This window comes from Miniopterus schreibersii (assembly GCF_964146895.1).
Source record: "Miniopterus schreibersii genome assembly, chromosome: X".
Lineage (NCBI taxonomy): Eukaryota > Metazoa > Chordata > Mammalia > Chiroptera > Miniopteridae > Miniopterus > Miniopterus schreibersii.
In genome coordinates this window covers 25,291,278-25,363,366 of record NC_138104.1, presented here as the reverse complement: position 1 = coordinate 25,363,366, position 72,089 = coordinate 25,291,278, and the positions used below count along the sequence as shown (strand labels likewise).

The 72,089-nt window shown below is 39.7% G+C and overlaps 1 pseudogene across 1 annotated transcript; it reads right to left on the bottom strand.

The window, feature by feature from the left end:
- Nucleotides 1-48,655: 48,655 nt before the first annotated feature.
- On the bottom strand, nt 48,656-50,758 carry LOC308551222 (peroxisomal acyl-coenzyme A oxidase 1 pseudogene; annotated as a pseudogene). Its single transcript has one exon. The product of its transcript is annotated as a peroxisomal acyl-coenzyme A oxidase 1 pseudogene (transcript).
- Between the last annotated feature and the right edge of the window lie 21,331 nt (nt 50,759-72,089).

Below are 72,089 nucleotides of genomic sequence, written 5' to 3'. Positions count from 1 at the left end.
TGTTGAATAAGAGTGGTGAAAGCAGACATCTCTATCTTGTTCCTGTTTTTAAGGGAAATGGTTTTAGTTTTTGACCATTAAGATGTTGCTGTAGGATTGTTATATATGGCCTTTATTACATTGAGGTATGTTTCCTTTTTTTCCCACTTTGCAGAGAGTTTTTATCAAAAATAGGTGCTATATTTTTTGAATGCTTTTTCTGCATCTATTAATATGATCATATGATTTTTCTCCTTCATTTTGTTTATGTGATGTATCACACTTATTGATTTGTGAATATTGCACCAGCCTTGCATCCCTGGATTAAATCCCACTTGGTCGTGGTATATGATCTTTTTAATGTATTGTTGGATCCAACTTGCTAATATTTTATTGAGGAATTTAGCATCTATGTTCATCAGGGATATTGGCCTGTAATTTTCTTTCTTTGTAGTGTCTTTATCTGGTTTTAAGGTTAGGATGGTGCTGGCCTCATAAAAAGAGCTTGGGAGTTTTCCCTCCTCTGGAATTTTCTGGAATAGTTTGAGGATGATAGGAGTTAATTCTTTTTCAAATGTTTGGTAAAACTTGCTGGGAAATCCATCTGGTCCAGGACTTTTGTTTGCTGGGAGTTTTTTATTACTGCTTCAATTTCATTAGTTGTTATCTGCCTATTGTAGTTTTCTGCCTCTTCCTGATTCAGATTTGGAAGATTGTATGCTTCTAGGAATTTGCCCATTTCACTCAGGTTTTCCAGTTTGTTGACATAGAGTTGCTCATAGTATTTTGTTACAATCCCTTGTATTTCTGTTGTGCCAGTTGTTATATTGCCTCTTTCATTTCTGATTTTATTTATTTGGGTCCTCTCTCTTTGTTTCTTGGTAAGCCCAGCTAATGGTTCATTAATCTTATTTATCTTTTCAAAGAACCAGCTCTTGTTTTCATTGATTTTTTGTCTTGTTTTTTGAGTGTCTATGTCATTAATTTCTGCTCTGATCTTTATTATTTCCTTCCTTCTACTTCTTCGGGGCTTTTCTTGCTGTTTTCTTTCTAATTCTTTTAGTTGTTGTGTTAGATGGTTTAGTAAAGCTTTTTCTTGTTTCTCGATGTATGCCTGTAATGCTATGAACTTTCCTCTCAGGACTGTTTTCATTGTATCCCATAGATTTTGGGTTGTTGTCTGTCCATTTTCATTTTTTTCCAGGAAGTGTTTGATTTCTTACTTCATCTTATTGGTAACCCATTCATTGTTTAATAACATGCTATTTAGCCTCCATGTGTTTGAATATTTTTGAGTTTTTTTCATACTGGTTGATTTCTAGTTTCATGCCACTGTGATCTGAGAAGGTGCTTGATATGATTTCATATTCTTGCATTTGTAGAAACTTTCTTTGTGCACTAACATGTGGTCCATTTTTGAGAATGTTCCATGTGCACTTCAGATGAATGTGTATTCTGCTGCTTTGGGATGAAATGTCCTGTAAATGTCAATTAAATCTATTAGATCTAGTGTGTCATTTAAGGTCTCTGTTTCCCTGTTGATTTTTTATCTTGATTATCTGTCCAGTAATGGCAGTGGAGTGTTAAAGTCCCCCACTATGATTGTGTTGCTGTGAATGTCCCCCTTAAAGTCCACCAAGAAAATTTTTATATATTTAGGTGGTCCTATATTGGATGCATATATATTTATAAGGGTTATTTCCTCCTGTTGGATTGATCCCTTGACTATTATGTAGTGACCTTCTTTGTCTCTTCTTATTGTCTTTATTTTGAAGTATATTTTGTAAGAAATAAGTATTGCTACTTCAGCTTTTTTTTATTACCATTTGCATGAAATATTTTTTTTCATCCTTTCACTTTCAGCCTGTGTGAATCTTTTGCTCTTAGGTGGGTCTCTTATAGACAGCATATATATGGGTCCTCTTTTCTTGTCCATTCAGCTACCTATGTCTTTTGAATGGAACATTTATTCCATTTACACTTAAGGTTACTATTGATATATACTTATTTAATGCCATTTTTCCCTTTATGCTTATGTACCTTTCCCTCAATATTTCTTCTTCTTTTTAAAGAAGCCCTTTTAGCATTTCTTGCAGTGCTGGTTTGGTGGTACTTAACTCTTTGAGCTTTCTTTTGTCTGGGAAGCTCTTTATTCCACCTTCAATTTTAAAGATAGCCTTGCTGGATAAAGCTGTCTCGGTTGTGCATTCTGACTTTTCATTATTCTGAGAACTTCATGCCACTCCCTTCTGGCCTGAAGTATTTCAGATGAGAAATCTACTGTCAGCTTTATGGGGTTCCCTTGTAGGCCACTGCTTGTCTCTCTCTTGCAGCCCTTAATATTCTCTCTTTATCTTTGACATTTGCCATTTTATTTATGATGTGTCTTGGAGTGGGTCTCTTTGGGTTCCTCTTGTTTGGAACCCTCTGTGCTTCCTGAACTTGTGTGGCTTTCTCCCTCGCCAGCGTAGGAAAGTTTTCTGTCATTATTTCCTCCACCAGGTTTTCTATCCCTTGCTCACTTCCCTCCCCCTCTGGTACCCCTATGATGCAAATGTTGTTTTGCTTCATGTTGTCCCAAAGTTCCCTTAAACTGTCCTCATGCTTTTTAAGTGTTTTCTCTTTCTGCTGCTTCAATTGAGTGGTTTTTTTCTACCTTATCTTCTAATTCACTTATTCTGTCCTCTGCTTCATCTAATCTGCTTTTAATTTCTTCCAGTGTATTTTTTATATCACTGGAAGAAATAGTATTCTTCATTTCTGCCTGATTCTTATTTATCATATCTATATCTTTTTTCATGCTGATAAAGCTTTCACTAAGTTCCTGGACCTTCCCATTAAGTGTCTTGTGGTTCTCATTAATTTCCTTGAGAATCTTTATAACCATTACTCTGAACTATATTTATGATAACTTGCTTATCTGCATCTCATCAAGGTCTTTTTTCTGGCGATTTTTCCTTTTCTTTAGTTTTGGGATTGTTTCTTTGTCTCCCCATTGTAATGACCCTAAATGTTTGTACCTGTATATTAGATATATTTGTTGTCTTCCAGTCTTGTGGGCTGGGAATTTGTAGTGCATGTCTATTCGGGTCCATAGGTGTGTTTTTCTTATATTTCTGAGCTATATGCTCTAGGTGTGTCCCTTTTGTGGGTTCTTTGGGCTCTCCTGTTGTGATAGGGTCTAGATTGTTGTTGACTCATTCATGGGAGGACCCTCCTCTCAGGTTGGTTAACTGTGAGGCTCAGCCAAAATCACAGCATGTGAGCTATTGTACAGGTGCTGACAGGGCAAAATGAAAAACAAACAAACTGCCAGGAAACAAACAGTAACTTACAAAATATCCTGACAATCACAATAAAAACAACCCAAGAGAAAGTAGAATTGGTAGAGCAAAGCAAGAACACAAACGCTAAAGCAGAAAGAGAGAGAAAGAAAGAGAAGGATATTATTGCTAATAGTAAATAATAATAATAATAAGATAAAAAGTGAAAAATAGAGATGCTACTGGGAGATTAAAAGAGCAGAGAAAAGATTTTGAAAGGAAAGAATAGCAAGCAAAAAAAAAAAAAAAAGAGGGGTACAGAATAGGAATAAGAAAATGGTTGAAAAATAAAAATGAAATAGAGACAAACACAAACAAAGAAAAAGACATGAAGACAGAGAATAAAAAGGGAGGGGAAAAAAAAGAACAAAAAAAGAGAAAGTTATGCCGATGGAAAAAGAAGAGAGAGAGGGTTAAAGCAAGGGCCAGGAAGGAGTCCAATAAGAGATATGGGGGAAACAATAGAGAAAAACAATAAACTTATTGGTTATAATGATAATATTCCAGCAATAAAGCAGAGAATATAGAGAATATCTTGATAAGAGAACAAAAACAAAACAAAACAAAAATAAACAAGCAAAGCAAGACAAAACAAATTTTTTAAAATTAATAAAAAATTAAAAACAATTAAAAACTTACAAAGAAAATATTTTTCTTTTCTTTTTTTTTCTAAAAGAAAAAAAGTCAATCAGGTGAGTTTCATCTGGGCAGCTTATGTTGTCCGAGGCTCACTGTTTTGTGTGGTGATTTCAGGTCTCCTGGGGGGTACTTGCGTGTCAGCCAACGCCAGGAGCTGTCTAGATTTGGCTCAGGAGTCAGGTAGTTGGCTGGTCTGAGGATCTCTGTCAACCACCTCCTCTTGTCGGCTATTTTGCTTCTCCCTTTTGGTTGCCTGGTCTTACTCCAGAGTCTTGTGAACAGTCTTTAGAGTACAGGCCAGCTAGTGTAGCTCGGGATATTGCTCCCCTTATACTTAGAGGTTTTGCTCTCAGGCACTCACTATGGGGAAGTTATTCTCTGCTTCAAAGCCAACCCTTCAGTCTCTACCCTATCCTCCAATTCTGGTTCCCCATACAATGGACTGCTGCAGGTTCAGATTGACTTCAGTATGTTGCCTTTTCTGTATGTGCAGTTTCAGTGGTCTGGGTTCAGGGGGGTTGATTAAAAAAAGATTCCAGTGAGCATGTTGTCTGCCCAGCCCCCAGAAGTGGTTTTAAGCTTTTCCTCCTTTTCCCAAATAGTTCCTGAGAGTCTTATTCTTGTATTATTGTTCTTTGAAGTGTTATCCCTTCCCCCTCAGGATTGTGCCTTGTGGGGCATATCTGGGGCTTCAGTGAGCTGAACCAGCCCCTTTCCTGTTGGGCTTGGTGCTCTTAGCCTGAGGGAGAGGTAGACATGATTTTCCCCTCCTTTCCCAGATCTGGTTGGCTGATCTCACAGGGAGTTCAGTTCAAACTCTCCACAATGCAGGCACAAATCCCAGCTTTCACTGGTCTATCTCCCCTGTGCAAGCCAGGAAGGTGGATGCCCATTCAGCAATCAGTATCTCAAAGATGCACAAAGCAACAAACAGGCAGAGAATCCACCCTGCGAGGTCCCAAGAAGGAGACCCAAGAAAGAGAGGTCACAAAGTCAGCCCCAAGCAGGTCCCCTGCACAGCTGATCTCAGTAAAGTTGGGGCAACTCCTTATGCTCTATCCCAGCTCCCCTCAGAGCAGGTAAAAAATCCTCAATTCACCCCACCAGCAGCTCTGGATGCTGGAGTCCCTATCTGCTCCATCAGGAGCTCTCGTGGCTGGAGACCTGATCCGCCCTGCTGGCAGCTCTGGTCCTCTCTCTGGTTGTGGAAGTGCTCTCTTCCCCTTCCCTGCACCACACAATTGAAATGCTTTCTGTGGTTCTATACAATACCTTACAGGAAAGCAGAGGGTCCCTGTAGGCGGCTGCTGATTGCAGCCCTCTGACCACTTTCTATTCGAAAGCCACACCCTGCAGGACAGCCCTTCCTGTGGTCAGTACCTGGGGTGAAAGTCTCCTGTCCCAGCTACAGCCATTAGGTGCAATGCTTCACTGTGAAGGTGCTGTCCTCTCCTTATAGGCACACTGTTCTCCTGGCTCCCTCTGTCCACCCTGAACTGACTCTCCTTCCCTTTTTTGCTCCAGGTTTGAGATCCAGGCTTTTGGATGCCAGTTCACAATCCCAAGATGAGGGAGCTTTGCAGCCTCTAATCCTCAGGCCTCAAAGCCCTCCACTGGCTTCAGGGTTGACACCCCCTTTCTTTATACCCCCCCCCACACACTCTCTTACTAGACTCTATGATGTTCCTTCAGTGCTCCTTACTTGAAATATGTCCACTCAGGTGTATCTCTCTTGTTTTTCCAAGCTGGTTACACAGTGTTTTAGTGGTAAATTGAGTCTCTGTCTGGGAGCAAGGGCACTTTTCTTTTCAGAATGCTGCCATCTTTCCTCTTCTGGTTGTTGTTTTTAAAAGTCATCAGATTTATAAAAACACAAATGGTTCACCAACAAGAATCCTATATGTGAGAAGAAGTATATGAGACAGAAGAAGATGACCAAGAACCACTGTATGTGATGCTCACAACACACATTAGCAAATTCAGAGTAAGTGAAAATGTATAGGCATTTAAGTGAAGACATTAATGGAGAAAACACTCAGTGCTAAAGTTGTGGCATCTGGCAGAAGAAAATAGATTAAAAGCTTTACTCACATGTGGAGTACTCAAGTCGAGGATCTTTTTTAGTCTTAATATTTTTTTTTTTAGCTTCTCTCTGACTTTTTAAAAAAATTTATCTTTATTGTTCGAAGTATTATAGATATACCCCACTTTTTCCCCCATTGATCTCCTCCACCCCATATTCATGCACCCCCTCTCCCCAGGCCTTCACCACTCTATTGTCTCTGTCCATGGGTTATGCATATATGCATATAAGTTCTTTAATTAATCTCTCCTTACCCACTCCCCCACCCCCACCTTCCTACTGAGGTTCATCAGTCTGTTCCATGCTTCTATATCTCTGGATCTACTTTGTTGCTCAGTCTATTTTGTTTATTATATTCCACATATGAGTGAGATCATATAAAACGAAATCAGGAAGAATCAGAAAACCTGAATATGCTAACAACTGATGAAATCAAAGCAGCAATAAAAAAAACTCCCGGCAAACAAAAGCCCTGATCCAGACCCCTTCACAGGGAAGCTTTCTAATTCTTTAAGTTGTAGGGTTAGTTTACTAAAAATTGTTCTTGCTTTTTAAGGTAGGCCTGTAGTGCTGTGAACTTCCTTCTCAGGACTGCTTTCTCTGTGTCCCATAGATATTGGGTTGTTGTGTGTTCATTTTCATTTGTTTCCAGGAAGTTTTTTTATTTCTTTCTTGATCTTATTGGTAACCCATTCATTGTTTAATAACATGCTATTTAGCCTCCATGTGTTTGAATTTTTTGAGTGTTTTTACTGTAGTTGATTTCTAATTTCATGCCATTATGATCTGAGATGCTTGATCTGATTTCAACCTTCTTGAACTTGTAGAGACTGGTTTAGTGTCCTAACATGTGGTCTATCTTTAAGAATGACCCATGTGCACTTAAGAGGAATGTATATTCTGCAGCTTTGGGGTGAAATGTTCTTTAATATCAATTAAATCCATCTGATCTAGTGTACCATTTAGAGTCACTGTTTCTATGTTGGCTTTTTGTCTGGAAGATCTATCCAGTGAAGTCAGTGGGGTGTTAAAGTCCCCAACTATGACTGTATTGCTGTTGATCTCTCCCTTAAAGTCCTTAAGGTTATTATTGATAGGTCATTACTTAGTGCCATTTTAATTCTTTATGCCTATGTTTCTCTCTGTTTCTTCTGATTATTACAGCAGTCCCTTTACCATTTCCTGCAATGCTGGTTTGGTGATGATAAACCCCTTTAGCCTTTTTTTGTCTGGGAAGCTCTTTATTTCACCATCTATTCTGAATGATAACCTTGCTGGATAGAGTCGTCTTGGTTTCAGATCCTTGTTTCGCATTACCTTGAATACTTCATGCCATTCCCTTCTGGCCTGTAGAGTTTCTGATGAGAAGTCAGCTGACAGCCTTATGGGAGCTCCTTTGTATGTAACAGACTGTTTTCTCTTGCTGCCTTTAAGATTCTCTTTGTTTTGAATTCTTGGCATTTTAATTATGCTGTGTCTGGGCTTGGGCCTCTTTGGATTCTTCTTGCTTGGGACTCTCTGTGCCTCCTGAACTTGTGTGACATTTTCCTTGACCAGGCTAGGGAAGTTTTCTGCCATTTTTTCTTCAAACAGGTTCTCTAACCCTTGCTTACTTTCAACCTCTTCTGGCACTCCTATGATGTGAATATTGTTACTATTCATGTTGTCCCACAGCTCCCTTAGACTGCTTTTTAATTGTCTGGTCTTTTTGGGTCTTTGATTGAGTAATTTTTTTCTACCCTTTCTTCTAATTCACTGATCTGATCCTGTTTCCTCTAATCTGCTGTTTACTTCTTCCAATGTATTCTTTATTTCTGTTGTCATTCTTCATTTCTGACTGGTAATTTTTCATAGTTTCCATATCTTTTTTCATGCTGTTGAGCATCCTTACAAAAGGTATTCTGAACTCTATATCTGATAGATTATTTATCATAATTTCATTTAGCTCTTTTTCTGGAGACTTCTTTTGTTCTTTCATTTGGGGCTTGCTTTTTTGTCTCCCCATTTTGGCTGCCTATTTGGGTTTGTTTCTATGTAATAGGTTGGCCCTCTATGACTCTGTCTTTTTGGAAAGTCTCTGGTGTAGGCCAGTGCCAGATGCTATTTGTTACTAGCCCTGTTTATCCTGATTGGAGCTATCAACAACCCATGGCTTGACGTCCCCACTGTTGTGGCTGGGTGTGGTTGGACAGGACCAAGATGCACACCAAAGTCTGCTTTTCTAAGTCCCTGGTGCAGAAGCAGATCAGGCAAAGACTCAAAGCACTCTGAGGCCTGTCTGTGCCTGCAGGCTGATTTATCTGATTCTCTTAATGAGCCTCAGGCTGTAGAAACTCTGTGGGGTAGGATTAGAGGTTTCTCAGTAGGGTGGGGCAATTGTTTCCCCCCCCCAGGCGAAATCTGCTTGGAAGGTAAAATTCTGCCTGTGAAAGATGTACTCTGCAGTATGGGAGAATGACTCAGGACAGGAATCTAAAGGGGTGCCCTCTGAGCTCTATCTTAAGAGTCCTAGATTATCCTCACAGAGCTCCAGTCCACTTCACCCTCCCTCTGCTGGAGCCCAAGGTGTGTGGCTGCACACTAAATGTTTTGCGTTAGCTCTTTAAGAAGGTGCCTGTATTCCCAGCCATCTCTCCCTGGCAGACAGAAACATGGCTGCCCATTGTTATGTGGGCACCTTTCTCAGTTCTGGTACTCTTGGCTGGGAAGCCCAACCTGGGTTTGAGGCCCCAGAGTTCTCAGTATGAAACCCCCCAGCTGAGATATCCCTCAGAACTTTCAGCTGCTGCCTGGGAGGGCCCAGCTAGCCCTCTCACGCCTCTGCACTTCCTCTCAGTCTCTAGATGGTCTCCCCTTTTACTCCTTGGTTATGAGGGTGCTTTTTAGTTCCTCTTCAGTTGCAGTTGATTATTCAGAATGGTTTTTCTATATTTTAGTTTTAATTACTGTTTGGTCCAGTAGAGTGTATGTGGCTTCCACTTAGTTTGCCACCATCTTAATCCTCTCTCTGACTTCTTTTTAACTGAAATTTTTATTCAGGATTGTAGATTCAATATGCAGCTATAACGCATAATATAGAGAGAGCCATTGTATACTTTTCCCAGTTTCTTCAAATTTGCACTCCAAATATGTAACATCTTGCAAAACTTTGGTATAATATCACAACCAGGATGTTTACATTTATATAACCTGCAGTCTTACTCAGATTTTTCTAATTTTGCTTGTACTCATTGTGTATGTATGTGCATGTGTGTGTAGTTCTATACAATTTCATCACTTGTGTAGTTAATATGTCCACCACCACAGTCCAGATACTGAACAGTTCCAGCATCACAGAAATCCCTCATGTTGTGTTTTATAGCCAAGTTCACCTCCACTTCCCACCATATCCTCATCCCTGACATCTGGCAACCATTAACCACTTCTCCATTCTTATAATTTTGTCATTTCAAGAATATTATATAAATGAAATCATGCAGTGTACAACTGTTTGTTATTGGCTTTTTTTCACTCAGCATAATTTCCCTAGAGTCACTCATGTTACTGCATATATCAATAGTTTGTGTGTGTGTGTGTTTTTTATTGTTGAGTAGTATTCCATGGTACGGGTGTAGCACAGAGCATTTAACCATTCATCTTTTGAAGGACATCTGGGTTTCCAATTTTTGGCCATTTTAGAAAAAAAGGATGATTGACATTTATGCACAGGATTGTGTGTGAACATTAATTTTCATTTATATGGGATAAATTCCCATTAGTGCAATTCCTGAGCAATTTGATAGTGGCATATTTAGTTTTTAAAGAAACTGCCAAAATGTTTTCTAGAGTAGCTGAAAGTGAATGAGTTTCTATACATCCTCACCAACATTTGGTGGTGTCATTACTTTTTTAGTTAGTCATTCTGGTCGGTATGTAGTGATGTCAATCTTTTATTTTTAAGAGACAAACTAGAGAGGAAAAACTGTTTTAAAATTCCTTAGAGATAAGATCTCTTGCTGTTTCAGTTTAAGCTCCTCCTGACTGATTATGCCTAGAAATCACAGGGCTCTGGTCTCCCTCAACCACAGGTATGGCCAGGCTTATTAGAGTCCTCCTAAGGACTTACCTAGTAAAGCTAGAGGGAAAGATATTTTTTCCTGATTGTGTTACTTACCTAGGGCATTGTGAGTCTAGGGCTCAAACCGCATCATCAGAATTTTGCTTATCTTGACTATGTTGTTTTCATATGGTGGATTAGATGGCCTCAGGCAGTCCCAAATATATTTTGTAGACTTATTAGTTAATTGAGCCAATAAAGTACCACCTAATATTTGCATGTGTGTTGTGTAAGTTTAATTAAGCTGTCTGTGTTGAGTTTTCATAATTTGTAATGAAGAGTCTCATCTCCTCTGTGACAACTCCAGCTCATTAGTATTTTTTTTCTTTGATTCTCAGAACACTTAATTATCTATACCAGCTCTATTCAATAGAAAGAAAATGTGAGCCCTATATATATAATTTTTTGTTGTTTAAAAGATACATAATAAGCAAGAAAAAAATGAATCACCTATAATTACAGCAACCACAGATGGTTAGTGTTAAGAAGGGAAAAGAAATAGGAGACATAAATTATAACTATTTTATTTAACCCAATATATTAAAAATATCATTTTAACATATAATCAATATAAACATTCTTAATGAGGTATTTTACATACTTTTATTTGTCCCAAGTTTTTGAAATTTGATGTGCATATTTATAGTACACCTCAATTCTAAATAGTCACATTTCAGTTTCTTGATAGCCACATGTGGCTAGTATTGGACAGTACAGATTTATATTATACATATTGCCACCTAATCATGTATCATGTATTGCTTGAATATTTCATATGTAAATGTTTAATCTTTCCACCTAACATCTAAACTCCTTGAGAACAGAAATCTCACCTTAAAATTCTTCTATGACCCTCAAGTTCTAGCATGGTGTCATTCTAGTAGTAGGTAAGAATATGAATAAGTCATTTCAGTTACATCATTCAATGAGCAGAGGGTTGTAATTCATATTTAATAAAGAAATGTAATTGAGAAACATATTGCAAGTCCACTGGAGATATGTCTGTTATCTGCACATGACTGTAGTAAATGTTTGTCTGACAGCAAACTATCAGGCCCCAGGCAGAAGAGATAAGGACCAAAGCAATAAGAATGTTTTATGATTCTCAAATGAAAAGTGCTAAATACAAAGTGTAAAATGAGTGTCCTTTCCCAGTACCATTCCATCTTACAGATGAGAATACTAAAGTGCAAGATGAGTGATTTCTACACCTGGTAACATGTAATCGGCAAATTATTAGCATCTGAGCACAGAGAGAGGCCATTTATTTTGCCCTCATATAGCCACTTCTCTTTTTTTCAAGGCAGGTGAACAGACAGTGGGTGGTGAAAAGATGAAAAAGAGGTGAAGGAGATATAAAAGTCATCCTACAAACTATTTCCTCAAGTATACATTCCCTATTCCCACCCTAATAGACACACCTCCTTCCCACAGATATATCAGTGTCTCATTGGAGTCCAAAGGGAGTCCAAGAAGTCCAGTGCCACCAAATCTTACTGGACCATCCCCAAAATAAAAACTCAGCTTCAAATAGCCCTGCAGATAAGTTGGTCATTCATTCTTTTCATTCTTTGATTTATTTGGTGAATGTTACATGACAAGCACTATGAGGGCTATGAAGACCAAAGATACAGTCTCTTCTTTGACAGAGAGAACTTTATTGTGAGTGGGTGTCAGGGTGGTTGTGGCTATGATGGCAGAGAGGGTTGTTAACTATAACTCCACATAATAAACTCTGTAGAAGTATGTACAACATGCTATTATGGACTGCCATGCAACAGTTTTAAGAATAAGCGTAATCATGGAAACATCTTTAGACATAGTGTTTAAGGCATTGGTTCTTTTTTTTGTTTGTTTTGTTTTGTTTTGTTTTGTTTTTAAGTTTTATTATTGTTTAAAATATTACAGATGTCCTTTTTTCTCCCCAATGACCCATTCCACCCTGTTCCTTCCCCCTCCCCAGTCCCTCTCCCCACCATTGTCCATGTCCTTGGGTTGTGTATATATGCACATAAATTCTTTGAAGTGTGGTCCCTGGACCGGCAGTTTCAGCTTACCTGAGGACTTTATAGAAATGCAAACTTTTGGTGTTCATCCCAGAAACTCTGGAGGTGGGAACCAGAAATCTATGTTTTAACAAGCCCCCCAGGTGTTTCTGATGCACACTAACATTTCGGAACTACTGGTTTAGAAGGGGGGAAAGTTGCAGAATGAAATGTGCAGTTTGATACTATTTATAATTGTAAAAGCTACATGTTTTCAATGTATGTATATGTATGTGTGTGTGTAGGTATATATATACCTACACACACACACACATACACATATATATTTGCATGTGTATACAAGAAGTCTGAAAGGAGGTACACCAAGGTGATAACAAGTATTACCTCTGGAGAGGGGATTAGGACTGCTGGTCAAGGAGGTGGGTAAAAGTGATCTGGAAACACAAAAGAGAGAACCATTAAATCTTCCCAGAGTAGGTAGCCTTTGAACTAGGCTTCAAGGCTGGCCCAGTCTTTGCTATCCATCCAGCCTCAAGGCTCTCCCATGTTCAGGACATAACTCAAATTTTTATAGTTTTGTCCTTCCTGGTGAAGGAGGCATCCCTGGAGAAGCTACAATCTGGTTTGTGAAATAGTAGGGTGGACCATCCATTATCCCCAGAAACTTCAAGCCTCAGAGAAAGTACTGAGCTAAAATCCTTAGTTAAGATTAAACTGGAAAGAAAATGTGACTGCCCTTCCAATACAATGAAACTGCCCTCCAGCCCATGTTTTAACAGAGATGTTGCTCTGAGCAGCATATTACTGTGGATGAAAAGCATAAAGCAAATATCATTATTGATTCACCTTGGGCCAGGCTAATTCAAATTCAAGATTTAAAAGCCCTGGAGAGCCATCCATGTCCTTGTTTTCCAGTGTCCAATGACAAACATTTTTAGGGGAAAAAATCTTTGCTCTTCAGAAGGCCAAGCCCTGTATCCCATTGACCTACTCTTTCAGTCTGTTTTGGATCTTTTTAGCTGATGAGACTGGTGGGAGGTGACAGAGGAAAAATAACAATGGTAAGATTCACTCAGAGCCCCTAGCATGAACATGGCCTTTTCAAGTTATAAAGATAAATAACTATCTAAGTAGCATTCTGGGGAGTTTGTTTCCAGTAAAGTGAATTTGAGGAGGAAAAAAGTCACATTAACCTTTGACAGCTTTCTAGGCAAAAGCTTTCATAGCTAAGGGTCAATAATATGATGGCAGGAAGAAGCTCTGTAGAATGGGCCAGGTTGCCCTATATAATCCAGAGGGATAAGGAAACCAAGAGGCTGGGAAGGAGTCCCTATAATTAATGATCACTTTCTTACAACCTGGATACTAGAGGGATGAGCTGATGCATCCCAGAGGTAACTGGCTGGACATACTGTGGAGAATGGGCAAGTGCAAAGTTTCTGTTGCTTCTTAAAAGGTCTGAGATGAAGAATCAACACAATGTGCTCAGCAGTTTAATTTTGAAACCAGGATTATTTGGACTAAAAGAGCTTCTGGGACTTTTGATATAGCAGGAAGTACCTCCGGATTAATAAGGAGAAGTAGGACTTGGAGATAGAAAGGTTCTCCTTAAAAGAGAATTTCTTAGATTTGGGTAAAGAATTGTACTCCATTTTAAGTATTATATAGGACCCTTGCCCTCTGTTGAAGCATATCAAGCTTGTAGGTGAGCTCAAAGAACTAGTTCTCACTCAAATGATTTGCCTTGACACAGAGATGCTGAAATAATTCCACCTATTTTTTGAGATAGAAATTTTTATAATGCTATAAATATTTCATTTTTTTTATTAGATAGCTACTATGTGCCTAACACGGTGTTGAGTGTTATAACAAATACAAATAAATACATGTTAGAATACAGTTTCAAGGAGATTATAGTACAATGAAGGAGGTGCAGTAGAGAAGTTAACATGGCATACATGAAAAGTAATTTATGATTTAATGCCAAATAGTGATACAGACAAAAGTCAGTTTAAAGATGAAAAAATATTTGTGAATTGGACAAGTCAGGAAATTTTAGGAGGAAAGGTAGGAAATTAAATGAGGTCTTAATAAGCAAAGGATCTTTTGCTTTTGCTTATTTTGTGCTTTTTGTGTGTCTGAAAGGTTTTCTGTGGGGCTAAATTATAAGTGGTGGCCACTGGATTAATCTAGGATAAATTATAAAGTAAAATATTGCCTTTACTGCCTTGTCATTCTACTCCTATCCCTAGGCAGTGTTCTAATGCTTCTCGAGTTGCCTAGGAGGTAAGGAGTAGCATCCAAGTTGTTGTCCTCTGCTTAATCCAACTTACCTGTCCTATGTCACATTTCTCTCAAGATCCATGTGCTCCTTGGAAACCAATTAAAGCTAACATAGTAATGATCCATAGTGGTTTAGCGTGATAGTCTTTTCAAATAGTATTTTGGAAAAAATATATTTCTAGGTTACTGTACTCATTTGTACTTTAATTTTCATAACCACCTAGTAGAGTAAGTTGTATTCCTCTTATTTATCAGATTAGGAAACTGAGGCCAGAGAGGTGTTTTTCATAAGAAATAAAAGAGCTAGGATTTGAGTCCAGGTTTGTCAAATGATATCATTATTTTGATGACTTATCCAATCCAAAAAACTGCATATACTTCAAGATTCATAATCCTCTTTAAAAGTATAGATCCAGGTAGTCAGTGAAACTGGCAGAATAGGGAACCCCATTAAAATAGTGAATAAATGGGCAAAACTATCAGAATCAACTTTATTGGAGCTCTGAAAATGTATCAAAAGTTATAGCAACCAGGCAAATGCTTAATAAAGAAAAGGGGGGAGTGAATCTTTGTAGGAGAGCTTTGTGACTTTTTTCTCACTAACTGACCACTAAGCTAACTTAACTGAGACTTCAGTGGCCAAATACAACAAAGAAATACAGACTTCACAAAAGTTCATTGAGCAAACAAACAAGTGCAACCACAGTAAGCAGCAACAGAAAACTATGCGGGGGGGGGGGGGAGGGAGACAACATGATTTTCAGAGTTGACACATCATAGTATTCAAAATGTCTAGTTTTCAACAGAAAATTACATGCATGCAAAAATAAAAAACAAGATAGTAGGGCCCATATATAGGGAAAAAGAATTTAATAGAAACTATCCCTGTGGAAGCCTAAACATTGGACTTATGAGATCAATACTTTAAGTCGGCTCTTAAATATGCTCAAAGAGATAAAGGAAACCATGTACAAAGAAATAAAGGAAAAGATGAGAATGATATTTTACCAAATAGACAACATGAATAAAGATATATGAATTATAAAAGAAACAAAATAGAAATTCTCAGGTTAAAAACTACAATAACTGAAATAAAAAATTCACTAGAAGAGCTCAACTGCAGATTTAAACTGGAAAAAAAAGAATAGGTAAAGATAGGAGAATTGAAATTATCCAGTGTGAGGAACATAAAGGAAAAAGAAATGAAGAAAAATGAATAGTGCCTCAGAGACCTGTGGAATACCATCAAGAGTACCATTTTTTTTTTCTTTTTTTAGATTTTAGAGAGAGAGGAAAGGAGAGGGAGAAGGAGAGAGAAATATCAATGTGAGAGGGAAATATCAATCGGCTGCCTCCTGCACCACCCACACTGTGCAGAGATTGATCCTACAACCCAGGCATGTGCCCTGACCAGAAATCTGGCGACCTTTCAATGCACAGTATGATGCCCAACCAACTCAGCCACATTGACCTGAGCTCAAGTGTACTATTATACACTCAATGGTATACACTGAAGGAGATGGGAAATGCAGAAAGAATATTTGAAGAAATGATGTCCAAAAAATTCCAAATACAATGAAATACACGAATCTGCTTGTCTCATAAGCTCAAGAACTCCAAGAAGGATAAATTCAGAGATAGAAACCAAGACATGTTATAATTGAGCTGTAAAAAGACAAACATAATTCAGAAGGAAGCAAAAGAAAAGCAACTCACATACAAGGATCTAGAATATAGAATACAGAGAAGGACTCTTACAACCCAACTACAAAAAGACAAATAATTTAAAGGATCTGAGTATACATTTCTTCCAAGAAAATATACTATTGGCCAATAAGCACTTGACATCATTAGTTATTAGGGAAATGCAAATCAAAATTAAAACCACAATGAGATACCATTTCACACCCATTAGAGTGGCTATAATTTATAAGACAGATAATAACAAGTACTGGTGAAGATGTGGAGAAATTGGAACACTCAAACATTGCTGGTGGGAATGTGAAATGGGGCAGCCATTATGAAAACCACATATCAAAAAGTTAAACAGAATTACCATATGACCCAGCAATTTCACTGTTAAGTATATACCAAAAGGAAATAAAAACATGTGTCCACACAAAAACTTGTCCATAACTGTTCATATCAGCATTATTTTAATATCCAAAAGTGTAAACACTCAAATATCCATTAACTGATGAATGGCTAAACAAAATGTTCATACAGTGGAATATTATTTAGCCATGTAAAGAAATGAATACTGATACATACTACAACATCAATGAACCTTGAAGCCATTATGCTAAATGAAAGAAACCAGACACAAAAAGTCATATAGTGTATGATTTTATTTATATGAAATTTCTAGAATAAGCAAATTCATAGAGACTGAAAGCAGATTGTTGATTGCCAGGGGATGGGGGAAGGGGGAGAAGGGAAGCGACTACTTCATTGTACGGGTTTCTTTATGGGGTGCTCAAAATGTTCTGGAATTATATAGTGGTGATGGTCACACAACCTTGTAAATGTACTAAAAGCCACTGAATTGTACACTTTAATATGGTTAAAATGGAGAATTTTATGTTATGTGAATTTTACCTCAATAAAAGTGGAAAGATTCAGATAATCCTCATTGTCTTACAGTCAAGATAGTAGATTTACTTCCCTGGCTGGGTGACTCAGATCGTTGGAGCATCATCGTGTATACCAAACAGTTGTGGGTTCCATTCTTGGTCAGAGCACATACCTAGGTTGCACATAAGGGAGGAAATTGATATCTCTCTCTCTCTAAAAATCAATAAACATATCCTCAGGTGGAGATAACAAAATTTTTTTTTTTTAAAAAGATAGACTTCTGGGAAAACTTACAAAATACAGAGAAGGTGGATTATCAGCCCAAAGGTATGTTGATAATTTGGGACAGAGGTTGGCAATCTATAGTATACAGGTCAAATCTGGGCAGTAGCCTGTTTTGTAAAGCCTATGAGCTCAGAATTGTGTTGTTTGTTTTTTTTTTAATTTTTAAAGGTGATTAAAAGCAACAATAACAAAGAATAATATGTGACAGAACCTTTTGTGGGCCACAAAACCTAAAATATTTACTATCTGGCTCTCTATTTTTAAAAAAAAATTGTTGGCCCTGATCTATGATGATGACAAATGATAATCCCTTACATTTATAAAGTGGATTTCACTTTACAAGGCACATTCATTTTCTCCCACATGACTTTCAAAACAACTTTGTGAGGTAGATGAGATGTCACTCCTTCTGATAGAGCGGGAAAACTGAGACTTGGAGAGGTTAAGCTACTCATTTCCTTGCTCTGTCACTTGATAGAAATCAGGTAGTTTGAATGTAATTCAGGGCTCTACCCCTATAGCCCACTGCTTCTCTGAACACTTTTGAAGAATAACTAAACGCTCTGTGAAAATACAATGCAATTCAGACTTGACAGACCAATCCAAGGTTGAGAAAAAGGACAAGAGAGCACTAACTGTTTCTAGCCCCCCCCCCCCACACACACACACTTTCTCTGCCTCTCAGCTTTGTATCTCCCCTAGCAAGGGTCATATATTTTTCTAAATGAAATGCCACCCATATTGAAGGGATCAGGAACTGTCAGGCCAAAATCTTTTAAGTGTCAAGGTGTTGGACAGTTTGCTATATTTCAAGCACATTAGGTCAAACAATATAATAAAAATTAACTCCTTTGTGATATGTCCTTTTATAGGACCTGTGACATTCAGTCCTTCCCCTTATGTTCTGCATCCAACTTGCAGCTTCAGCGGTCTACTGGCCCACATATTATCCAGTCACTATTCTGTCTTTATACCAATACCAGGTGTCATATTTCCATAACATAAAGGAGCTCTGTAATACATTGGGAAGGAGGGATGGGCTGCAATTAATATGAATATTTCTTAATAGCCTGTTCTGTAAAGCCCATGAGCTCAGAATTTTTTTTTTTAATTTTTAAAGATGATTAAAAGCAACAATAACAAAGAATAATATGTGACAGAACCTTTTGTGGGCCACAAAACCTAAAATATTTACTATCTGGCTCTATTTTTTACTATCTGGCCCTTGGCACCTGAGTGGTCAATCACCAGTTTCAAAGATGGGCTCCCCACTTTGAGGTCACTGTTTTATCCCTCCACCTTTCATCTCACATGTCCTGGCTTAGCACAATTTCGTGCACTGCTCACATATGATCAGTAATCTCCCGTCAATTTTGGATGATGGTCTCATATGGAGGGCGGAAGGAACACTGCTTGCACTGTTGATTCAGGTGCTGAAGGACTATGAAGTAAATGGCTGCCCCTACTGGAGTCACTATGATAGAATTGTGGGGGATTTATAATTGTATGACTCCATACAAGTCAGTTAATTAATCAGCCCTTTCCACACAGTTCCATTAGGTTCCTCTCACTGGGTAGGCCATTTTACTCACAGCATGTAGCTTCTCCATTCAATTCTTTTTTTGCCCTGTTGTTGGGGTTCCTTTTCACTGAGAGACCAGCATTACCTCTCCCAAGGTACCAATTTTTTAAAATTTAGGTCTTTCCCTTCTTTGGTGCCCCCAGATAGATGCTAGATTTCTGGTTAAGGTTTTTGTGTTTTGAATTTAATGTACATGGTCAAGCTCCCTTGGTGTTTTAGAAGCAATTTCAATTCTCCCATCTGACATTTCAAATGCATCCATGGCTTGGATGCTACCTTAGTTTTTTGCATACCCATTAGGGAAAACAATTTAAACCCCTTTCCTCACTTTCACTGCTGGTAACTGATTCCCTTGCCTGCAATAGCCTAGATTCTAAATATCCTTTAGCGGAAAAAAAATTTCATTAGGCCCCTTCTTCTACCTGGACAGTCTCAATGCCTTGGACTTTTTGTTTTCTTCTTTCTCGTGCAAAGACCTTGTCTTATCAGCATCACTAGTACATCCGGTTGTCCATTACCTTAGATTCCTGGCAGTTTACAGCATCCATATGGACCTCCTCCTTGATGTCTTCTAAATCTCCCTTCTCTTTCTGTGCTCAATCCTCCATATGTACAGCGTTAAGATATAAGTCCTAGGTTCGCCTTCTTTATGCAATGCTCCTTCCTCTTTGTGGGGGTTGGGTTGGGATTGAAATGGCTTCCATGTTTCTGCTGTCTCAAAAATTTTCCCTAGTTGGTGATGTTCTCTCTTGCTCAGGCATCAGGAGAAAACAATCTTCCTGGCTTGCTCTAAACAAAAAGTGTACATTCTGACAGAGTACTTCACTAGGTTTCTGTTCCTATATCTCTCCTAAGATTTATTTAAGGTAAGTTCCACATACAGAACCTTACAGGGCACACAGGTTGTGTAATGGTGGAATTATAATGGTGCCTATAGTACTCCAAAACATGTAGCTGGCACAAAGAATGAGACCAAGCTGCTGTGCGGTTTCTCTGCAGCAATTTATCAGGAAGGGAAAGTAGATGCTCTGTAGACAGCTTCCTGATTAGCCCTTTTCTCTTCCAACACCTAAACCTTAGTTAAGGAGTTCAGGTGGGGTTTTCAGCAAACATTATTGACCACTATAAGTGGGCTGAAAGCTATTTATACGTTAATGATATAATAGGCCAGTGGACTAAAGAATCTTCTCCCCAGCCTATTCTACACTATTTTTATGATTAAGTATCCAACTAGAGTAGATTCTTCATTTTTTAGTTTACAAGTCTTTTTATCAATGTAGTACTGGAAGCCTTAGCCACAGCAATCAGTCAAGAAGAAGAAGAAATAAAATTCATTCAAATTGGAAAAGAAGAAGTAAAACTGTCATTATTTACAGATGATATGATACTGTATGTAGAGAACCCTAAAGATTCCACCAAAAAACTAGTAGAACTAATGAATGAATTCAATTAAGTATCAGGATACTAAATAAATATCCAGAAATCAATTGCATTTTTATACACCAATAATGATCATAAAGGGAAACTAAGAAAACAATCCTCTTTACTATTGCAACAAAAAATAAGGTACCTAGGAGGTAAAAGACCTGTACTCAAGATATTGTAAGATACTGAAGAAAATGAAAAATATACAAGTAGGTAGAAACATATACAGTGTTCATGGATAGCAAGAATTAACATCATTAAAATGTCCATACTAACCCAAAGCAATCTATAGATTCAATGTGATTCCTATCAAGGTGGCAATGGCATATTTCACAAAACTAGAACAAATATTCCAAAAATTTACATGGAACCACAAAGGATGCTAAATAGCAACAGTGATCTTGAGAAAGTAGAAAAAAGTTAAAAGAAATACACTAACTGATATCAAACTATACAACAAGGCCATACTAATCAAAACAGCATGGTATTGGCATAAAAACCAACATATAGATTAATGGATCAGAATAGTGAGCACAGAAATAAACCCACACATTTGTGGTCAATTAATATTTGACAAAGGAGGCAAAAAATATACAGTGGGGTAAAGATAGTCTTATGCAATAAATAGTGTTGGGAAAATTGAACAGATAGGTGCAAAAAACTGAAACGAGACCACCTTCTTACACCATACACAACAATAAACTCAAAATGAATTAAAGACTTAAAAAATGTTAGACTCAAAACCATAAAAATCCTAGAAGAAATCATAGGCAGTTAAATCTCTGACATTTCTTGTATCAATATTTTTTCTGATATATCTCCTTGGGCAAGGGAAAAGAGAAAAAAAAATAGGACTACATCAAACAATAGCTTTTGCACAGCAAACGAAACCATCAACAAAATGAAAAGACAACTCACTGCATGGAAGAACATATTCGCCAATGATACACCTGATAAGGGTAATATCCAAAATTTATAAAAACTTATAAAACTCAACAAAAAACAAACAATCCAATTAGAAAGTGGGCAAAGAACCTGAATAGAGGCTTCTCCAAAGAGGATATACAGATGGCCAATGGAAAGATGAAAAGATGCTCAACATCACTAATCATCAGAAATGTAAATTAAAACCACAATGAGATATTACCTCACTCTTGTCAGGATAGCTACCATCAATAAATCAACAAGCAACAAGTGTTGACAAGGATGTGGAGAAAAGGGAACCCTCATGCACAGTTAGTGGGAATGCAGACTGGTGTAGCCACTGTGGAAAACAGTATGGAGTTTCCTCAAAAAATTAAAAATGGAACTGCCTTATGACTCCCGATTCTACTTCTGGGAATATTTTTGAAGAAACTCGAAACACTGCTTTGAAAGAATATATGTACACCTATGTTCATTGCAGCATTATTTACAGTAGCTAAGATTTGGAAGCAGCCCAAGTATCCATCAGTAGATGAGTAGATAAAAAAGCTGTAGTATATTTACACAATGGAATACTACTGGGCTGTAAAAGGGAAGGCAATCTTACCCTTTTAGACAGCATGAATGGACCTGGAGATGATTATGCTAAGTGAAATAAGCCAGTCAGAGAAAGACAAAAAACATATGATTTTACTCCTATGTGGAATTTAATTAATGAAATAAACCAAAAAGCAAAATAAAAATAGACTCATAAATAGAGAACGGACTACAGCAGAGGCAATCAATTATTGTGCCCTGCTGGCTTGTCTAAAGCAGTGTCCTGCTTTTTGCTGTGGAGCATAAGCCTCCATCCCCACCCAGTCTTACACACACACTACCTTGGGCCTCCCCTCATGATGCTTGAGAACCCAGGAAAGGGAAGGACATATTCCTTCTACCAGTCTGGATCAACTTGCCCTATCAAAACCTGTGGTGGTCTTGGCTTTGAGGCTGATGTATGAGGCTCCTCCTGGCTTCTGTGGCTTTCCTCTCTCCCCCATCCTGATCCATGTAGACCTGGATAGGGAGCCAGCCTGGGGTGAGGTCTTGTTTCAATCCCCTCCACTGCCCTGCTTACTGACACTACAGGCTGGCTTGTCAGAGGCAACCTTGAGAGACCCAGCCATCTCGTTTCTGGCCCCTTCTTCAGTCACTTTGTTCTCTAGACCACTACCCCAGTTACCCAATGATGAATGATAGAGGCTTGAGAAAGATCATCTTCCAGAAAACATCTGCATCTTTTTTTTTATTATTATTGTTCAAAATATTACAGATGTCCCTTTTTCTCTCCATTAACACATTCCATCCTGCCCCACGCCCCTCCCCAGTCCCTCACCACACCATTGTCTGTGTCCTTGGGTTGTGCATATATGCATATAAATTCTTTGATTAATCTCTCCCCCTCCACCCACCTGCCCCCCTCCTTCCCTCTGAGATTCGTCAGTCTGATCCATGCTTCCATGTCATTGAATCTATTCTGTTCATTAGTTTATTAAGTTCTTTAGATTCCACATATAAGTGAAATCATGTGATGTTTGTCTTTCTCTGCCTGGCTTATTTTGCTTATCATAATATTCTCCAGGTCCATCCATACTGTCCCAAAGGGTACGAGATCCTTCTTCTTTACAGCTGCATAGTATTCCATGGTGTAAATGTCTCACAGCTTTTTTACCCACTCATTTACTAATGGGCACTTGTGCTGTTTCCAGATCTTAGCTATTGTAAATTGCACTGCTATGAACATAGGGCTGCATATATTCTTTCTGATTAGTGTTTCAGGATATATTCTTAGAAGTGGGATCACTGGGTCAAAAAGCAGTTCCTTTTTTTTTTTCCATAGTGGCTGCACCAGTCTGCATTCCCACCAGCAGTGTACCAGGGTTCCCCTTTCTCCACATCCTCACCAGCACGTGTCATTTGTTGATTTGATTTGTTAATGGTAACCATTCTGACAGGTGTGAAGTGATACCTCATTGTGGTTTTAATTTGCACCTCTCTGATGATTAGCGACGTTGAGCATTTTTCCATATGTCTCTTGGCCATCTGTATGTCCTCATTGAAGAAGTGTCTATTCAGGTCCTTTGCCCATTTTTAAATTGGATTGATTGTCTTCCTCTTGTTGAGTTGTATGAGTTCTTCGAATCTTAATATGGCCTTCATTGCTCTGCCTCAAAAGAGTGATCTAAGCTCCCAGGGTAGGACAATGCAGGTTGGGGTGTAGTGATGGTAGAAACCTTGCCTGGATAAGGTATTGACCACAGGCCTTTCTGTGGTGGGAATAATGATGATGGTGATCAGAATAAGACCAGGTACTCGTTTTTGACAGTATACTGTGCTAGACATGAACCAAGCAGTCCAAGTTCCTCCAAATCCCACTGTACACAACCTTGGGCTGTTGAAAAGATTAAATGAACTAAGGTATTGCAACCCTTCAGTGCATATTTCCTGAGGGCTACACTGGATGAGGTGCTGTGAGCTCTGCTACTTTTTATCACATCAAAGTGCGGATATGCTGCCTGTAGCTGGAGCTCCTCATTGACAGCTTTGTCTCCCTGTCACCCTACTTTGTGTTATGAGTCAGGCCTGGGAGTAAGACTTAGCAGGAGTGTGTAAAGGTGAAGCAAATTTCCCAGGCCCTTCTCTCCATCAACAGGTAGTAGGGAACTGAGGCCAGGTTAATTTGATGAAATTAAGGAAGTCATTTGCCTGTGCCCAGCAACAGAAATTACACAAGTCCTGGCATTTCCCCCAGGCCGCAGAAATAAAACTGTGTGCATACTGTCAGCTCCATGGCTCTCTGCTCATCATCTCTCTCCACCACTCGGGATCCTGCATTTCCCAATGTGTGTGTGTGTGTGCATTCTCTCTCTCTCTCTCTCTCTCTCTCTCTCTCACACACACACACACACACACACACACACACACACACACACCCCTAAAGAAACTTTCTGGTAAGATCCTCCTAAGAAATGGGCTGCAAGGACAGAAGCAGACCTCAGGCATCAGTCCCAAAGTAGACACCAGTATATATATGGATTAGTGATCTATATTTGCATTGCTCATTGGAACACAAGCAAGAAGTATTTGATTCAATATTTTTGTTTATGTTTTTAACAGAATTTCTGCCATTACCATGAAGAGGAAGGGTAGAGGTATGCTCTCCATTTACAGATGAGAAAACAAAATTGTGTGACAAATCAGAAACTGGACTGAAATGACAAATGTAGCCTCAAAGTTTCTGATTTGTTGTTTCACTTTTAAGTTACCTCTGAGTTGAGGGTACTTGTTTATTTGTTCTGTTGGGCCAGAAAGATCCAAAGATTACTAAGTTCCTCCAAGTATCCATCTGATTCAAATTCAAATTTGTCCTTCTCTGTTCCAACCTTTTATCTCCCAATAGGGAGTGAAAACCTTCAAAATACAAAGAGCCATCCTTTTAAATATCTATGATTTGTCACAATTTAACAGTAATACAAGCTTATTTCAGACATTTAGAAAATTAAAATGAGCAAAAATGTACACAACCTGCAGTTCTACCATCCAGAGACAACTGCTGTAAGCATTTTGGTTTGTTTCTTTTTTGTCTTTTTCCTGTGTGTATGTGTTTGTCTACACAGCCTGTACATATTTCATACATTCCAAGACACATATTCTTCATTTCTGAAATCAGGATGCATCTTATAATGGATGCCAAAAGTGACTTGCAAATGGGTAGGCAGAGGAATCCACTGTGATATTGTTGTCATTGCTTATATACATGGAGACTTAGCTGGGTGTAGAGTATATTTGTTCATCTGTTACTTCAATTGAATTATTTGCATTGGTAGCACCATTCATAGTTAAATTTGTAACTTAAATTTGTCTTTCCCCTTAATTATCACTTAAAATGTCTTCTAAGAATTACACTATGATTCATCATTGAAATGAAAAATTATTGTGTCTTCAGAAGATTGCCTGTCACATACCAAACAATGCAATTAAAGGCAGTAGAAATTGCCAAATCTATTGGAATAGATCATGCAATTTTCAAAGCTAGGAAAGGTTGGTGTGACCATTTCATGCATTGTGAGGGACTATTACTCAGAGATTGAACATCTATCTGTCAAAAGCTTCCGAGTGGCTTTCAAGAGAAACTGATTGATTCCTACCTAATGTAATTGAATTGAAAAAAAGAAAAGAAATAAAAGAACTATGAGTTTAACCAAACAGGAAAGGCAGAAAAACTCCTGGGATTCTTCTGTATGCTCTGATATGATCTTGTCACATCATCACAAGCCAGGGTAATGAAAAGCAGCCACATGTTACCAAAATATGCTGCATCGCTGCCATTGGCCAAACATAACTCAGAAGTATGTTTAGACTGAAATGTGAAGAAAGTTTAGACTTTACTTTGGTGATGGTATTCCTGAAGAAAAAAAAATGGTACATATGGTACAGATATATGTATGTTACTGTCAATAGAATAAAATTTGGATATATTAAAGTACTTCTTTCCCCAAAAATGATTTATGAAACAATGTCTTACAATCTGTGTCATCTCTGAATTAAAAAAAAATAATACTGTCTGTACAGCTTTGGATTATGCTTTTTAACTTTATATCATGAGCATTTTCAATGGCAATTAATATTTGAAAACATGATTTTGTGGCTTGTATTTTTTATTATTTGACTATATCATAATTTTCTTAACCATTCCCCTATTATTAGATATTTCATGTGATAAATAACACTGAGATCAATAACCTTATCTTTTATCAGGAATTAGTCAAAAACATAAAAATTGTTAAGGCTCTTGATTCATATTGCAAAAATGCTTCTCAGAAAATGAACAAATTTACAATACCATCTGCAGTGAATGAGAGTATACCCCCATCAATACATGTTTTTTTCTTAACTGAAAAAAAAATTGGCCTTTGCTAATTTGACAGGCAAAAAAAAAAAAAAAAAAAAAAAAAAAAGATAGCATCTCTTTTATTTACAGTTCATTTATTATACTACCTGGGTTATACACCAAAAATGTAATTGTTAGGCATTTATATTTTTTGTGTACAATTTACCAGTTCATGTTCTTTGCTCATGTGTCCACTGCAGTCTCATGGTCTGTCATACTGTTTCTAATAATGTACCAGATTCTGTTGATACCTGACTCCAGTCCCCTGACCCACCTGGTTTCACCTGAAGCTGTCGTTTCCAGCATTTTAACAGTCTCCCACCTCAAGTGGCTTGTCTCTCTTCTCTGCTAAGGCTTTTTTGGGCACAGTGGAAACTTGTTCTGCCTCAGTCAGGTGCAATCTGAAGTGTAGGATAGTTAACACCACTGGGGCTAACCTTCAGCCAGTGGAGATGTAAGTCAATGAATAAATATCACAGACTCCCTGTCTTCCAGTGGGATGATTCTGAGACATGTTCCATAGGGTTTCTCAGAGAGTCTCCAGCAAGACTGAGTCCTGGTTGCTCACATGGTGACTTGCTCATTGACATACTCCTTATTAGCTTTTCTCTATTCTTTGTCTCACTTTCCCTAATTCCTTCCTGTGCCTCCTGAGATCACCTCCCAAATAAACCATCTGTACCTAAATCCTTTTCTCAGAATCTGATTTTGGAAACTGAAAGTAAGAAAAAAATGAAACAAGAGTATTTTCTATCCATATATATTTTATAGCAATGTTCAGTCTCAGTGTGAACTCTTCAATACGGGTGGCATATTTGAAAACAAACACAGAAAAATGAACACTATCCCCTTAGTAAAGTTTGGAGTCTAGGACATAGCAATGCAGAGGTCTCTATCACCTGGAGAATGCCAGTTGGCTGCTTCCAAAAACCTCTCAGGAATTGGCTGGACTCTCGCTGCAGAGAGGAAACTAGCTTTCTGAGCAGCAAGGCTGAAGACCGGAGTCTGGACAGAGTGAATTAAATAAGGTAAAGTCAACTGAAGTGGGTTTATATGCCTTTATAATATATAGCGACTTATTTTAACATTTGTATTTATATCTATATCTGTTATCCTCCATAGATATATACATATATATGTATATATACACATATATGTGTATATATGTGTGTATATATGTGTATATATTTATATATATATAAGCATTCTGACTATATGCTGAGATGTGAATTTATTAATTTACAATGAGAAATATAATTGTTAAATAGGCCAAAATGCTTGAGTAAGCAGATCAACTCATTCTTTCCCTATAGACAAGTTGTTTGGGGAGCCAAATAAATTATCAAAAGTTGCCTAGTGAGCATAAAATCGAAAAAGGAGTTAGTTATTACAAGAATATTCTCTCAGATTAGACAACTTGAAGTACTCTCATCAACTATAGGGCCAACTTTGCCAAGGAACCCATAATGCTGGGTTCACTTGGCCAAGATCATTCTCTTGGATAGCATTGGCTGGTAATGATCATTTATTTGCTTCTAGCTGGTGAACTACTTTCTATTCACTTTAAGCAGTGTATAATACAATTAGTTTGGCTTTTGTTTATAAAATTGCAACTACATTCTAGTTCTGCCTCTTTCATATTTGTTTTAGATCATCTTGAGCAGAGTTTTAAGAGTTTCCTTAGTTTCCAGTCACACATTTACAGATAATTTCCTGGTTGATTTCCAGATATCTAATCATATTCCTTGCATGTGAATTTTACTAGCTTAATTCTCAGGTAGCAACTTTATTTACTTTTTGTGAAAGGGGGTAAAGTGTATATGGGGAGCATCAAGTAGCTGCCCCTCTCCTTTTGAGATGAGAACTACTTTCAACTTAACAGGTTTCTGCCTTCTTTCCAGCCCCAGAAGAGCCAATACGCTTTTTCTTTCTCATTCCACACATGCTAGAATGTACTTCCTGTCCTTATTTCCCAAAGGACTCATCTGTTCTTCAAGATTCTGATCACATATCACTTCCTCTAAGACTACTTTCTCGAACCACCTCCATCTCTACTCCACCACCAAAGAGACGGTGTTGTCACACCACTTAATTCAAATTTCTAACATAGCATTTACCTCACTGTACTACAATTATTTATATGTCCATTTTCACCATTAGATTATGAGATCCCTGAGGGCAGAGGCTATAGTCTTATTTATTTTTATATTTCCAGTAGTTAACATAGTGTCTGACCCTCAGTAAATACTTGAATAAATGAATTATCTGAAGTTTAATTGCCAAGCATCTAAGAACTGCTATATTTTTTAAAATGTACTCTTTTTTTAAAAAAAATTATCTTTATTGTTGAAAGTATTACAGGTGTCCCATTTTTCCCCCCAACTGACCCTCTCCACTTTGCTCCCACCCCCTCCCCAGGCCCCCACCCCATTATTGACTGTGTCCATGGGCTATGCATACATGCATATAATTTCCTTGGTTAATCTCTTTTCACCCTCCACCACCCTTCCCTCTTCCCTCTGAAATATGATTGTCTGTTACATGGGTCAATGTCTTTGGATCTATTTAGTTCATCAGATTCTCTTTTTCATTAGCTTCCTGTTAAAGAAGGCCCTTCAACATTTCCTGTAGTGCTGGTTTGGTGGTGATGAACTCCTTTAGCTTTTCCTTGTCTGAGAAGTTCTTTATCTGACCTTCAATTCTAAATGATAGCTTTGCTGGGTAGAGTAATCTTGGTTGTAGTTCCATATTTTTCATCACTTTGAATATTTCTTGCCACTCCCTTTTGGCCTGCAAAGTTTCTGTTGAGAAATCAGCTGACAGTCATATGGGTGCTCCCTTGTATTTAACTAATTGCTTTTCTCTTGCTGCTTTTAAGATTTTCTCTTTTTCTTTAACCTGTGGCAGTTTAATTATGATGTGTCTTGCTATGGGCCTCTTTGGGTTCCTTTTGTTTGGGACCCTCTGTGCTTCCTGGACTTGTAAGTCTATTTCTTTCCCCAGGTAGGGGAAGTTTTCTGTAATTATTTTTTCAGATAGGTTTTCAATTTCTTGCTCTCTTTCTTCTCCTTCTGGCACCCAATAATACGAATGTTGGGTGTCTTGAAGTTGTCCCAGAGGCTCCTTATACTATCTTCATATTTCTGGATTCTCTTTTCTTTTTGCTCTTCTGGTTGGGTGTTTTTTGTTTCCTCATGTTCCAACTTGCTGATTTGATTCTCAGCGTCCTCTACTCTACTGTTGATTCCATGTAAATTATTTTTCATTTCAGTTCCTGTAGCCTTCATTTCAAATTGGTACTTTATTATGTCATCAATGTTTTCAATTATTTTCATAATACTCTTACTTATATCCTTGAGCATCCTTATAACCATTATTCTGAACTCTGTATCTGTTAGCTTACTTGGATCTATTTCATTTAGTTCCTTTTCTAGAGATTTCTTCTGTTCTTTCCTTTGTGACATGTTTCTTTGCCTCCACATTTTGGCTGCTTCCTGATGTTTGTTTCTATGTATTAGGTAGAGCAGCTATGTCTCCTGGAATTTGTAGAGTGGCTTTGTGTAGTAGGTGTCCTGTAGGGTCCAGTTAATCAGCCTCCCCAGTCACCTGAGCTGGGCCTTCTAGGTGCTGCCCTGCCTGGGCTGTGTGCACTGCCCTGTTGTAGTTGAGGCTTGGTTGTTGTTGGCATCCGTGGGATGAATTGACTCCCAGGCCAGTCGACTGTGAGGACCAGCGGCACTACAGCTTAAGAACTGCTGTGCTTGTGACACCCCTATGGAGCAGGATTTACTTCAGTGGAACTTTGGTGTTCACCAAGTGCGCCCCTTGAGTGTGTCACTTGTGGATGTAATAGGGTTGTAATCCAGCATGGTTGAGTCTGACCACCAGGTGCACTGTCTCTGGGGCTTCCAGAGAGGGGCAAAGTCAGCCTGTGCCAGTGCCTTTCCCAGGACCACCCAGCATGAGCTACACAGCAATCCATAGATGGCTGCTCCTTGTGCTGGGCTTGGTGTTGTCCAGGAGAGCCCAAGCTATGAGCCCATGCAGGCTTCCGCTAGTGCCAGGCCTATGGCCACTTATCAAGCCATATGGGGCACGCTGTTGCTTGTTTGAGAGATTTTAGGAAAGTCCTAAGCATGAGGCTCAAGAGGCCATTTGCATAGAAAAGCCACTGGAAATGGCTTGGATGAGCTTGCAGGTGGGGAGGGGCAGGGCCTCCAGGAATCACCGGGGTGCTGCCAAAGGTGTGAGTCAGGTGCTGGCAATTCAAATATGTGCCTGCCTGCCGGCTGTGTGTGGGGAGGACTCTGGAAAGGAGCAATGGCCTCTGCCAGCACTTCTGCCTGGGAGAAAGCTGCCCCTCCACCTCTTGCCCCAATTTTAGGCAGGTTAGTTCCTCCCCAAGTGTCCCAGGTTCCTTTCAAGCTGATCCCTGGCGCTGGGGCTCAGAGTGAGCACGTCTGAGTGAGTCCATGCATGGGCCCTTTAAGAGGAAAGCCTGGGACTCCCACAGCCTCCATGACCCCCACCCACAGTCCTTGCTGATTTCACAACCCGGAGTTCGGGGACGTCTCTTCCCGGCCCCGCAGCCCTGGGCTGAAGGCCTACTGTGGGGCTGGGACCCCTCACTCCTCATGAAACCTCAGCTGCCAAGATGCCCTCCCGGATTTAACCCACAGCACCAGGTGTGGGCCTGCAGCTGTGTCTCCAGGATCTAGCCCTGATCTGCCCGTGTCCCCGCCCCTCCTACTGCTCTTGATGCTCCTTCAGTTCCCTGGTTGTAGGGCTTCTGTTCAGCCAGATTTTAGGAGGTTCTGAGTGATGGTTGTTCTGTATTTTAGTTGTAATTTGGATGTGGTTGCGGGAGGCAGAGGATGCAGCTGCTACGTATGCCGCCATCTTGTTTTGGTCTCAAAAAAATGTAGTCTTAAAATATACATGAGAGGAAATCATCATGGGTCATTTAGCCAAGTTGAAAGAGCACTATAAATTAGTATTATATGCCATCTATTTATTCATCAACATATATGGTTGAGCACCTGCTATGTGCCCAGCAATGACTGAGACACACAGACCTCTATTTTATAGAACATTCTACTTGGGGGAGACAGATGATTAACACATAGATAATTAAAATAATTTCCAGATTGTGACAACCATTGTGAAGAGAAGAAAACAGGGTGACATGAAAGTAAGTGACCCGAAGAAAAAGGTTTTGTTTTGTTTTTGCTTGGGAGGTCAGGAAAAGTCTTTTTGACAGAGTGACATTTAATCTGATATCTGAATGATGAGAAGGAGCCAGCTATTCATGGATCTGAGGAGATTGTACCAGATAGAAAAAATGGCAGGTATAAATTCCCTGAGGTAGAAATGGACTTGTGGTTAAAGGAACAGAAAGAAGGTCTTCAGGACTGAAGAATTTGTGAATGCTGGGGGAGTGGTGAAAGATGAAATGAGAAAGGTGGGCAGAACCCAGGTCACATAGGGGTTTGTATGCCACAGAAGGAAGTTCAGATTTTTTTCAAAGTACAATGAAAAGCAAGTGGAGGGTTTTCAGTAAGAAAATGACATGTTTTACTTTACATTTTTAAAGGACTGCTAGCCAGTTGCAGGAAAAAGATACATAGAAAACCAGTATTCTAATTAGCAATCTGAAACTGAAATGGGTCACTGAATATTACTATTTCAGCAGCACTCAGTCTAAAGATGCACTGATAAATAGGAAGTGAAAAAACAGTGTAAGGCTCCAGTATATCCTCCAGAAAGTTAGTTGAATGGCATGAATTTTAAAATGGTTGGGGCAGCCCGGCCGGGCATGGCTCAGCGGTTAAGTGTCGACCTAGGATCCAGGCGATTGGGGTTCGATTCCCAGTCAGGGCACATGCCCGGGTTGCGGGCTGCAGCCGATCAATGACTCTCTCATCATTGATGTTTCTATCTCTCTCTCTCCCTCTCCTTTCCTCTCTCTGAAATCAATAAAGATATATTAAAAAAATAAAAATAAAAAATAAATAAATAAAATGGTTGGGGCAAATCAGGAAAACTGCATTCCTTTTAAAAGGCTTTTATTTTTTTTGAGAGATATTTATTTTGAATTTCTTGTATTCTTTTTTTCCTTTTTATTGAATTTAGGGGAGTGAAACTGGTTAACAACATTATACAGGATTCAGGTACACAATTATGCATCACATTATCTGTACAATGCATTCTGTGTTCACCACCCCAAGTCAAGTCTCCATCCATCACCATTTATCCCCTCTATACCTTCCTATACCTCCCTACCGCCAAGCAATTACCACACTGTTGTTGTGTCCATAAGTTTTTTCTCTCTCTTTTTTCTTTTTTTCTCAATTCCTCCACCTTGGTTAAATTTATTGCTATGTATTTTATTCTTTTTGAAGTAATTTGAATGGGATTGTTTTCTTAGTTTTCCTTTCTTATAGTTCATTAATGATGTATAAAAATGTAATTGATTTCTGAATTCTTATTTTGTATCTTGCTACTTTATTGAATTCATTTATTAGTTCTGGTAGTTTGTTGGTGGAATCTTTAAGGTTTTCTTTGTACAGTATCATGTAATCTGAAATAATAACAATTTTACTTCTTCATTTCCAATTTGAATGCCTTTTATTTCTTCTCTTCTGATTGCTGTGGCTAGGATTTTCAGTACTATGTCGAATAAGAGTAGTGAAAGTGTACATCCCTGTCTTGCTCACAATCTTAAGGGAAAGACATGTATTTTTTGCCTTTCTAATATGTCAACAGTATTTCTATACAATTATAAAAACAATATTAATGTAAAATTAAGAAAATTTGTTTATGGATTCTAGGCAAGATGACAGTGTAGGTAAATGTAGTATTCACATCCTCCTACAACCATATCAAAATTACAACTAAACTACAGAACAACCATCATTCAGAACTGCCTGAAATCTAGCTAAACAGAAGTCTTACAAGTAAGGAAATAAAGAAGCCACATCCAGACTGGTAGGAGGAGCAGAAATGAAGAATATGTTGGTCCCACACCCATGTGTGGCAAATAAAAATTGGGAAGAGCAAGGGGTCCCAGCCCCACACCAAGCTCACCAGCCCCAGGTTTCCAGTGCCAGGAAGAGAAATCCCCATAACTTCTGTCTGTAAAAACCACTGGGGATTTTTTTCTGAGTTAGACAGAGATCTTCCGTAGTCCCAGGCAGTTCCTATTAAAGTGCTCATGCACAAACTTACTCAGACTCACACCCTCCAGGCTCTAGTGCTAGGACAGCAGCTCAAAAGGCAACAAGGACATATGGGGAGGAACTGATTTGTCTGGCATCAAGGCAAGAGCTGGAAGGGCAACTTTCTCCCAGACAGAAGTTCTAGCAGAGGTCATTGTTTCTGTGCTGAGCCTTACCCCCAAAAGAGCTGGCAGGCAGGGGCCATATCTGAGTCTCCATCAACCTGGCTAACACTGTAGACCCACTGTAGTGATTTTCTGAGACCTCCACCCTACCCATCTTGCAGGCCCACCCAAGCTCTTTCCAGTGGTTTTTCCGTACAAATGGCTTGTGATGGCTCAGGCTTAAGACTTTCCTGAAATCTCTCAAACAAGTAGCATCTGGCCTCAGTATGCCCTGTATTTCTTGTTAAGTGGCCCCAGACCTGGTACTAGTGGCAGCCTGCCTTGGTTTGCAGTTTGGGCTCTCATGGCCTATTCTAAGCCCAGAACAAGTAGCAGCCATCTGAAGATCACTTTGTAGCTCATGTAGGGTGGCCCCAGGCAGGGCACAGGCAGTGGCTGACTTTGGCCTGAACCTCCTAGGAGGTCCCAGATCCAGTGTACCCAGTGGGCAGCTTCAGATGACATCGAAGCAGCACCCAATCACCTCCACAAATGACACATTCAAGGGGTGGTCCCAGTGGGCACAAGAGCCCCACAGAAGTAAGTCCTGAATCATGGGTGGGTTCCTGCATAGGTGTTCCTCTGCAGTAGTTAGAGATCAGTGGTCAGTGTTTGGTGGCAGCAGCCAATCATTGCAGCTGATACCTGGGAGTAAATCACTTCCATGGGCACGTAAACAGCAGTCAAGGCTCAAACTACAACACTAGGGAACACACAGTTCACATGGAGGGCTCACCTGAAGTGTGCAGCTCAGGTGAACTGGGAGGCTGTGCCACTGGACCTTAGAGGACACCTACTACATTAGGCCACTCTACCAAGCCCGGAAGACATAGCAGCTCTAGCTAACATATAGAAACAAACACAGGGAGTATGACAAAATGAGGAGACAAAAAAGCATGTCCCAAATGGAAGAACACAAGAAAACTCCAGAAAAAGAACTAAATAAACTGGAGACAAGCGATCTAATAGATGCAGAGTTCAAAACCCTGGTTATAAGGATGCTCAAGGAACTTAGGGGAAGAATAGATGAACTTAGTGAGAATTCAACAACATAAAAAAGGAGATAGAAATTATAAAAAAGAACCAGTCAAAAATGAAGAATACACTAACTAAAATAAAGAACAATTTACAAGGAAACAACAGAATAGATGAAGTTAAGAATCAAATAAGCAATTTGGAATATAATAAAGCAAAAAACAGAAGGAAAAAAGAATCCCCCCAAAAAGGATAGTTTAAGGAGCCTATGAGACAACTTCAAGCACACCAACATTCACTATATTGGGGTGTCAAAAAGAGAAAAGAAAGAACAAGAAATTGAAAACCTATTTGAAAAAGTAATTACAGAAAAGTTCCCTAACCTGGTGAAGAAAATAGACATAATTCCAGGAAGCACAGAGTCCTAAACAAGAGGAACCCAAAGAGGCCCACACTAAGACACATCATAATTAAAATGCAAAATGTTGAGGAAAAATGGCTGTAATCTAAGGAAGTTCAGTCCACTTGCTCCCAACACCAGACTGGACTTGTGGCTAATCTGCAAAACATTCAACTTGAAAAATGAGCTGAAAAGAAAGCTGACAGGAAATACTGTGAGTGTGGAGCATAGAGAGAGGACAGGAGAAGACATAAAGTGGATGAGCCAATGGAGGCATGCTTAGCTTTGCAGCTTGGCACCTCAGCTTGGAAGCCAGAGGGAAGGTTTGGTGCAGCTCCTGCCCCCTGAGGGCATGGGCTCTCAGCCACATGCAGGGATCCCCAAACCAGAACAAAAGAGAAGGCAAGAGGAGCCCAAGTATCATCGGACAGTGGGAATCAGTGGTAATTCAGCCCACTGGGGGAACTCAGACTGCCTTATCCCAGGCAAAAAGTGAGTTCTGGGTTACAATACCAGCCTGGGAAGCTTGCCCGGAAGGGTGTCTGGGAGGGGCCACTTAGCAGAACTCCAGATCAGCAGAGGGGTCTAAGTGGGCCACCCAGCAGTGAATCTGAGGGGTCAATTATTCTCTGAAAGAACTTTCCCCAGAGAGCAGGATGGGGGCCAGCCTGAGTGTCCTGGGAAAAAGACTCTATCCTCCCAACCTTGAGTGAAGAGGATCTGCCCCTTCCCCCACCTGCAGAACAGCTCTGGGCTAGAAATCTGCACTCAAGCAGCTGGGCTTCCAGGCATGGGGGGACTCGGACATCTGGCCAGGTGGGAGCCTAAGCACAAGCCCGCCCAGTGAGAGCTGGTGTGCTGAAAGATTAGAGAGCCAGGAGGGGCAGAGCTTTTTGTTGATGTTACTGATTTGTGTTTTGTGTGCATTTTGTGTAAATTCCCCCACTGCTAGCGGTGGCTATAAGGGGGTGCCAGCAATCCAGGCAAAGCTGAGGCATTGGAAGAAGAGGAAGCTCCTGCCCATACCTCCTACAAGCTAACCTGCACCACCTCCAATGCAAATTTGTTGAAACAATCCTGAGCAGGAGGACCAGATATCCCTCAGAGCCCAGTTGCATGGGGGAAAGGAAAACAGCCAGAACAAGTACTTTCAAGGGGCAAGCAGAAGCAGACCCAGTCTCTGGGCTAGAGAGGCCCTGCCCACCAGAATATTAGGGACCTACCTTACAGGGCTTCAGCCAGGCTGCCCAGAGCCAGGCAGAGACAGCTACTCACATTGGCCCACACCAAAGAACTGCCAGGGAGGCCCAGGACCCACACACCAAGGGTCCAGATACAACAACATCAAAGCAAAATCCAGCAAGCTCGACAAATGACAGACCCAAAGGGGCTTTTTGTTTTTGTTTTTTCTTTTTTATTTTTTTATGGTGAGTTTGTTTTTGTTTGGTTTGCATTTTCTTTCTCATCTCCTTTTTCTCATATTCTCTAATTGCTATATCTTATTTTAGTCTAATTTTTTTCTTTCTCGTTCTCTTTACTTTTTGTTAATTCTCATTTTTTAAATTTATCTTTTTTGTTGTAAGTATTACAGATGTCTCCTTATTCCCCCATTGACCCCCTCTACCTTGCACTGCCCGCCCCCAGGCCTTTCTCTCTCTCCTTTTCCCCCTCATATTCTCTAACTGCTATCTTTTATTTTAGTCCATTTTTTTCTTTCTTTCTCACTCTCTTTACTTTTTGTTAATTCTTATTTTTAATTCAATTGTGTATCTTTTCCCATTTTTCTTTTCTTATTCTATATTTTATTTGGTATTATTACTTTTTAAAATTATTATTATATTTGTTATCTTCAATTTTTAATTTTTACACTTACCCTATTTCTGGTCTCTTTCTTCTTTGCTTTCTTATTCTTATTTATTTATTTACTTATTTTTGGGTTCCCCCCCCTCTAATTCTTCTGATCTTGTGTCTTCTAGTATTCTTGTGTGTTTGTGTATGTGTCTGGTTTTTTGTTTGTTTCTTTGATTTTTAGTCTTTTGGTTGAGGCTGTTCCTTTCATTATTGTTAGTGTTTTGTTTTTTTCTGTTTGTTTGGTTGATTTTTTTGCTCTTTTTTTTTTTTTTTTCTGTTGTTGTTTTGGGGATTTTCTTTGTGTTCCTTTTGGTTTGGTCTGGCTTTGTCTTGTTTTGTTATGTCAGCACCTATATAACAATTGGCACATTGTGGTAAGTGTTGAGACTCCCAGTCAACAATCCTGAGGGATGAGCTCATCCACAAAGGGAACAAAGCAATCAAGACCATATATATAATACAACAACTGGAGGACTTTAAAGGAGAGATCAACAATACAATCATAGTAAGGGACTTTAACACCCCACTGACATCACTGGATAGATTTTCTAGACAAAAAAGTCAACAAAGAAACAGTGATCCTAAATGACACACTGAATCAGATGAAATTAATTGACATGTTTAGAACATTTCACCCCAAAGCTGCAAAATATACAATCCTCTCAAGTGCACATGGGTCATATTGAAGACAGACCACGTTAACCACATGACAGACCACACAAAACAAGTCTGTACAAGTTCAAGAAGATTGAAATCATATCAAGCATGTTCTCAGATCACAATGACATGAAATTAGAAGTCAACTACAATAAAAACACTCAAAAACATTAAACACATGGAGGCTAAGTAGCATGTTATTAAACAATGAATGGGTTACCAATGAGAAAAACGGAAGAGATAAAAAACTTCTTGGAAACAAATGAAAATGAACAAACAACAACCCAAAATCTGTGGGACACAGTGAAAGCAGTCCTGAGAGGGAAGTTTATAGCGCTACAGGCCTACCTCAAAAAAGAAGAAAAATGTCTAATAAACTATCTAACCCTTCAACGTGAAGAATTAGAATGAAAACAACAAGAAAATCCCAGAGCAAGTAGAAGAAAGTAAATAATCAAGATCAGAGCAGAGATAAATGACAGAGAGACTAAAAAAAACATACAAAAAAATCAATGAAACCAAGATCTGGTTTATTGAAGAGATATATGATAAACGAGATTGATGAACTTCTAGCCAAACAAATTAAGAAACAAAGAGGACCCAAATAAATAAAATTAGAAATGAAAGAGGTGAATTAACAACAGACACCACAGAAATCCAAAGGATGGTAAGAAAATACTATGAACAACTATGTATATGTTAACTAGCTGGAAAACCTGCATGAAATGAACAAATTTCTAGAAAACTACAGTCTTCCAAAACTGAATTAGGAAGAATCAGAAAACCTGAATAGGCTGATAATAACTGATAAAACTGAAGCAGTAATAAAAACAAATTCCCAGCAAACCAAAGCCCTAGTCCAGATGACTTCACATGGGAATTTTATCAAACTTTGAAAGAAGAATTAACACCTATCCTCCTCACACTATTCTAAAAAAATCCAAGTGGAAGGAACACTTCCAAGCTCTCTTTACAAAGCCACATTATCCTAGTTCCAAAACCAGATAAAGACACTACAAAGAAAGAGAATTACAGGCCAATATCCCTAATGAACATAGATGCTAAAATCCTCAACAAACTATTAGCAAATTGGATCCAGCAATATATTATAAGGATCATGCACCATGACCAAAAGAGATTTATTCCAGGGATGCAAGGCTGGTACAATATTCACAAATTATTAAATTTGATACATTAAATAAACAAGTGGAAAGACAAAAATCACATGATCATATAAATAGATGCAGAAAAAGCATTTGACAAAATCCAACACCTGTTTTTGATAAAAAACTCTCATCAAAATGAGAAAAGAAAGATCATATCTCAAAATAATAAATGCCATATATGACAAACCTACAGCTAACATCATACTCAATGGGCAAAAATTAAAAGAGTTTTCCTTAAGAACAGGAACAAGATAGGGTGTCAACTTCCACCACTCTTATTTAACATAGTACTGGAAGTCTTATCCACAGCAATCAGAATTGGATCCAAATTGGAAAGGAGGATGTAAAACTGTCATTATTTGTAGACATGATATTGTACATAAAAACCCCTAAAGACTCCACCACAAAACTACTAGATTTAATGAATGAACTTAGCAATGTAACAGGACACAAAATTAACACCCAGAAATCAATGACATTTTTATACACCAATAATTAACTCTCAGAAAGGGAAACTAAAAAACAAACAAACTCCCATTTATCATTGCAACAAGAGCAAAAAATTAAGATACGTAGGAATAAACTTAACCAAGGAGGTAAAAGACCTGTATTCACAAAACTATAAGACATTGAGAAAACCCTAAAGACTCCATCAAAGTACTATTATATTTGATAAACGAATTTGGCAAGGTAGCTGGATACAATATCAACACCTGGAAATCAATGGCATTCTTATACACCAATAATGAACTTTCAGAGAGAGAAACTAAAAAAACAATAACATTTACCATTGTAACTAAAAAAATAGGATACCTAGGTACAAATTTAAAGGAGGATGTAAAAGACCTGTACTTGGAAAACTATGGGGCACTGAAAAAAGAAATAGACGAAGATTTAAACAAGTGGAAGAATATACCATGCTCATGGATTGGAAGAATATCATTAAAATGTCCATACTACCCAAAGCAATTTATAAATTCACTGCAATTCCTATTAAAATACCAACAGAATATTTCACAGATCTAGAACAAACATTTCAAAAATTTATATGGAACCAAAAAAGACCCCGAATAGGTGCAGCCATCTTGAGAAAAAAGAACAGAGTGGGAGGGATCACATTACCTGATTTCAAACTGTACTACAAAGCCATTGTAATAAAAATGGCCTGGTACTGGCATAAGAACAGGCATATGGATCAATGGAACAGAACAGGGACCCCAGAAATCAACCCAAGCCAATATGCTCAATTAATATTTGACAAAGAAGGCAAGAGCATACAGTGGAGTAAAGGCAGTCTCTTCAATAAATAGTGCTGGGAAAATTAAGTACATGCAAAAAAATGAAACTAGACTTCCAACTTACACCATACACAAGAATAAACTCAAAATGGATAAAAGACTTAAATGTAAGAAGTGAAACCATAAAAACCCTAGAAGAAAATGTAGGCAGCAAAATATCAGACATCTCACTTAACAGAATTTTCCGATACATCACTGAAAGCAAGAGAAACAATGGAAAAATATAAAGAAATGGGATTACATTGAACTAAAAAGCATCTGCACAGCAAAAGTAAGCAGTATCAAAATGAAAATGGAACCCACTGTCTGGGAGCACATATTTGCCAATGATACATCTGGTAAGGGGTTAATTTCCAAAATATATAAAGTACTCATACAACTCAACAAAAAGAAGAAAAACAATCCAATTAAAAAATGGGCAGAAGACTAGTATAGACACTTTTCCAAAGAGGAAATACAGGTGGCCAAGAGACATATAAAAAAATGCTCAAAGTCACTAATAATCAGAGAGATGCAAGTTAAAACAATAATGAGGCATCGCTTCACACTCTCAGAATGGCTACCATCAATAAATCAACAAATGACAAGTGCTGGTGAGGATGTGGAGAAAATAGAACCCTAATACACTGCTGGTGGGAATGCAGACTGGTACAGCCACTATGGAAAAGTGTGGAGTTTCCTCAAAAATTAAAAATGGAACTGCCATTTGACCCAGTGATCCACTTCTTGTAATATATCCTAAGAATCCCAAAACACCATTTAGAAAGAATATATGCACCCCTCTGTTCATAGCAGCACTACTTACAATAGCTAAGATCTGGAAACAGCCCAAGTGCCCAGCAGTAAGTGAGTGGAAAAAAAGCTGTGGTACATATACATAGTGGAATATTATGCAGCTGTAATAAAGAAGGATCTCATACACTTTGAGATAGCATGGAGGGACCTGGAGAGTATTATGCTAAGTGAAATAAGCCAGGCAGAGAAAGAGAAAGAGAAATAGCACATGCTTTCACTCATATGTGAAATCTAATGAACAAAATAAACTGACAAACAAAATAGATCAAGAGACATGGAAGAGTGCAACAAACTGATGCTTCTCAGATGGACTGCGGTGGGGTGCAGGAGGTGGGGCTAGAAGAGATTAACCAAAGAACTTAAATGCATAGATGCATAACATGTAGACACAGAAAATAGTGCAATGAAGGCCTCGTAAGGGGGCAGGAGCAGGGAGGAGGGGGTCAATGGGGAAAAAAAGGGACATCTGTAATACTTACAAAAATAAAGATAAAAGAAAAAAATGCAAAAGGTTAAAAGACAAATAGAGAATCTTAAAAGCAGCAAGAGAAAAGTAGTTTATTTCCTACAAGGAGGCTCCCATAAGATTGTCCCCTCATTTTTCAACAAAAATTTTGCAGGATAGAAGGGACTGGCAAGAAATATTCAAAGTGATGGAAAGTCAGGACCTACAACTAAAGTGATGAAAAGTGAGGACCTACAACCAAGATTACTCTAACCATCAAAGCTATCCTTTGAATTAAGATTCAAAAGACATGTAAAGATCTTCCCAGACGAGAAAGAACTACAAGTGTTCATCACCACAAAACCAATATTAAATGAAATGTTAAAGGGTCTTCTTTAAGAAGAAAAAGAAGATGAAGAAACAAGATGGTGGCATAGGTAACAGCTGCACCCGCCACCTCCCACAACCACATCAAAATTACAACTAAAATACAAAAAAACCATCACTCAGAACCTCCTGAAATCTGGCTGAACAGAAGCCCTACAACCAGGGAAATGAATAAGCACTAAGACCGGTAGGAGGGGCGGAGACGTGGGCAGATCGGGCTAAATCAGAGACTCGCCATGGGCTCACACAAGGTGCCTCGGTTTAAACCTGGGAGGGACGTCTCAGGGGTGGAGATTTCCCGGAGGAGCGAGGGGTCCCAGCCCTACAACATGCCCCCAGCCAAGGGCTCCAGGGCCTGGAAGAGACATCCCCTCAACTCCAGGCTTTGAAACCAGTGGGGACTGTGGCTGAGGGTCGCCGAGGCTGCGGGAGTCCCAGGCTTTCCTCTTAAAGGGCCGGGGCACGAACTCAGATGCGCTCCCTCTGAGCCCCAGCATTGGGCAGCAGCTTGAAAGGAACCTGGGACATTTGGGGAGGAACTAACCTGCCTGAAATTGGGGCGAGAGGTGGAGGGGCAGCTTTCTCCCAGGCAGAAGAGCTGGCAGAGGCCATTGCTCCTTTGGTGAGTCCTCCCCACATACAGCCAGCAGGTAGGTGCCATATTTGAATCGCCAGCACCTGACTCACACATTTCACCCCACCCAGGGGATTCCTGGAGGCCCTCCCCCTCCCCACCTGCAAGCTCATCCAAACCACTTCCAGTGGCTTTTCTATGCAAGTGGCCTCTCAAGCCTCATGCTTAGGACTTTTCTAAACTCTCTCGTCTGGCCAGGCATGGCTCAGCGGTTGAGCGTTGACCTAGGATCCAGGCGATCGGAGTTTGATTCCCGTTAAGGGCACATGCCCAGGTTGTGGGCTCGATCAGTGATTCTCTCATCATTGATATTTCTGTCTCTCTCCCTCTCCTTCCCTCTCTCTGAAATCAATAAAGGTGTAAAAAAAAATTAAAAATAAAATCTCTCAAACAAGCAGCAGCAGGCCCCATACAGCTTGATAAGTGGCCCCAGGCCTGGCACTAGTGGAAGCCTGCAGTGGCTCATAGCTTGTCCTCTCCTGCACAACGCCAATCCCAGCACAAGTAGCAACCAACTAAGGTTTGCTGTGTAGCTCATGCTGGGTAGCCCTGGGCAAGGCACTGGCAGAGGCTGACTTTGCACCTCCCTGGAGGCCCCAGAGACAGTGCACCTGCTGGTCAGACTCGACTACACTGGATTACAATCCTACCACATCCACAAGTGACACTCAAGGGGAGTACTTGGTGAACACCAAAGCTCCACTGAAGTAAATCCTGATCCATAGGGGTGTCTCCAGCACAATAGCTCTTTTGCTGTAGTTGTAGCTAGTCCTCACAGCTGATTGTCCTGGGAGTCAATTCCTCCCAGGGACGCCAACAGCAACCAAGACTCAACTACAACAGGACAGTGCACATAGCCCACACAGGGGAGCACCTAGAAGGCCCAGCTCAGGTGACTGGGGAGGCTGAGCCACTGGACACCTACTACACAAAGCCACTTTACAAATTCCAGGAGACATAGCAGCTCTACTTAATACATAGAAACAAACACCAGGAAGCAGCCAAAATGTGGAGGCAAAGAAACATGTCACAAAGGAAAGAACAGAAGAAATCTCTAGAAAAGGAACTAAATGAAGTAGATCCAAGTAAGCTAACAGATACAGAGTTCAGAATTTTGTTTATAAGGATGTTTAAGTAGACTATTAGGGAAATAACTGAGAAAATCGATGACATAATAAAGTACCAATTTCTAATGAAGGCTACACAAATTGAAATGAACAATAATTTACATGGAATCAACAGTAGAGTAGAGGACGCTGAGAATCAAATCAGCAATTTGGAACATGAGGAAACAAAAACCACTCAATCAGAAGAGCAAAAAGAAAAAAGAATCCAGAAATATGAAGATAGTATAAGGAACCTCTGGGACAGCTTTGAGAGGCCCAACATTTGTATTATTGGGTGCCAGAAGGAGAAGAAAGAAAGCAAGAAATTGAAAAGCTATTTGAAAAATAATTACAGAAAACTTCCCCTACCTGGGGAAAGAAATAGACTTACAAGTCCAGGAAGCACAGAGAGTCCTAAACAAAAGGAACCCAAAGAGGCTCACAGCAAGACACATCATAATTAAAATGCCATGGGTTAAAGAAAAAGAGAGAATCTTAAAAACGGCGAAAGAAAAGCAGTTAGTTACATACAAGGGAGCACCCATACAACTGTCAGCTGATTTCTCAACAGAAACTTTGCAGGCCATAAGGGAGTGGCAAGAAATATTCAAATTGATGAAAAACATGAAACTACAACCAAGATTGCTCTAGCCAGCAAAGCTATCATTTAAAATTGAAGGTCAAATAAAGAGTTTCACAGATAAGAAAAGATTAAAGGAGTTCATCACCACCAGACCAGCACTACAGGAAAAGTTGAAGGGTCTTCTTTAAGAAGAAGCTAATGAACAAAAGAATGTGATGAACTAAATAGATCCAGAGACATTGACGCATGTAACAGACAATCATATTTCAGAAGAAAGAGGGAAGGGCGGTGGAGGGTGGGAAGACATTAACCAAAGAAGTTATATGCATATATGTATAACCCATGTACACAGTAAATAACGGTGTGAAGGCCTGGGGAGGGGGTGGGAGCGAAGTGGAGGGGGTCAATTGGGGGGAAAAATGGGACACCTGTAATACTCTCAACAATAAAGATAAATTTAAAAAAAGAAAAGAAAAAGATAAAAAATATGAACAATAAAATGGCAATAAATACATATCAACAATTGAACCTAAAAAAACACAAAAAAATCCAAACAAAATAAGCAAACAAACAGAACAGAAACTGACTCATAGATACAGAAAACATTTTGATGGTTACCAGGTCAGAGGGGGCCTTGTGGGGATGGGTGAGAGAGTTGACGGTATTAAGAAGTACAAATTGGTAGTTACAGAATAGTCACAGGGATGTAAAATACAGCACAAGGAATGTAGTCAATAATATTCTAATAACTATGTATGGTGTCAGATGTGTACTAGATTTATTCAGTGATAACTCAGTAAGTTATATAATGTCTAATCACTGGGCTGTACACCTGAAACTAATATAATATTGTATGTAGGTTACTGGAGTGACCAGACAATTACATAAACAGGAGTTCCTTCAATCTCTAGAATGCCAGCTTGGGGATAAAAAACTTAAGCATAGTTTTCTAAAGTTAACCTAAATGAAGGGTCATGGGTTTCACAGAACAAACAATACCTCCTTAAAAATTAAGCTTTAGATGGAATTAAATCAGTATTGCAGAAATTCTTAAAATAGGAACACACCCACGAAAGTGGATTTGCTAACACTGACCTTAGTTCTATATGGAAGATCAGCACTCTTCGTATGATCTTAATCCCTGAAGCTCTAGTATATCCCATGCTCAAACACCTACATGAAGGGACCCATTATGGAAGGGATGCTTTAATGGACCTCATAAGACCACATTTGAAGGGCCCTCATTTACATAGGACCATTCAGAAGATTATCCAAGCCTGACAGGTGCCAAAACAATCCTAAAACAGAACGTGCCCCAACAGGAAAGGGAGTACAATATGAAAGGATATGCCAATTTGAGGACTGGCAAGTTGATTTTATACAGATACCTAAAACCACAGGAAACTTTACTTTATTGGTTTTCGTAGACATCTCTTTTCTGAATTGGTAGAAGCGTACCCCAGTAGAACTGAGAAGGTAACTGAGGTAGCAAAACTTCTACTCAAGGAAATAATCCCATCCTGTCTGGTGCGGCTTAAGTGGTTGAGCGTCTTCCCATGCACTGAAGGGTCACTGGTTGATTCTCAGGTAGCAGGCTTGAATCCGTCGGGGGTGCATGAAGGAGGTAGCCTATTGATGTTTCTTTCTCACATCGATGGTTTTTTTCTCTCTCTCTCTCTAAAAAAAATCAATGGAAACATATTTTTAAAAAGGTTCTGAAGTGATTAAAAAAAAAAGAGTCCCTAGGTTTGGACTTCCTTACAGCATTAAAAGTAGCAATAGACTGTGTTCACTTCAGTAATCTCCTAGAAGATAGGGCAGGCACTACAGAGTCAGTGGAAACTATATGCATCTTGAAGACTCCAATCTACAGGGAAGACTGAGAAAATTAACCACACAATAAAGAATACCCTGGCAAAAATATGCCAGTAAACACATTTGAAATGCGACCAGGCAGTCCATATTGCCTTGCTCTGGATTAGGGTAACTCCCTGAAGTGGGCTTAAATTAAGCCCTTTTGAAATAGTTTATTGGAGACCCTTCCAATTTTCTGTTTTAGGAACACCCTCTTTACATTTAGAACATGAATCAAAAATCAAACAATATATACAACATTTAGGGCAAACACTAACTACTTTGCACAATTTGCTCATTGCATATCTATCTACCCATCTGATGAACACTTACACCCATTCCATCCGGAAGACTGAGACTTACTTATTAAAGACCTGGGAGACTAAAGATCCTGAACAGCAGTTAGCCAAGCAATGGACCAATCTCTTTGACATCCTTCTTACAACACACTCTTCCCTAAAGCTCACAGAAGCCTTATATCCACTACACACAGACAAAGTGGGCACTGCCTGAGGAGGACTTGGATCTTGCTGCTGCTATTGATACTGTAAGGAAAAGCTGGATCTGCACTCCTGAAAAAGATTTAAAATTCCTCTTTTGGAAAGGGACACTGCCTCCCAAAGCTAAGTGACAATAGTATTTCTTATTTTATTATTATATTTGACAATTGCTATACTTTATGCCCATGCTTGGACCAGTAATGCCTTTGTCCTCATTTCTGAGACAGTGGCTTCCTCGGCAAACTTATCCTACTGTTGGGTGTGTCACTCAAAGCTCTGTTCAGGATGAGATCATGTGGATCCTTTATTCTCTTCAGTTTCCAATTTCATACCATTCCACCTGCACTACTGGGCATACCCCTCACTAAATACTTGATTGCTTGTTGACACAATAGGTCTCACTTTGGAAGCCCATGTACAACACTGCCTGTTGAAATATGAAGCAGTCTACCAGCTTTGCTTGTTCAGCACTGCCATTCATCCTCTAGACACCACATATGCCACTTTCTGAAGACAATCTTTCTCCCTCATGTCAAGGCTTCCCTCTATTCTTAAACCCTTTCTTCCTTTAGTAGATAGCAAGAATCTCTGGACCCAGGGGTAGGTAAGACCACACCCCTTGACAGCAAGAAGAAACTACAGAAGATGATACCTCCACCTGTTTACCCTTGTAAGGTTTCAAGGGTCCAGGGCTTTGAGGGGGGAAATTGTTACTGTAGACAGTCAAAGCACAGGCAGCCACCAGCAGAGTGAGCACAGGCCTGGTTGGCAACTTTGACAGGGCAGGCCATGCAAGGGCTACACAAGGGATATGGGTGATCTGGGATCCAGGGGTGCCCCATGGACTCCAACTGGCTCCTCTATATGTGCAGGTGCTGTGTCCAATGTTGGGCGGCAGGCTGAGGGCTGCAGTGTCTCCAGGCTTCCTGATGGTTGGTCCTGCAGATCCCTCTCCCCACTGACCCTGATACTGTAGACAGTCAGGGAGCACTGGGAAGTTAACCACTGGCCAAGATGGCACAAGGGGAGGTTCTTTCACTGAGTGTGCCAAAAGGTAGAAGGATGAATGGATAGGGCTTGATCATGCCAAAAGCTCATAAGGTAATTGGATAGAAACAAAAGCCTTCCCCTCCCTACCCCTATAAGAACCATGGGCTTAAGCAGGAAGGGGAGATGGTCTTTGAGACGGGAGTCCACCATTCTCCCAGGTCTCAGCACCTGTATAAACATCTTTCTTTTTGTACCAGCACCTGTCTCACGAGTCTGGTTTTTGTGGCAGGCAGCCAAACCTGCATTTCAGTTACACTATCAGCCATTTTGAATAGTACCCATGGTTGGTCTAACTTGATTTACATTTGATACTTATTACTCCAATGGCTTGTTGCTACTGGTAAAAGCTTCAACACAGAAAACAGAACATTTGGAATACAATATTAATAAGCATTTTGAACAGAGATTTAGTTTCATTACAGCCCTTGACATGGTATGTTTTACAGCTCTAATTTCATTTCCAATTTTGAAGACTCAGAGAAAGTAAATGGATTTCAGAAAATAAAGAAAACAAATAAAAAGTGGAGGGGGAGAGATATGCTCCCCAAGTGGCAAATCCAGGCCAAAGAGCTAAATTAGCCAGGCAGTTTTACAGGAAGGGGAACAGGGAAATGCAAGAAGCACAATTAAGCTTTGGAACCTTCACCAGGGAAGGAGAGGACAAGGGGACAGTAGGCCTGGCTATGAGCCATATAGGAGAGACTAGGATGGGAGGGAGTTCTGTGAGAAAAGCCCAGAGGGTATATCAGGGGCTCAGGCCTAAGGGCCAAGGTTGCATGAACAACGAAATAAAATCCCTTTTCAGCCAAAGGGCTTGCAGGGAGAGGAGTTGGCCCTCACCCTATGTACCTGACAGTCTGACAGAGATGGCAGGAACAAAGTGTTAAATGAGCCTCCTAGTCTCCCTCCCAGTACCCCAAAGAAGCCTTCAATCAGCTTGCTCCCTTTTCCCAACTTGTCTCCAGCTCAATGCCAGGCATAAGGCCTTCCTAGAGAAAGCCACTCTCCCTTCTGGGCTTTGTTGGCTTTTAAATGAAGTTCTTCCTTCTTTCTGTTCCAAGGGTCTTTTTATTTTTTTTCCTGATTAGTTTATTTTCCCCAATCCATTTTCTTCAGTTCTACTTTTAAGCCAGGGCTGGTGGCGGGAGCTGTAGGGCATTTAGCAGGAAAGCTTGGAAGATTCTACCTCACTTTAAAAAATACCTTTGCTTAAAAACACATATATCCAGTGATTAGCAATTAAGATGTGAAAAAAATCAACTACTTAGTAGTTAAATTCTACTAATTATCAAAAGTGATGGCCTGGGGTTAACAGAGTTACAGAGGGAAGTCAGACTGCATTTCTTAAAGCTTTTTTTTATGCTTCACAGGTCTCTCTTAGTGTTAATTGCACTTAAAATACTTTTTTCCCCCATTTAATCTCTGAAAGTTGTTCATTGTTTTCTTCATTTATAAAGAGGAAAGGGGTCAATTTATCATTTGCTCAATAGCGCTCTGAATTTGATCAAGATTCTGTGCAGATTTGTGTGACAGGTGCAGTAGAGACTGTGCTGTTGTGACCTTCAGAGCTTGGACTGTAGTGGCTTCAGGTGCTTGTAGAAAGATTCATGGACCTCTGCTTTGTTCAGTGGGGAGTTCTTGGCCCACTCAAAAAAGTTCTCATACACATTCCCGTCATAGTGGCCCAGCACGGAGCCCAGCGACATATCCTAGAAATCAAACGCATCGACCAGAGCAACGGCATCTGGGCGGATCACGGTCAGGGGCTCCTTGATGCTCTGGTGCACTCGGGTCACCTGAGAGTCTGTCAGGATGCTCTCCTGGAGAAAATCCCCCGCCTTCTGACTGATTCCGTACAGACGATATAAGAGACAGAGATTCATCAAGACAGCCTGGATGGATTTATCTTGAATTTTGAGGACTTGCTCTGAAAAGAGCTTAACCTTCACACAGTGGCAATGTGGCTCACTTGCTCGGACGAGGTCAAAGGAAGTCAGGTTCCAGGCTACCTCCTTACTCTTCCTGTGACTCACTTCAGTTTGCAGGTTTTTGGCAGCAATTTCTACTAATCTGGCCGCACGGAGCCTATATGCTTCTGTGAGGCTGTCGGGGTTGTCGATGTCCACCACAGTTGGCCACACCACCACCTGCTGCGGCTGGATTCGCTGACTGGGCAGGTCATTCAAGTAGGACACCATGCCACAATCAACTTTCCTGAGTGCACCTGGTCATAGCTTTTCATCAGAAACTGGGCGGTCTGCAGCATCATGATGGTGTTTTCTCCCTCGAAGGTGCAGGTGGGGGTGAAAGTGATGTAAATGTTAGGAAGACCACTGCAGTGCGAGTAGCCATGCCCACCACAGGCCATCCAGCAGGCTTTGATGCCAGTGGTAGTTGTCCAGGAGGTGAAAGCCTTTAGCCGGGCAGTGAGGGCATGAAGCTCGGGCAGTTCACTCAGGTCCCCGGGGCCAATGTCTTCATTAATCCGATGATAGGTCTCCTTCATGTATGCTCCCACAAAATGGGAGGCATAGGCAGTGGTCAGGAGTGGAAAGAGTTTATACTGCTGGGTTTCAAAATCCCAAATCTGAGGTTCTGGTTCACCGGGCTTGATTTCAGACTGGTACCTCACAGCGCTGTAGCGGATGGCAATGGTGCATGCCTTAGCCAGACACCGAGCAGCTTCTCCCACGAGGACGGACCTGATAAACACCATGGTCCCTTAGGTCAGCTTGTTACTCACGGGTTTCATGTATGTGCCATCAGGTTTTATCTGGGCATACTTCATCAGCATGTTTTCTCTGGGGATATGATAATGGTCCATCTTCAGGTAGCCATTATCCATCTCGTCATAGCCAAATTTGGGACCAATGTCACCAACGGTGATGCCTGGCAAAGGCTCGTGGGTTCCAATTTCACGAATAGGTACAATAAAGGCATGTAATCCATAGCATTTCCCCTTCGTGTAGAGTTGGGCAAGTACTATTGCATGATTTGAAGTCTTTCCAGGGCCTCCAGGCCACCACTTGATGGAGGTCACAGTAAGACTGTTGAGAATGAACTCCTGGGTTTCGGGGTCATAAGTGGCTGTGGTTTCCAAGCCTCGCAGATGAGTTCCATGACCCATCTCTGTCTGGGCATAAGTGCCAATGATCTCCAGGTTCCAGGTGGGCATGAAGAAGCTCTCCTGCTACTCCACAGTTGCCTGGTGAAGCAAGGCGGGCAGGAACATGCCCAAGTGAAGATCCAGAGGCGAAGGCCCTCGGTGCACAAAGTTTTTAAACCACGTGATTTCCTCAGGGTCTGAGATGCCATACTCCCTGATCTTCTGCACCATGCTGGCACTCTTCTTAACAGCCACCTCATAATGCCAGCTGCGAGTGAGGAAGTTCAAGTCCTCATGCTGGAAGTCCAGGTCATTCAGAATCAGGTTCTCGATCTCTCGCTGGCGCCAGGTATTCTCCGGGCTATCTTCCAGAATGTGCATGAGCAGCTCCGGACTGAAGCTGGCGGAGGCCCACTCCCTGCACAGGTCCAGATTCATGGTGACAGCTATTGGAGGTAGCCTCCAAGGGTCTTATTAGGGGCCTGTGTAGACCTGCCCAGGACTGACAGCTTGATCAACACAGAACATGTGTGTTCTGTGATTTCCAGTTTCCCACTGTGACAAATCTGAACAGTCAGCTCCCTCTTGGTTCCTACCTGACAAGAATCCCAGAATATCTCAGGGAGAATGAGAGGGAGTTCCACTAACCTGAAGGGTTGGGAAAGGGAGCCCTATGGCTGGCAGGTGGCAGGCGCTCCAGAGCAGGCAGAAGTGTGCTGTTAGCTCATCAAAAGTTAACTCCTGGGGAGTGCTCTTCATGCCTGCTGGACATGGAGTCAATCTTCAGCTGTGAGTCAAAAAGATGTGTTTCCTTAAACTTCAGAGGGAAAAAGGCGCCTGTGAACAAAGGACTTGATGAGTAGCTTGTTAGCTCACCAAAGTGGGGCAAGTTCAGGTGTGTGTGGGAAAAGAGGAGGCACTTACATGGTAGGATCTGAGGGCGCTTCAAACTAGTCTAAAATGCTAAAATTCCCACCATTGGAGTCTATCATTTGGATTAAGATATTGAGAACTTCTCTTAAAGTTCGCTGTTACCTGGGAAGTGTAACAATCATTTCCCAAACTTCTCAGCAGGAATTTGTACATTAGGTTAGTGGGTAGTTGCTCCCTCCTAGTAATGGGATAGAATCTTTAAGAAACTCCTCTGCATAAACACATTCTTGATATAAAAGAAAGACTTGGTGTAGAGGAGGGTGTGTGGCTTTAAAACGGTAGCTGTGGAAAGGGGAGATAAATCAGAAGGTTCCCAGGGGTGGATGTAAGGAGTGTGGTACCCCAAGGCAAGAAGCATGGGCAAGGGAGATGGCAGTTAAGTTGTTCAAAGGCAAGCTTTTCTGCATGGTAGAGTGGAATGAACATGGACCAGGTCTCAGAGGGCCTGAATTATAGCCTGGCTGGTCCACCTAAGGGGTCTTTGAGTTAACTATTCTAGGCCTCAGCTATTCATCTTCCAGAAGGGAATGGTAGTCCCTCTTCTACCTGTTTCATTGGGCTGCTGTGTGACTCAGGAGAAAAAAAATGAACAAAACTTTATGTAAACTCCACAATACAGCATTAATGAAAGGACTATGATTATTTTCTTTCACAGTCTTTTCCAGTGCTTTCTCTTACTGGAAGTTGGTTTACAAAAGTGAGCAATTCCAGATTGTAAAATATGACACTAAGTGTAAATTCCTTGCCTAGTTTCTGGTAGAGATGAACCATGTCTGTTAGTGTTCCTGGGTCTGAGGTTCCAGAATTCTATAGCGTTGCCTCTCCATTCTCCAGCCAGGCCCCAGCAGTTACCAGGTCTGGAGCATTTTGAGATGTTTTCAGTGGAGAACTCAACTCAGCCTTTGCAAGAACCTAAAAACCCACCCCACCCCTTTCTCTCCTGTTACAGTTCATTCTTAAAGACCTCTCCTCTTTGCATTTAGCATATGATGAGGTCATCCTAATCCATATTCTCAGGCTAGAATTTTAAAGTTTTTCTGAAAAATTGAGAGGCTAACTCATTTTGATCATAAAGTCACACAATTCATGGGATACTTTTTATATCATAGACCACAGTGTGAATGGTCTTCCCTGGATTTTTGCAATATAATTGCCCCGCTTGCAGTTACCTAGTTACCACCCACCCCAACCTGTACTCCACTTTACCTCACTAACTTCTACTTCTTCAGTCTGCTTTGGCTCCTAAGACTAGGTGAGATGAACCTCTTTACTTGCACAATTCCCTGTGCTTTCTTCTGCCAGAGCACTGATCACTATACTGAATTATCTGGCTACTGGCCTTTAACCACCACTAGACTGTATACTACTTAAGGGTAAGAATTATGCCTCCCTCTCTGTCTCTCTATTCCCACCTGCTCCCCCAGGCCTAATCAATAGTAGGCATTGAGTAAATAGTTGCTAAATAAACTAGCACTCTGGGATGTTGAGAATTGTACAGCTGGGGAGCTTTGGAAGTACAGCTATGGCTTCTCTGACTAACCCCCAAAGGATGCTATGCTTATTTAATTACTTGTGTTGGGGGACGGGGGAGTTCAAACAGATGTTATAAGAGCTCACTTAGCAAAGGACAGTGATTAGGGTTTTCTTTTATTAACTAAATAGATAGCACCCTAGTGGAATATTAAAAGCCAGATGGCACAACTTGCATTTGTGTATATCTGGAAGGGAAGCACTAGAGTGTCAGCATTGTCTTATTTAACCTTAAGTCCAGTCTAAAAAGATACTCTCTGCCTTCTTCTAGGTCAAAACAAATACATTGAACCACACAGGTCTAAGTTCTCAATGGTAGGTAAACAAGGCCCTGTGTGACTAAACGCATTTGCCTCCACTCCACATCCATTTCCCTCCTACTCTAGTTGGGAGAAAGCCAAGGGTAAGATGGAAGATGGGATCTGTTATGGACTGAGTTGTATCACCCCCTAAAATTCTTTGTTGAAGCCCTAACCCCTAATGCCTCAGAAAATGATTGAATGTGTGGATAGGGCATTTAAAGAGGTAATTAAGTTAAAATAAGGTCATTACATTGGGGCCCAATCCAATTGGAGTGATGTCCTTATAAGAAGAGGAAATTTGGACATTTAATGGAGACACCAGAGACATGCATGCAGAGAGGGATGATCATGTAAAGAGGCAGCAAGAGGTGAGCCATCTATAAGCCAAGCAGAGAGGCCTCAGAGGAGTCTAACCCTGTTGGCACATTGATTTTGGACTTCTAGACTTCAGAATTATGAGAAAATAACTTTCTGTTGCTGCAGTCAACCAGTTTGTGGTATTTTGTTATGGCATCCCTAGCAAACTGAAACAGGGTCCAATCATCAGCAAACCTTGAGTTTCAGTTAAACTTTGGAATGCTGTGATAGCCTCAGACTTGTCTCTGAATCCGGATCATCTGTGCCTCTGACATGGAGCTTAACCAGAGTTGTACTTCTCCCCTAACCCTCACCTCAGACCCAATGCCCATTTCTTCATAGTTGAATTCATTTTGCCTTTTCCTCTTTCATTCACTTACTCATTCTCTTGCTCACTCAACAGTTACTGAGGTGCTCCAAGTAATATAATGTTTTGCCCTTAAGAAACTTTAATATTTTATAAAGGATACATACCTACCCTCTGAGGTTAGGGATGAACTCTGTGTGGCATCACTTCTACCTTGGGTGATTGGACTGGTTAGTGGAGAAGGAGTAACAGTAGTCTGTGAACAAAAGGAACTAAGACTTGCAGTGCAATATGATGTTGCAATTAAGAGCTTAAATTCTGAAGTCACTCTGGCCTGGGTGTTGCACTTAAGAGGAAAGACTCTAAAGCTAAACTGTCTGGGTTCAGATCTAGTACTTACTAGCTATGTGACCTTGGTAAGTTGACTGTATAACAATACTTATCTCATAGGTTTATATTAAGATTACATAAGTTAATACACACAAAACTGTTAGAACAGTGCAAGGTACATAGTGATCACCACATAAAATTTACTGTTTTAGAATTTAGGGACAGAAGACCTGGCTTACAGTCTTCCACTTACTTGCTATGTATCCTAGGGCTAATAAATTCTGCACCAGCTGGCTATCTTTCTACCTGACAAGGTGCTTGTGAGGAGCAGGTGGGAATATCAACATTTAAGGGTGTTGTAATCTGTGGGAGGTATTTTGTTGTTGTTAATTGAGTTGAGCCTTGAAAGATGGTGAAGATTTACTATGAAAGCTATCAGCCACTGAGCACTTAAGCATATACCAGGAGCTGGGCTATGCATATGTAAAGGAAATAAAAGAGGCAGATATTTCCTCTTCTAGCTCCCTGGCTCCTAGAGCACGGACACATGGCATACTCTTAGTCAAACTGATGTTCCCACACAGGGCTCTGAATCTTGAGGGAGTATCAGAAAGACAGAAGGAGGTCAGGTGTCCAGAGGTAGTGCCAGTGGCACGGTATCATCAGAAGTAACATTTTATTTAGCTAAACTGACCCTGAAATGTGAGCTAGTTTGGGGTTGCCCTGCTCAGCCTCTTCTGGTCACGGACTATTTTCTGAACCGGATAGCCAGCCTTTCAGTTGGTTCTGTGAGCAACTTGGAGTCCCTTCAATAAATCCCTCTTCTGAACATAACTAGAGTTGGTTTTGTTTACAATAAGCAACACTGAATAATATATATTTTTAAATGTGTCTATTTCTCTCAATAGCCCTGAATAGAATTGTTTTTATCCCGATTGATGAGAAAACTGAAGCTTAGAGGGGAAGCATAACTTGCCCAATATCACACTGATGGTAAATGACAAGGGCTGAACTTGACTTTGACTATGGACTCAGCAGTACTTACCACTGCGATATCCCTATGGGAGAGGTTGGTGAAGAGCATTCCACACAGAAGAAATCCCAAGTCAAACCCAGATGTAGGACAGCATAAAGAGGAAGGGGTTCAGAAAAATGATTAGGAGTTTCTAGATTGGCCAAAATAAAAGATTCATGCTGGAGATGGTAAGAAACAAAATTGGAAAGAGAGCTTGGGATCAGCTGTATGAATTCCATTTGTTGTCATTTTGTAGCTACTAAAGATTTAGGCTTTATGTGTTAGCCTGAGTGTGAGGTGATAGGAACTTAACTGGGGAAGGGCAGAAAGAAATTCTATAGAAAGATTAGGCAAGTCTTGACTAATTAATGATTATTTAGTGCAGAAGATCCTGGTGATTGAGAGGCTATTGACACCCTTTACAGAAATGGGAAAGTCTGGTCTAGGAGGGCTTTGTGGGGGAGAATGGATGAATAATCTGTTCAGGGGGAAGGGCCTTCTTTCTGCTTGTACTGGGATTGGCCTTTCTTGAGTCCAGGCCACACTGTCATAATTTGTAGCCTTTCAGTCTCTTATGTCATAGTCCTTGCCATTTGCCTTTTCTCTATGTGGTTTAAAAGCCAAGACCCCTAGGATTGGTTGATAAGACCCTAGCTTCATTTTGGGAATGGCAACATTATCCACAGATGTGTAAAGCAATAGCTTATTAGAAAAGTGGAATTCTAGCCAGTTGGAGGTTGTCATCTCACTGGGCCCCCATGGCCTAGTTATGGTTATTAATAACTAATGGCTCTCCCATTCCTGTTTCCAGCAGCCCAGTAGGACCTCATCTCTTACAGTTTGCTGCCCTTTTACTACAGATGTTAGCAGTGACCCAACTGACAGTCCTTTAGCCTGTGTTTCCAGTTATCTCCAAGGCATCTCCTGCCCAGCCCTTGCCTAGGCATAACTTTGTCAGCTTTTGTGATTCTAAGAGAGGATAAAGGGGGATGACCCAGGTCCCAGCCCTCTGGCTAGTTTCTCTAGGTTAGGTCAGAGTAAAGTTTATTTCAACCCAGTATGGTGGTGCTCTCTCTCTCTCTCTCCTCCCCTCCCATCTTCTCTATCTTCAACCATTTTTTTTCTTCTTCTACCTCTCCTTTGTCCTCACTGGCCTGACTATTATTACCTCAGCTTCATTTTCCCCTCCTTCTTTCGTGCATTCAACAAAAACTGAATCCCTATTGTGTGCCTGGACCTATGCTACCTGTTGTAAATACAGATATGAATAAGACACAGGTTCTGCCTTTAAAGAGAAATAATGGGAAGATATGCAATGATAAAAATAAGACCAGGACATAATGAGGACATAGAGGACTGCCTTATTCAGATTGGAAATGGAATATTGAAGATGGGAGAGAAGACAAATATTAATATTCCCAATACATCACCAGTTACCTACTCATTTCCAACCTAATGGGCAAAAGTGGTAGGGGAGGGACAGAAGCCAGACTTTAGTTGGTTGAGAAGTGAATGTACAATAAGAATGTGGAGATAGCAAACGTAGAATACTCTTCTGAGAAAATGAGATGAGAAGGAGAGGGGAAAAGGTTGCATAGTAGCTAGACAGGATCAAGGGCCAAAAAAAGGTTTGGGTTTATTTCTGCTTTCTTTTTAATAAGAGAGGCTTGAATTTTTAGGCAGAGAAGAAGAATCTAGTTCAGAGAGAGATAGAGAGGATAAGGAAGAGATGAGGCCACCTGACAGAGCAAGGTCCTGAAGGAAGAAGAAGGGGTAGGTCTAAGGCCTAGCTAAAGGTTTTGGCCTTAAACAGGAAGAGACTACCTCACCCTGTGAAACTGGAGGAGAAGAGGGGAGGGATGGGTGTGAATGGAGATAAGATTGTAGTTGGTAGGAGTGGGAAGCTCAAATGACCCATCCTGATGGCCTCAATATTCTCAATGAAGTAGAAAGCAAAGTTTTCTGCCAAGGGTGAGGCAACCAGGGTTGAGTAAAAGGGCTTGAGGAGGATAGAGAAATGTTTGCAAAAGTCATTGAGAAAATTGTAAGAGGGTTTGGATCAAGGTGAAATGAGAAGACTGATGGGTGGAGTTGTGAGCTTAGCTGAACTTGGAGAGTAAAAATCTGTAAGGGCAGAAGTCTCTAGAACTGTGAGATTTGCCTCCAGCAGTGTTTAGCTGTTCAATTGAAGTAGCAGAGAAGGTAGTGTTGTGCTGTTCTCTATTTGGGACTTGGTTGGGTGGGTATGGCAGAAGGACAGGAGTTACCAGCAAAGGGAGGGTGTTGCAGAGGAAGGGGTTCAGATGCTTAGCCATGGGGTCTGGAAGAAGAGAGACCAAGAAGGGACTAACAAACTGACAGAATGGAGGGATCATGAGACTGAAAGGCTCTGTGAGGTGGAAAAAACAAGTGTTAGAAGGCTGGGAGGTGTGAAACAGCCTGCATGTTCCATGAACTGTTCATAGTTCTGTTGACTAGATCATGGGACAATAGTGGAGATCTGGAGAGAGAAGAAGCTAGAGAGGTAGCAGGGCTCAGCACAGAAAAGCTTCATGGACCACTATTTAAGTTGGATGTTGCAGAAAAGGCAGAAGCAAGGCAAGCTTACAGAGGTAGTTTTACAAAGTGAATTATGGGGAAAAATAGACCTCTGGAGTCCCACTGGTTGTTTCCCTAAATTCTTATACTCTCTTCTGATGATTTCTAAGTTGACTTTCCTATTATAAAATCTGTGGTGTCAATCCTCCCCACTTTCTCCCTAAATAATATCTGGGTGGCAGGAAGTTAGATTAATTCCTAACCTCAAGAGAATCAGTCTGTTGAAAGAGCCCTGAGTTTGGAGTCTGGAACCTTGGATTCTAGTTCCACCTTTCCCATCAACCAACTGTTTGACTATAGGCATCTCCATCTCTCTGAGCCTCTTTTTTGTTATCTATAATAAGAGGGAAATATGACCTGTCCTGCCTGAACTTCCTAAGGTTGTTGCGAGGGTGAAGTGAAGTTCATAGATGTCAATGTGCTCTGTCAAGTTAAGTGTATGATGCGCAGAATGGATGATTATTACAAGGGTCTGGCCAGGTTGGCCTTGTGTCTTTCCTTTACAACTTCATAACACAATCTAACTTCTGCTTCCTTCCTTCATTCCCAGTCCCTACATGCCTGCCAGTTCCCCCAGAGGTCAGGCTGGAGCTGGTGGGAGCTGAAAAAACAATCTCAGCAGCTCTGTCTGAGATGATGAGCTGAGAAACCAAAGGCTCTTTCTTTGCCAAGGAAAAGGTTTTCTTTGCTTTGCTCTTCCTCGCCAATAAATCTATTTGACTCCATCATTCCATGACAAGACTGATTGGCCTTGCCTTTGTGATGTGCCAGCTCAGCATGGGAGATGGGAAACTGCAAAATGTGATGCTTTCCTTTTCCATACATGTTTAATTAATTGTTGCAAAGACTCGGATTAATAAAACACTAAGCTCCCTCTGACTGGGTTTCCTGGAGAGGGAGATTCCAACAGCTTTTAAAGGAAATGTCAAAGTGTTTAGAGTTCAGGCTTCAAGCAGCTTAATGCTTTATAATGTTTTGGAGTGAACATCTCATGGATTCTTAATGATGGGTTATTTAGAATTGAAAATAACTGATCAGTTAGTCAATATGATGAACATGAATCAAACACAGCAAACTCTGGAGAAAGATGAATCCTTTTTATTCATTGTTTTATACCTTCTTCCCCAGGAAACCTTTTAGCTGAGTTACTATTCAATCAGTCAATATTAATTAGGCACCAACTGTGTGCTTATCTCTGCACAGGGTACCATGAACATCATACCAAAATGAACAAAAACAAAATACATATTCCATACTGTTATAGGCTGAATTGTAGTCCCCCACCCCAATTCATATGTTGAATCCCTAACCCTTAGTTCCTCAGAATGCAACAGATAGAGCCTTTTAAAAAGTAATTAAATTTAAATGGGATCATTAGGATGAGCCCTAATCCAAAAAGACTTATGTCTAAGAAGAGGTTAGGACAGACAGAGAAGGACCCTAGGCATGTGCATGCACAAAGAGATGACCATGTGAACATATAGGCAGAAGGTGGCATTTGAAAGCCAAGGAGAAAAGCCTCAGAAGAAATCAACCCTGCAGACACCTTGATCTCAGACTTCTAACCTCCAGAACTGTGAGAAAATACATTTCTGTTGTTTAAGCCATACAATCTATGATATTTTGTTATAGCAGCCCTAGCTGACTAACACACATAGTAGTGTGGCTTGAAGTAAGATTAAATAAACATATGTGCCTGGCCTGTGTGGCTCAGCAGTTGAACATCAACCTATGATCTAGGAGATCATGGTTCAATTCCCGGTTAGGGCACATGCCAGAGTTGCAGGCTCGATCCCCAGAGGGGGGTATGCAGGAGACAGCTGATCAATGACTCTCTCATCATTGATGTTTCTATCTCTCTCTCTCCCTCTCTCTTCCTCTCTCTGAAATCAATAAAGACACATTTAAAAAAAAAATAAACTAAACGTGTAAGTCTTTACTTATACTTGTTATATCTGGGAGGGTGTGTAATATAGTTTTGCCTCCAGAAAGCGATTTCTATCACCAATCAAAAATGAATATGGAGATCAAAAGATGGTATAAAAATTTCCTTGGCTTTTCTAAAACTTCAGGTCCTCTACCAGGCTACAGATAGGGTATCTGGAAGGAGCATCTAGTATCCCTTCTCACTATAGCTTCTCTTCCACTTCTCCTTTTCCACAGACCCCTGGGTCTTTTTCTAGCCTGATTTTCAACATCTGTAGGATCCTTTAGGTCCTATGGTTTACTTACAGAGACTTTATGTCTGTACTTCTCAGACATCAGAACCATCAGGGGTGCCAAATTAAAATGCAGATTCAAAGACCTCTTCATGAATAATTCAGGTACAGAGGGTCTGGGCAGGGCCTAGAAATCTACACTTATAATTTTTCAGTGTGAGATATGCATACAAAAAAGTGCACATATGATACATGTGTATAATTTAAAAAATAATAAGGAGATGAACACTGATGTACCAACCACTGAGCCTTAAAAATAGGACATTTCTCTGTGTACCCCTCACCAATTGTATTCCTCCTCAAAGAAGCAAGCAATTCACTGGATTTTATGATAATCTCTTTTTGATTTTCTTATGTTTTCCACATGTGATTATACCTTTGAACAAGAAAAACCTGTGTAGCTTCCTTGTTTGAAGACCTTATATAATGGTATTATACTATTTATATTTTTTGGCAACTTGATTTTATCATCAACATTGTTTTTGAGATTCATTTATTTTTATGCATTTGGCTATAGTTTACTCATTTTCACTGCTATGCAGTATTCAATTCTATGAATACACCATAATTTATTTAGCCTTCTCCTGTTCCTGGTCATTTGGGTTGTTTCAAGTTTTAGTTTTGTTTTGTTTTGCTATTATAACAAACACTGACATAAATATTCTTATATATGTCTCTGGGCTCATAGAAATCTTCATTTTTTAACCAGATTTCCAAATTGAGTCTGATGTAAATGGTCCAAGAATGTTATTGGACCTTCATGTTATTCATATTACATGTAAAGTATAAATCTCTCTTGCTAGTATTGACTTCATCACGAGCCATGACTCCAATGCTTCATTTTAGAGGGAGAGAAAACTCTGAATCTTTACTTTTATTTGCAAAAATCCCACTCTTATTAAGATGGTAAGGTGCAAGGAAAGAAGGGAGAGAGTGGGGAAAGTGGAAAAAAACTTCCATATGTCACATGTATTGCATTGGAGGAGAAGAACATATGTAACAAGTGTTCAACTATGTGGTAGAGATTATAAGTGTATAGATGCTTATATTTGGATATTCAGAGACAGCAATCAACTTTAGTCACATAATAGGTGTCGACTTATTCATTCACTAATTAAAAGCATCAACACAGATTGAAATAGTTAGAAAGGGCTTCCTGAAGGAAGTGGGCAAGAGCTGGACTTTGAAGGTTGGGCAAGCTAAAAATTGGGATAAGTGTAGAGGATGTCAGCTGATGGCTAGATGTCGCTTAAGAGAAAAAAACTAGAGGGACTACAAGGAAAATTGGAAATGTAAATGGCCAGACTAGAGTGGTCGTGTGTGGGGTATAAAAACTGCAAATCTAGCCAACAAAGGCATGGCAAATCTAGTTCAGTTTTAAGAAAGTTCTGAGATTCCAGATCCTACCTGGGGACTAAGGAAGAGGGCACAGCTTTGGAAATACAGGGTGGAAATGATAAAAATACCAAAATCAGGGCACTCTGTAGAAAATAAATCATGAAGAAGTGACCATAGTGTCAAGGACCCAGGAGAACAGGGCTGGTAGAAATAAGTAGGTAAATAATTTAGCTATAGTAAATGGTTCTCACAAATGTCAAAGCCTTCTCCTTGCTCTTCTAGATATTAAAAAGTCTTTATGACACCTTATTCCTTTTTTGTACAATACTATCCATCTTCATTCTAAGCTGAAGACCTTATCTCCCTCTTCATTGAGAAAAGAGAATGAATTAAATGGGAACTCCTTTACCTTCTCACCACCACATCTACCTACCTACCACCATCTGTAGCCTTGCTTTCTGATGTGCTGGCTGAACTGTCTCCTGTTAAAGGCCATCCTTTCTGACCCGGCCGGGCATGGCTCAGCGGTTGAGCATCAACCTAGGATCCAGGAGATCGAAGTTTGATTCCCAGTCAGGGCACATGCCCGGGTTGCGGGCTCGATCCCCAATGACTCTCTCATCATTGGTGTTTCTATCTCTCTCTCCCTCTGCTGCCCTCTCTCTGAAATCAATAAAGATATATAAAAAAATAAAATTAAAAAAATAAAGGCCATCCTTTCCACTTGTGCACTGGATCCCATCTGAATCAGTTAGGATTAGGTTCATATGAAAGCAACAGGGGTCCAAAATAATACTGGCTTAAACAGAGACTATTTCTCTCACACATAAGAGTGGAAGTAGGCAGTCCAGAGTTGGTATGGCCACTTTCTTGACAAAATCTTTAGAAACCCAGGCTCCTCTAAACTCTCCGCATCCTTTGGGTGTGGCCCTTGCCCTCAAGGTCCAAAATGGTAGCTTGAGTTCCAGCCATCACATCCAAATTTCAGGCAGCTGGATGGAGAAAGGGACAAAAGATGGAACAAAGGACATGTGCCAGCTGTCTTTCAAAGAAGGTTCCCCAGAGGTGTCACATGATACTTCTGATTACATCTTATTGGCCAGAGATAGTTACATGGCCACATTTAGCAGCAAGGAAGGCTTGAAAGTATAATCTTTATTCTAGTATGTCATGAGGCTAACTATGAATTGGAAATTTTATTATTGTGGAAGAAGAGGAGACAGATATTAGAGGCTAGCTAGAAGTCATTGCCGCACCATCACGTTTTCCCTTTTTAAGAACTTTTGCCTTTCTACCAAATAATCTTAACAGCATATAAACTTGAGTTAGCATTTGCTATCCCAAAAGTAAACTCTTCCTCGACCTTACTATCCATCCAAGCTGCTTCCCTACATTCTGTACCCATTAACAGCAAACATTCTTGAAATAATTGCCTACACATGCAATCTCTTTTTCCTCTCTTCTTATTTATCCTTAAATCCACTTCATTCTGGTTTCTGTGCACATCAATTCACCAAAACCTCTCTTGTCAAGATCCTCAGAGACCTCTATGTTGCCAAATCCAGTGATCACATTTCTGTTTTGATTTTGTTAACCTTTTCATTCACATTTGAAATAGATGATCACTCCTTATTTCTTTGAAACTTTTCCTCTTTTGGCTTCACTAATACCATATATTTACCAATCTGGCCACACCTTTTCAGTGCCCTCTACCTGAACTCTAATATTGGAGTTATCTATGCTTTGTTTTCAACCCTCTCTTCTCTCTGTCACATCATTCCTTAGGTGGTTTCTCATTCCCATAGCTCTAAATACCATCTTTATGCTGATGACTTCCAGTGAAGGTCCTCAAAAGACTCTAAACTTTAGATTCATATATTCATCAGTCTATTTAAAATCTCTGCTTAGACATCTATTAGACATCTCTAGCCTAACACATGTAAAATAGAACTCTTAACGCCCTCCTCCTACACAGTTTGTACTTTCCTCATGTTTTCCATCTTAGAGAATGACATTAACATGTCAGAATCCTGGAAGTCACAATTTATTCTTCCTTTTCTCTCACTCCAAATTTCACTCCATCAGAAAATCCTGACCATTGTACATCTGATATGAATTTCTAATTCATCCACTTTTCCACTATTCCTACCCTACTCTAAGGGAAGGTCATCTCTTGCTCAAACTGTAAGATAAAATAACCTTTTAAAAGTGGAAATTAAATCATGTCACTCTCTTGATCAAAATTCTCTACTGGCTTCCCATTACACTTAAAATAAAATTCAAACTCCTAGATGATGTGGCCCCATGGTCTGGATGCCTCTTGGTTTATTTTCACTTCTCCCACTCTTTTTGCCTCAACTTACTATGTTCCATCCATATTGATCTTTGGTATTTGCATTATGTGTAAAGCTCTCTGACCTTAGAACTCTTTCATTTGTAGGTCTCTCTGCCTGAAATACTTTTCCATTAGCTTCTCCACATGATTGGATGCTTTTCAACCTTCAAGTCCTGAATCAAATGGTACTTTCTCATAGAGGTGTACCTGGACTACCTTATGTAAAGGAGTTCCTTCTTACTATTTTCTATCAGGTTTTATTTAATGGTATTGTCACAATGTGCAAGCACATGAAGTCAGAAACCTTGTCTTTCTTATTTGCTATTGTATCCCAGCACCTAGTATAGTTCCTGGCACTATGCCTATCAATAGGCTCAATAGATACTCAACAGCTACTTGTTGAAATTATGAATTAATAAATAAGAGGTATCTGAATCCCCTCGTAGTGATTGAGAGGGGAGGAGGAAAGTGCTGGGGAAGCAGTGAAGGTGGATGACCCCAGAAGGGTTTCCAATCAAGGCTAGAACCAGAGTTGAGGTCCTGAAGGGACAGCTAGAGGAAATACTATGCATATACATTTGAGCCAAGATCTTGAGGAAGAAATGAACCACTCCATGGCAAAAAGAAGATTGTAAAACAGGACAGAGCCAAGAGTCAGAGGCAAAATGGAAACCCAGTTGGAAGAAGAGTAAGTAGGCTGAGAACAAATGAGAAGGACCTTAGATAATTGTCAAGAACATTACTTGAGAGAAAGAGGTTGCTGCCCTACAGTAAGCAAAAAGATTGACTAAAAGTTGAGAATACAAAAGAGACTGAAGATCATTTCAACAATTTGCAAGCCTGGATGATCTTCAGCAGGACTGACTTTGGGTGGAGACTTTTAGGGCAGGTGCATTTCCAAGAACAAGTATTGAAGGAGTAAGAGAGCTTGTGAAGTGGGACCTTAAAGTCTAAGAATAGAAACTGGAATTTAAAGTTTCAGAGATATAGCAGTTCTGGGTAATGATGAGGTCTACTGTGTAGCTAAAGCAGTGGCTAAAATGGAGCAGAGCTGAAGATAACATGAAATGAGGGAGTCAAGGAGCCAAGAGTTGGTCCTTCTATATGGGACCCTCAGGCTAATGACAGGATTTGGGGTACAGGGGCATACCAGGATCTTCCATGGATCTGGGATAGTAACTAGAATGCTGGTAAATGTTAACAGTGAGGAGGCATAAAGGGTAAATGGTGTGAGGATCAAAGAAGGAAGAAATGCTGCTCGAGACTAACAGAAGGGCACTAAGAAAATGCTGGTGGTATCCTTTACTCTCAGGCTTTGGAAGAAAGAAAACTCACAAAAGAGAGGGCTTCAGAGGAAATATTTTAGTCTGGATTGTTCCCAAATCAGACGCTGAGATAAGTATTCCAGTATAAGTAGTTTTTTGGGGAGGTGATCACAGGAAATATCCATAAAGGAGTTCCGGGTGAGATAGAGGAGGGAAGAAAGCCAATAAAGGTACATGTTTTAATGCAAATTACCATTGTGGGTAACTGAAGCTTAATCATTCTGGAGAATTCTAAGAAGTATTGTTGAACGTTCAACTCACAGTTTTTCTACCTGAGGGACAGCCTACTCCTGTCAGTCATTGGTTCAAAGCTGTTCCAGGTAGATTGTTCATCCCCTGGCACTTCTGACTTCTTTTGTATACAGGCAAAGAGGGTTCTGGGGGAAATAGGGAAACCTCTAGGCAAAGAGATGCAGGGGCTAGCTGCTGGAAGCCAGGCTGGCATGGACAGAAATGGTAAGGGCCCAAGGGTTATGGGTAGAGCACAAACAGTATCAGCTACAAGAAGCAACGTGCAAGCAGGGAGCCAGAATTCCATCTGGACAAAGACATGGAGAGACCATTCTGCAACTAGAGAGAGACTGAAAGGCTTAATTGATGGACATTTAAAAAATAATTGTATTTATTCTTTACTTCAGTGTGCAAATTTTTTAACACCTCATAATGCTCAAATAATATTTAAATTTCCCCCAATTATTCCATAAATGTTCTTTACAGCTGGTTTGTCCAAATCAGGATTCAATCCAAAATCACACATTTATCTTTTAATGTCATTACCTTAAATTTCCTTAACTTGAGGACACTCCTTTTTATTTCATGCTATATTGACTTATCGAAGAAAGACAGCCAGTTGTTTTGAAGAATGTCCCACTTTTTGGAATTGTCTAAGTGCTTGTGGTGTTATTTAGCTTGTCGCTCAATCTCCTTTATTTCCTATAAACTGGACATTAGGTCTAAAGGCTTGATCACATTCAAGTTAAAGATGTATTTGGCTAGAATACATCAACATGGTTTTGCAGCACATCAGGAGACCACTTGCAACAGCATGATGGTAGCCAGATTGATTGTGTAATTAGGTTTGCCTCCTGATGCCCAGAAAATAGTCTGTGGGCTATTACTTTGTCATCACACAAATATCCAGCTACCCATAAACTATTCACATGATAGTTTTAATTCCACTTGACAATTCTTGTCTGGATCAATGAATTCATGACAGGCTTAAAAATAATTTTCTAATTCTATCACTCTATATTTACTGGTGGGCATTCACAATTAGAACTTGCCTTTTTCAACCAAGGCAACCTAGTGCAGTGGGTCAGAGCATGGACTTTGGAGCCATACTGTCTGTATTTAAATCCTGGCCCCACCACTTCCTAGTGGTGTGACTAAGTCACGTTACCTCTAAGTGCCTCAATTTCTTATCGGTAAAATGCTGTTGCTATAAGAATTAAATGGGGGTAATATTAGTAAATCAATCAGAATAAGGCCTGCTGCACAGTAAGTGCTATGTGTTAAATAAATAAAAAGTAAAAGTATGGCCATTTAGTTATACTAAAATATAGTTCCTACTGGAAAGGCAGCATAAATGCTAAATTCTTTCCCTTTAATTATGAAGTTTCAAAGTAAGGATTTGGTTTAATAGCTGCCACAAGGGGTGACAAATAAGTGGAATAAACATTAAAGAGCTCAGGAAAAGATTTTGGAGGGAGGGGAGCTGGGAGAAGAGCCCAGAATGAGAACTTGTAGAGCAGTACAGGGCTGGGAGAAGGAGAGCACAAGAAATAATCTTCTCCAACTTTTGTCTCCATCCTATATAGCCTCAGTCAAAATCTCACAGGGCTGGGTAACTAAAGGATATAAGAACAGAGGTCTTGGTTAAAAGACAAGTGGCTGGCCATCCATGCACATCTGCAAAAGAAATTCATATGTAATTCATATGTTCTCTTCACTTGTTATGATAATACTATTGCCTTGTTATAATACTGTATAAATTATATACAATATAAAATATTAACAGAAGTTTTAAATTCATAAAACAAAACTTGCAAGAAAGCAATGCAAAACTTATTCTAGCCCAATCGTCTTGATTTGTTAAATAAAATAATGAGCCCACATTTGGAGATCCACTTAAATATGTTCCTAGGCAGGGCCCATGTCATGGGTGCAAGACCTGTGCAGTCGCACAGGGCCCCATGCTCAGCAGGGCCCAAACTTGGTTCAGTGCTATGCTGTCACTGTCTTGAAATTCTTAATAATTTTTGAACAAAGGACCCTACCTTTTTATTTTGCTCTGAGCCCTGCAAATTATGTAAGTCTCTCTTCATAAAGCCTTTCTGGGTCCCTGACCCTGACCCCAAGCCAGTGGCCAGCCTGCCCCTTGCTGAACAGCCTAGGTAGATAGCCCTTTGCATTTCTAAGCTCTCTCGTTTTTAACTCTTGGGCTGCTCTAAGCCTTGCTCTTCTTAGTGACAGCTTTTTGATTTGGTTGCCTGCACAGCTTGCTCTAGTCTCTGTCCACTCCTGGGGTTCCTTTTCTTCTTCAGAACCATTGATAAAATGCATTTCTCTGTGGGCAGCGCTCTTTCTCCCACCCCCAGGGACATGCTTTCACCAGAGGTGTGAATATTGTCTGTCTTGTCTTCTTCCCCCTCAGTCTGAGCATTCTCTGTATGACTTGTTGCTTGTTACTAAAATAAGACACATGGCCAAGAAAAGATAAGAAACCTCACCCCCCTCCACCCCAGTCTACTTGACAAACGCATTATCGATGTGTGACCCAGCTCAGTTCTGAGGCGCTGGGGCATTTGAATACAGGTGGGGGCTTGGTTGGAAGAGAAGGAAAGTAAAAAGAGGAAGCTCTAAAAAATACAGGATTATTCGGTTTCTCTTTCTCTCTACAGGAGCTGCCTCTGTCTTTATGACAGACAGCTGAGGGCTAATTCTTAAGGAGCTCCAGGGAAGGTCACGTCATGGGGTTTCTAATTATAAAAAATTTAATTCTGCCCATTTATAGTTCATTTCCTGTTGCCAAACACCTTCCCCAAAGTGATCAATATCACTTTTCAACACTCTGAACTCTAGTCTTCATCCTTTCCCCATCTAGTGTGACCTAGATTGAATTTAATATGTGCTATTCTTGATTTGATTCCTTGCTTTTATATCTATATATCTATATCTATATCTATATCTATATCATCTATATCTATATCTATATCATCTATATCTATATCTATATCTTTATATCTATCTATCTATATCTATCATCTATCTATCATCTATCTATCTATCATCTATCTATCTATCTATCTATCTATCTATCTATCATCTATCTATCTATCTATCTATCTATCATCTATCTCTCTATCTCTCTATCATCTATATCTATCTATCTATCTATCTATCTATCTATCTATCTATCATCTATCTATCTATCTATCTATCTATCTATCATCTATCTATCATCTATCTATCATCATCTATCTATCATCTATCTATCTATCATCTATCTATCTATCTATCATCTATCTATCTATCTATCTATCTATCATCTATCTATCTATCTATCTATCATCTATCTATCATCTATCTATCTATCATCTATCTATCATCTATCTATCTATCATCTATCTATCATCTATCTATATCTATATCTATCTATATCATCTATCTATATCATCTATCATCTATCTATCTATCATCTATCTATATCTATATCTATATCTATATCATCTATCTATCTATCAACTATCTATATCTATATCTATATCTATATCATCTATCTATCTATCATCATCTATCTATCATCTATCTATCTATCTATCTATCTATCTATCTATCTATCATCTATCTATCTATCATCTATCTATCATCATCTATCTATCTATCTATCTATCTATCTATCTATCATCTATCTATCTATCTATCTATCTATCTATCTATCTATCTATATCATCTATCATCTATCTATCATCTATCTATATCTATATCTATCTATATCATCTATCTATCTATCATCTATCTATCTATCTATCTATCTATCTATCTATCTATCTATCTATCTATCATCTATCATCTATCTATCTATCATCTATCTATCTATCTATCTATCTATCTATCTATCTATCTATCTATCTATCATCTATCATCTATCTATCTATCATCATCTATCATCTATCATCTATCTATATCTATATCTATATCTATATCATCTATCTATCTATCATCTATCTATCTATCTATCATCTATCTATCATCTATCTATCTATCATCTATCTATCATCTATCTATCTATCATCTATCTATCATCTATCTATCTATCTATCATCTATCATCTATCTATCTATCTCTATCTATCTATCTATCATCTATCTATCTATCTATCATCTATCTATCTATCATCATCTATCATCTATCATCTATCTATCTATCATCTATCTATATCTCTATCTATCTATATCATCTATCTATCTATCATCTATCTATCTATCTATCTATCTATCTATCTATCTATCTATCATCTATCTATCTATCTATCATCTATCTATCTATCATCTATCATCTATCTATCTATCATCTATCTATCTATCATCTATCTATATCTATCATCTATCTATCTTTCTATCTATCTATCATCTATCATCTATCTATCTATCTATCTATCTATCATCTATCTATCTATCTATCTATCTATCTATCTATCTATCTATCTATCTATCTATCTATCTATCATCTATCTATCATCATCTATCTATCATCTATCATCTATCATCTATCTATCATCTATCTATCTATCATCTATCTATCTATCTATCTATCATCATCTATCTATCATCTATCTATCTATCTATCTATCTATCTATCTATCTATCTATCTATCTATCTATATCTATCTATCATCTATCTATCTATCATCTATCTATCTATCTATCATCTATCTATCTATATATGAGGCTTTATGTCTAAGATCATGCTTTATGCCCTTCCTCCTTTGGTTCACTCTCTTTCTTTACTGTGAGAACGAAGTTTTTGTTAGGGCTGGAATAATCCCCAATAGTGTATTTTTTTGTTCATTTATTTTTAAGTAAATAGATGGTTGAATAATAGTAGAATAAGTAGTAGTAGTAGTAGTAGTAGTAGTAGTAGTAGTAGTACTGACTGCCTCCTATATACAAGGCACTGTCTAAGCATTGCTAGTCTTAATGACAACCCTGTGGTTTGGGCTTTATTGTCCCTATTTTACAGACAAGGTACTGAAACTTAGAAGTCAAGATAACTGCTCACAAAGTAGTTTCATTTTAAATGACAGAACTGAAATGCTGATGACACCAGTGCTTGGTCACCATACTGCTTCAGTCCCCTCTCTGTTTAAAATAGATGGGACACAGCATTCTCTTGTTTTAACAAGGCCCCTTTAGCTGGGAAATCATAGCATTTCCACTCTTTCTTTATATGCTGACACCAAGAACTAGGGTGCCCCTTATATGCACACCCTTCTTTCTATCCTATTATATATCAGCTTTCACTAGCTGCTTGTTATGTAATATGTCCAACATGATAGCTCTTTTTTGCCCTCTTTCTTACATTCCCCAAAGTCTCCTAAAGATATTTTTAATGTTCTCATTCCGTCATCCATCAACTTCTATTTCATGGGCTTAGCCATCCTTTGAGTCCTTTGATATTTCTCTGTACATTACCTTATTGGCCTTCCCTTTTAGATCCTTGCCCTTTCTTTTCCACACTGCCTCTTCTTTGTCATGCCTTATCCACAGGTCACCCTTTCCCAATACCGTATATCCTGCATTCAGTGACATTTGCTCTTCCTATTAGTTTTTTCAGTGTTGGCAGAAAGAATTTGAAGTCTGCCTCCTAGTTGTCCTTTTCTGGCATTGTACTTTGAAACACAAAAGCATTAAATTGTAAATCAACTAACTGTGCATTAATCAAAGCTGGCTCCTACCCCCACTGCCTGGCTGTGACCTCTGAATGCTGAAACTGAGTATTCTTCTGTGAGTGTTCTATTGTTGCATAAGGCCAAGAAAAGGTCTTCATCAATGAAGCTACACACCCTGTTGGCAGGAGTCAGGCAGAAAAACTGGCAGCCACAATTTGCTCTGTTCTACTTACCTTTTTTAATGATAAGTTTAACCTCTCTAATTGGCTTCCTTTTTAAATTACCCTACTCCTATTGCATCTTATTCTTCTCTTAAGGGCAGTCAGGTATTCTTATACTTCATATTTGCATTTTTTTTTCTCTCCTTTCCTCTTCTGCTCACTTGTCCCTTTGGTTTGACCCACCTCAATCTGTTTGGATTATTCTTTTAGTAGCTTTAAATAATTTAACGAGCAGTTATTGAATGCCTACTATGTTCCTGCCCTTGTGGAGTTCATTATTTCAATACTTGTGTAATTCCAAGGTGGAAAGGAGGGAGTGATTAAAATAGACTGTTAGTCACCCATAAATACATGGAGTTTAGGAAAATGTACAAAATGGTCTTACTCCCAGTTTAAATCACATATTCCAATCGATATGAGTCAAATGGACATGTCAATTTTTGAATGGCTTCTTACTATTCCACTCATTCTCAGTTCTTCAGTGGGCATGAGACCTTTTTTCTAAACTCTTTGGAGCACCCTTCCCTCTTGAAGTCAGTGGGGAAACCTCTTCTGCCTCTTTTCCTCCTTCCCCTGAACTCTGGAAACTCTCTTTTCTGACGTGGGTCTCTAGATTAGGTGGTCAGTCATTCAGCTCCAACTAGTTCCAAAGCTGAATGGATACAATGATGTTCCTTCACTCCTGTAGGTGGTGGAGATGAGGGAGGAAGAGGTCCTGACCAAAGACTGATCTCAGAGTGGAATATCCTTGAGAAAGCTGAACATTCCACACTGCAATATTGACATTCTCTTAGCATGCCTTTGGTAAAGTTATATGCTAGAAGAGTCATTGTCCCTTTACCCACCCTGATTTACCAGTAACAAAACCCCCTTCTATTAACATAGCTTGAATTTTTGCCAAGCCCTAGTTGTAGAAATAATGAGAAAAGAGAAAAGAAATATATTTACTCTCCTTCGATATTGGCAGTGTGATATGCTTTACATGGGTGTGGACCCTTGTTTCTCAGGAACCCCTCCCTTTTTCATCCAAACACTTTCCTTCCCTTTGTTTGATGTGTATTTCCTTTCTCCA